Source organism: Solanum dulcamara, chromosome 10, assembly GCF_947179165.1.
Source record: "Solanum dulcamara chromosome 10, daSolDulc1.2, whole genome shotgun sequence".
Classification (NCBI taxonomy): domain Eukaryota; kingdom Viridiplantae; phylum Streptophyta; class Magnoliopsida; order Solanales; family Solanaceae; genus Solanum; species Solanum dulcamara.
The window spans coordinates 73,158,653-73,210,128 of record NC_077246.1 but is presented as its reverse complement, the minus strand read 5'-3'; the positions used below and the strand labels follow the sequence as shown (position 1 = coordinate 73,210,128).

Here is a 51,476-nt window from a genome sequence, read left to right as displayed (position 1 = left end):
ATGTACTTCGAATTATTGTGTTTTTACGTTTATGTATTTGAAGAAAAAAAAAATCAAGGTTACATTTTTATGATAATTGTATATTATTTATTACATTGTGCTATTTTACAATGTTGTAATTAATTACTATTAGTGTGCTATTATTTAATCTTAATATCATATTGTTACTAAAAATAATATTCGCCTTATTTAATGTCATTATAATAACTATTTATTCTTGTTAATGTTTTAGACATTAATAATATATAATGATTGTATTATTTTTGTCAATAAAAAAATTATCTATACATGATGAATAATATTATATTAATGTTTTATAATATTTTATATTTGTTTTTAATACTTGTGTATAATATTTATTTAAGGTTAATAAGTATACAATTCCATAAACTAAATTATTGTAACATTCATCATAATTGAATCATATAATTTTTTTTTAATTATAAATTACCATAATTTAACTTTTAAAAAAAAGGACTTATGTTTTTCTAGCAAAATTGTTACTTATTTTATTTCTTACAATGCATTTTTATTTTATGAAGATAAATAAATTTATCAGTCTTCAATTGGATTCAAGATGAATAATGGAGATATGTGCATTTTGGATAGTGCCACAACTCATACGATATTAAAAGAAAAGAAATATTTTTGTCATTTGATTATGAAAAAGGCCTATGTCAATACAATATCTGGTAGTACAAAATTAATTGAAGGCTCTGGAAAAGCAGCCTTATTACTACCTGGAGGAACGATATTGGTAATTGATAATGCATTATATTGTAGTAAGTCTCAAAGAAACTTGTTAAGTTTCAAGGTTATTCGCCAAAATGGCTATCATATTGAGACTGCAAATGAAGGAAAGGTTGAATACCTTTATATTACTACAATAAATATGGAGAAGAAAATTGTGCACGAAAAATTACCTGCACTTTCTTCTGGGTTGTACCATACAAATATTGGTACTGTTGAATCACATGCCATTGTAAACAAAAGGTTTACTGATTCTAATGATTTTATCATTTGGCATGACCGGTTGGGCCATCCCGGTTATAATATGATGCGCAGAATTATTGAGAATTCACATGGACACACTTTGAAGAATCAGAAAATTCTTCAATCTAAGGAATTCTCTTGTGTTGCTTGTTCCCAAGGAAAACTGATTATCAAACCATCAGCAACTAAGGTTGGGATTGAATCCCCTGCGTTTCTGGAACGTATACAGGGTGATATATGTGGGCCAATTCACCCTTCATGTGGACCATTCAAATATTATATGGTCTTGATAGATGCATCTACAAGATGGTCACATGTGTGCTTATTATCAACTCGCAACATGGCTTTTGCGAGATTGTTAGCTCAAATTATAAGGTTAAGAGCACAATTTCCAGATTATGCAATAAAGACAATTCGTCTTGATAATGCTGGTGAATTCACATCTCAATCATTTAATGATTATTGTATGTCGATTGGAATAAAAGTTGAGCATCCGGTCGCTCATGTACATACACAAAATGGTCTAGCAGAATCATTGATTAAACGCCTCCAATGGATAGCTAGACCATTGCTAATGAGGACAAAACTTCCTATTTCAGTATGGGGGCATGCTATTTTGCATGCAGCAGCACTTGTGCGCGTAAGGCCAACAAATTATCATGAATTTTCCCCATTACAGTTGGCGTTTGGAAGGGAGCCAAATATATCCCATCTTAGAATATTTGGGTGTGCGGTATATGTCCCAATTGCTCCACCGAATCGCACAAAGATGGGTCCCCAAAGAAGGTTGGGAATATATGTTGGGTATGAATCTCCTTCTATTATAAAATATCTGGAACCTATGACTGGAGATTTATTTACGGCAAGATTTGCTGATTGTCATTTTGATGAATCAGTATACCCAACATTAGGGGGAGAACATAAGCAGATGAAAAATGAGATAGATTGGAATTCATTGTCACTATCTCATTTAGATCCTCGAACAAATCAATGTGAGCAAGAAGTTCAAAAGATGATTTATTTGCAGAATATTGCAAATCAACTGCCGGATGCATTTACTAACCTTCCACGGGTTACTAAATCGCATATCCCAGCTGCTAATGCTCAAGTTCGAGTTGATGTCCCGGTAGGACAACTTATTCAGGCAAATGAATCTAGACCACGCTTAAAACGTGGAAGACCATTTGGTTCCAAAGATAAAAATCCTCGAAAAAGGAAAGGAATGAATGATCAAGATGATCATAATTTGGAGGCGAGTGCTCAAAAAGAGCCCAGAGACACAACAAATGGTGATACCACCGAGGAGGTCCAAGCACCTGAAAATAATGAGAATGAAGAAATCTCAATAAGTTATGTCTCGACAGGAAAACGGTGGAACCGAAATAATATTGTGGTCGATAATATTTTTGCTTATAATGTTGCCATTGAAATAATGCAACAAGATAAGGATCTTGAACCAAAATCTGTCGATGAATGCAGACAGAGAAATGATTGGCCAAGATGGAAGGATGCAATTCAAGCAGAGTTAACTTCACTTGAAAAACGTGAAGTTTTCGGATCAATAGTTCGAACACCTGAAGGTGTCAAGCCAGTAGGGCACAAATGGGTTTTTGTGCGTAAACGAAATGAAAAGGGTGAAGTCGTAAGATATAAAGCACGACTTGTAGCCCAAGGTTTTTCGCAAAGACCTGGCATTGACTATATGGAAACATATTCCCCTGTGGTGGATGCAATTACTTTCAGGTATCTAATGAATTTGGCAGTTCATGAAAAGCTTGAAATGCAGTTAATGGACGTGGTCACTGCCTATTTATATGGCTCATTGGACCACGACATTTTTATGAAAATTCCCGAAGGGTTCAAAGTGCCTGAAGCATACAAGGATTCTCGAGAAAATTGCTCAATAAAACTTCAAAAATCCTTGTACGGGTTGAAACAATCAGGGCGAATGTGGTACAATCGTCTTAGCGAATATTTGCTAAAAGAAGGATATAAAAATGATCCAATTTGCCCTTGTGTCTTTATGAGAAGGTCTGGATCTGAATTTGTCATAATAGCAGTATATGTTGATGATTTAAATATTATTGGAACTCCAGAAGAACTTTCAAAGGCAGTAAAATGCCTGAAAAAGGAGTTTGAAATGAAAGATCTTGGAAAGACAAAATTTTGTCTTGGTCTACAAATTGAACATTTTACAAATGGGATATTTGTCCATCAGTCAACATATACTGAAAATATTTTAAAGAGATTTTATATGGATAAAGCACACCCATTGAGTACTCCAATGGTTGTGAGATCTCTTGATATTAATACAGATCCGTTTCGGCCTTATGAAAATGATGAAGAACTTATTGGTGCTGAAATACCATACCTTAGTGCAATTGGTGCATTAATGTATCTTGCCAACAATTCTAGACCAGATATAGCTTTCTCAGTAAACTTGTTAGCAAGATTTAGTTCTTCACCAACACGCAGACACTGGAATGGAATTAAGCATATATTCAGATACCTTCGAGGTACCATTGATATGGGATTGTTTTACTCAAATGATTCCACGTCACAATTGATTGGTTATGCAGATGCGGGATATTTATCTGATCCCCATAAAGGTCGATCGCAAACAGGCTATTTATTTACATGTGGGGGTACAGCTATATCATGGCGTTCAACAAAGCAAACTATGGTTGCCACTTCCTCAAATCATGCAGAGATAATAGCCATTCATGAAGCAAGTCGAGAATGTGTTTGGTTAAGATCAATAACTGAACACATTCAAGAAACATGTGGTCTTTCTTTGACAAAAGACGCTCCAACAATATTGTATGAAGACAATGCTGCATGTATAGCTCAACTGAAGGGAGGATACATCAAAGGAGACAGAACAAAACATATTTCACCAAAATTCTTTTTCACTCATGATCTTCAAAAGAAGGGTGAAATAGATGTCCAACAAATTCGTTCAAGTGACAATTTGGCGGATATGTTCACCAAAGCATTGCCAACATCAACCTTTGAGAAAATGAGATACAAAATTGGAATGCGTCGTCTTCGAGATATTAAGTGATATTTTCATCAGGGGGAGCAAAATACGCGCTGTACTCTTTTTCCCTTAGTCAAGGTTTTGTCCCACTGGGTTTTCCTGATAAGGTTTTTAATGAGGCAGCACTCAAGGCGTATTATCAGATATGTGTACTCTTTTTCCTTCATTAGGCTTTTTCCCACTGGGTTTTTCCTAATAAGGTTTTAACGAGGCACATTTCTCGTGGACATCCAAGGGGGAGTATTATCAACCAAGTAATATCAACCAAGTAAAATGGTTGTCCACTTAAAATGGTGGATAGTCCATTTACTTTTTAAGTGGGTAAAATGCCCATTAATATTTTCCTCCACTTGTAAATATGGCTATAAATATAGCCTTAAACTTCAATGTAAAAACACACAAACACATAAAAGAAAGAATTATTACTACTCTCTCTATTAATACTTTCTATATACATATTCTCTTGTTCTTCTTCCTTTATAAAATTGTCAAGTTAGTTAATTCATAACAAATATAATATTTATTTTGTTTGTTATTTGATAATGATGAAAAGTCTTATTTGGTGTAATGATCAATTCGATTTTGATCGTGTCTTTTACATTTTGTTGTTATTATTTATTATTTCATAATGCATTGAATTGAACTGCATTGTTTTAATGATTTCAAAATCTAGAATGGTTTGAATTGTTCTTTATCATTACGTAATGTCACACACTAATAATTTAAATTGAAAATCAATCAGAAAAGTAGAATATAAAGTATAATTACTATATAAAAAAAATACAATAAAAAATAAAAGAATAATAAGTAAAAAATAAAATAAGAAGAAATCATTAACATAACAATAGGATCACAATCGATCATTACATGAAATATGATTTTTTGTTATTACTTAACGAAGAATTTAAACAATATTATATAATAAAATTTAAATAATAATCAAAATAAATATTATATGTAAACTAACAATACAATATATAATATAACGAATAACAGTGATTCAAATATGGTATTGTCATAAATTCATTATTGTTAATATGTGATCTACCAATGGAGAACGGCATATTATATTTATTAAAATTATAACATAATACATTATCAAAATAATACGCCACAAATTATTAAAAATAAGGTCGTAAAATCGGCTATCTTCCTCTGCTTCCCAAGAGTTCACTCACCGGCGCTACTGCAGCTCCACCGTCCTTCGCCGCCATCGGAGCTACCATTTTTCCCGGGGAAAACTGTCACCTTCTTTTATCAAAAAAAGGTTAAAGAGAAAAAAAAAGAAGCTGAAGCATAGCTATGATCATAGTATTCTTCAAGTTCATTTTATCAAACACATAGAATGCATTCGAGAGTAGGGTTTCTCTTAGCATGCACGAAAAGGAGGTCTTCTACATCTACTTGTTCTACGGTTCTTCTATCTACTCTATTCTCTTCTCGTCATAATCGGAAGATATTCGCGGTTTGTCACCGCCGGATTTTGATCGGTAGTGATGTAAGTAAGGTTTATTTCTTCAATGAATCGATTTTTTGTGGATTGGGACAGCTAAGGTTTATTTCTTCAATGAATCGATTTTTTGTGGATCGGGACAGCTGCGTGGGTTTTGTAGATACCCTGGAACAGCAGCTTTAGAGCAATTCTCCGACGATGAATATGAATGCGACTATGAAAATCATCCGGTAATTTTAGTTTTAACTATTTTTTTTAGATAATAGAACATTCTGATTTAGATGTTTAATGTTTTAAAATGCAATTTGTAATTTGGAAAATTGAAATGGGAATTAACGTTGTTTTAATACTATTTCTTCAGAAGCAGCTAGGGGTGGGTAGTGTACTGGAAAGGAGATTAGAAATATTAGTTTTAGCTTTAGTTCTTACTCAAAGCTAGCAGCTTTGAGTAATTTTCAGTTTTGAAACCTTTAGTTAGTGTGGAAGTAAGGGATGACTTCAATGGTCACATACAGTTAACTGTATTTCTTCTTTGATAAGCTCCTCTAGCACTTATGTGGATCATATGGCGAGAGAGGAATAAAAGAGCTTTTGAGGGAGTGGATAAAGACTTTGAACACTTGAGGAATATCCTATTTTCCCTTGTGTCTGCTTTAATAGCTTTTGAGGGAGTAGAGAAAGACTTTTGGAGGGATTTCTACATGGATTGCAATGGGTCATGCCAAGATCAACAAATAATATGCTGAGGTGATAGCAAAGAAAAGGCCTTGGGAAGAGGAAGTTACTGTGGTGGAATACTATACCTGCATGTATTTGGTGGATTGTCTGGACGAAAAGAAATGGGTGATGTTTTGAAGATTCTGCGAGCTCCACCAACAAGTTAAAACTCTAATTGTATGTTTTTGTTTATGTAGGATGGAACACGTAAATGAAGCTGAAATAGTTCTACAAACATTACAATCCCTACAAGATTAGACGGGGCACACTTTGTTGTTTATTCTTTTACTACAGTGTACAGAGATGTGCTGTTCTAATTTATAAAATACTTTACCTTCTACAAAAATATTTATGCTCAGAATGGTTTTAACAAATCTCCATATTGCCTGCAATAGTTAGCATTCTATTGTCCTGAGGTGAATGTAGAAGATTTTTTTTGCATGGGGATCTTTTTATCTAATCACAACCTATTGTTTATGAAACTATCTCTGTATGTTCAACTCCATGTTTCATTCGTTATTCTTTTTTCCCTTCTTCAATATCAGCATCCACAAACTTTTGTTGGATACATATTCCATGTATAAATGCTCATTTGATTTGTTTCCCGCAGGAATCTCCTGATGGCAACAAAATGCTAGAATTCTGGAAATCTCTTCCTGCGTTTAAGGAGAAGGAAAGGCTGCTCCAAGCTATTGCACGTAATCAGGTCTTACTCTGATAAACTTATGATTCTTTCTCTGTGCAATGGAAGCATGTATGGTGATTGCATATGGAAGATATGTAGCCCAAGTCAATGCCCTTCTTTATTCTTTTAATTTGACACTGAACCGTTATCATGAAAGATGTGGTCATGCTGGAAGGGTCTTGAACTATAGATCATTTTGAAATGCATCTAAGCTTTTGCTCTCCTATTTGCACAGTCAAGAAACTCAAGTCCCTTAAGAATCTAGTGATTATGCTTATACACTGATAACGTTTAAATGATCACATTTTAACTGGTTTTGAATTCTCTAGTGTTTGGAGGATGTCCAGGGAACAGACTAGGACATATTCGTAGTGCATAAATCTATTTTAGCATTGGGATAAACAGTGAAGAAAACACAGTTTTATAACTATTGGACATGTGACGATTCTTGATGTTTGTGAACTGCAGAGTAGAAACTCAAGGAACTGAAAATTGGTTGTAATGTGTTTACTTGTTTTATGTCAACTCAGTCTCTTTTGATTATTACAACAGATGGTAGTAATTTCTGGCGAGACAGGATGTGGTAAGACCACTCAACTGCCACAGTACATTCTAGAGTCAGAAATAGAATCTGGCCGTGGAGCATTCTGTAGCATCATTTGTACTCAGCCTCGAAGAATATCTGCTTTGGCTGTTGCAGAAAGAGTGGCTACAGAAAGGGGAGAACCTCTTGGTGACTCAGTATGCTACTATTCTTCTCTGCTCTAAATCCTTTTTTTAGGGGCTTTTGGTTAAGCTTTCACTGGATGAGACTGTCATAAAAGTTGAAATTTTGTTTGTTACGATTGAATTTGGAAGCTTCTTTATGTTAGTTGCTGTTCTTCACAGAGTATTTTTGGTAGGTTGGTTATAAAGTACGATTAGAAGGGGTGAAAGGAAAAAATACACATTTGCTATTTTGTACGAGTGGTATTCGTCGTCTTCTCAGTGACCGCAATCTTGACGGTATAACCCATTTTTTCGTTGATGAAATTCATGAACGAGGCATGAATGAAGGTAGCTGAATTGGCAAATTAGGTCTCTGATTTTGGTTTTCTTATGTAAGCATTTCCAATGCATTGAACATTTGCTTCTCATTCTTTATCAGATTTCCTGTTGATTGTGTTGAAGGATCTTCTTCCACGACGCCCAGATTTGAGATTGATTTTGATGAGTGCTACTCTTAGTGCTGAATTATTTTCCAGTTACTTTGGAGGAGCACCTATGATTCACATCCCAGTAAGCTGCAACTTGGATCACCAGTCAGTTAGAGCATTATACATGATGTTAGTGTTTGTGTACTAGTTTAGATGATAGTAGTCCCTTTTTCTCTGCCCAGTACTCTATGATTCCCCTATATATTTGATTTTCGGGATTTCTCGATGCAGATTTGAAAAGAATGAGCATTCTAGTTTTCTGCCTTTAGATAGGTGCATATATGCAAAATGTTAAGTCTATTATGCGATAGTTATATAATTCTAACTTCACTTGAGATTTCTTTTTCATTTTTGTTTTGTTATGTAAAATTTTACTACCATCTATTAAGGTCATAACATGTCGACTTTTCATTCCAGAACAACTTTTATCTTTCTGTGTTGTTTTTGTTAAACCGGGTTTTAGGCTGTTTAGATTTGCTGGCTTATTTGACACATTATGTTAACTTTTTGGCTAATTGCATTTTGTATGATATAGGGCTTCACATATCCTGTAAGAGAGAACTTTCTGGAAGATGTGCTGGAAATTACGGGATATAAGTTGACTTCATTCAACCAAATTGATGATTATGGTCAGGAAAAGATGTGGAAAACACAAAAACTGTTAGCACCCCGCAAAAAGAAAAATCAGATAACTGCTCTTGTTGAGGTTGTAATTCTGTCTGCAATTGTGTTCTGTACATGAGATGAGGCACTTTCATAATTGCTAGTTATGTATTGTCTTCATTCGTCCATTTCTGTTAGATTTTCAGCTTCCTTCATATTATTATTTTACTACTTCGCTCTATTCTTTTTTTTCCGGTGCTTGTTTTCTGATTGTTTTTTCATTTTCTTTTGATGTCCTTCTCTACCTAAGAACATCTAATGGGGATCTTTATCTCAAAATTTAGAAATGAAGACAGAGTGATTCAACTGAAGTTTGAGCTTGTTTCTTATATTGAATCAGGTGTTCCTCATAGATCATCAAACAATATGATAGAATATGTAAGTTATATGTTCTTCATATGCTAACACGTGAAGGCCATGAGGGAAGCTAATACCTCTTCCCTAGACCTTTAAAACATAACTGTAAAACTTCACGAAATTGACTTTGCCTCGTGTTCTGCAAGATTTCTGTACCCATTCAATCTGCTGTGCTCTCAGCTAAGAGCAATATAGGGTGGATGACCTTCTCCTTATTAATCTGGATAGAGAATCCACCTTCTGGTTAGAAAAAATCTTTTGGATTTTACCTAACAAAATTTGAAATAGTCACTTGGTTTCCTTGGTGCCTGCATATACAGAGTGGCATTTGGTAGATTCATCTGCTGTAAAAAGCCCCTATTTCACGCCCGTTCTGCCTCCAAATGATTAATTTAAGTTGAGATAATCGAAATTCGAACAGCTAAAGCATCTGAGGGTGCACTTTTTCCTTTTCCCTAGAAGTTCATGAGAAGTGGGAGAAGAAATAGTGCAGCTTGACTAGTAACTAGATGCATACTGTTTTTTCATTTTCAAGAAATTGCTCCTATGTAATTTACTGAATCTTTTTTTTTCCTGTCAGTCATGTGTGCTAGTTGTGATTTAAGTGTCAAGGCATTAGGTATTCCAGATATCATAATGTGGGTGTTCAGATGTGTTTGCATGACTTCTGTGGTGCATTAATATACTGGTATTTTGTACTTATTTGGTTGGTCTTATTAATTCAGTCTTACACTTGCATTGTAGGGTTGCCTATTCATAACCTGTTGGGAAAGATGGGTTCAAGTTATGGGATATCCGAAAAACAACATGTATTTGAGATCTAAGCAACTTAATTTTCATGCATAGAATCTTGATTTAAAAGGAGTGAGTACTCCTTTTTGTGTAATTATGTGCCACTTGAACATACTTTTCTCTTATGTCGCCTTTCAAAAAAGACTTACCATTCTATCTACGTAACCTATTTGGTATTGTTCTCACAGATATTTACTATTTCAAAAAAATTATAAAGAAAGAAAGGTTTTCTGTTTGTATAATTTTATATTTTTTAGGTATACTTCTTCTATGCAGGCGAATTTTTTGCCTGGTTAATGTAATTTATTACTTTATATAAAAGTACAGAAAGTTTTCCACTCCATAAATCGTCAAGAAATGCATAAACTTTCACTGGAAAAAGGGGTTGTCGGAGTGAGTTCCGGTGAGAGAACGAATTACTGACTGTTGGGCGCATTTCCCAAGATAGAGAATATTCATTGTTGGTATTATCTCAAATTTTCCTCCCATCGTGTTCTTTCTTTCTTAAGTAGTTTTATTCTTGTTGGTTAGATGCTGTAGAAAGATATTGTCATATTGCTGGTACTGCAGGAGAAGGTACAGTACTAATGTTGTATGAATGATGTACTACTATATGACAGGATGCTGTAGACAAATCAAACTTCGAGAATTATAGTCCAAGGGCACGTGATTCACTAGCATGCTGGGCTCCTGATTGTATTGGATTCAATCTTATTGAGGCAGTTTTGTGCCATATATGTCGGAAAGAACGTCCAGGTGCTGTATTAGTATTTATGACTGGTTGGGAAGATATTAGTTGTTTAAGAGATCAACTTAAAGCACATCCCTCTTGGGTGACCCAAATAGGGTGTTGGTGCTCACTTGTCATGGTTCTATGGCTACCTCTGAGAAGGTAATACTGCTCTCTCTCATTTTGATCCCTCTTTGGGTTTTGCAGTTGTTTCTGCTTTTCTTTGAACGCTATCTTGCTCAGACTCTTCAAAAATGTCTCCTGGTACTTGTCGGATCCTCCAAAAGTAGTGCATTTTTGGAGGATCCGACACATATGCGGCAACATTTTTGCAGAGTCTGAGCAAACATAGTTTGAATGTATACAGCATATCTCCTTCATTTTCGTAATGTTGGTTCGTGTAATTACTGTATTAGGATCTGTTCTAGTGAGGTGTCACTTTTTCAGTCTTTCACAAGAGATTGTAAAAGAAGTTGTACAAATTATAACAAAGTTACCTATGAACTCACTTCTTTCACTTGTCTGCCAATATTTTTCTCCTCTCTTTCCCAAAAACTCAAAAAAAATGCTGTCCTCTAGGTGTTCCCTGTGTTATATGATATATACACATTTCAACAGTTTTGATAATTTTTTCAAGCAAAAGGTACAGTTCACCTTTTTTACTATATAACTAAGTTCTTAGCAAAAGGTACGGTTCACTTTTTTTACTATATAACTAAGTTCTTTCTTTACATCAAGATGCTTAAACATGGGCTTTCTTTACAACACTCCTGATAATTACGCTGAGTCAAAGATGGATGGTTAACATGGGGCCAATGTCTTGTTATGTTTTATTTTGGTCGTGAGTTAATTTCATGAATTTTCCGCTGACAAATGGATTACTGAGGCCTCATTTGTTTGCACTTAATGAAGGTCTTAATCATTCAGGTCTCATTCATTAAGTTCGTTTATTTTTTAGGTCTGAATTTTAATCATTAGGTGTGTGTGTCTTTTCCCTTTTACAACCAATTAATGGAACTGAATAGATCTGAATGATTATAATTTATAGCATAGTTTTAGTATCATTAAGATGTCTGTTCAAGTTACGAAGATGACAGTTCTTCAATTCCATCCATTCATCGCTACGTCCATCACCTACCATTGCCAACTATTCAAGTTGCTTCCCTCCATTATCATCTACCACCAACCACCACCATTGTCAATCCCTACAATCAGTTGTTACTAGCCACCATTTTCAATTATCACCACCAACCACCATTATCACAGCAACTACCACTATTAGTCACCGCTATATAATGCATCATTCACCCAGTCATTATCAGTCGCCTCCATCAACAACCATTTACCAAGACCATCTCCTATCTACACCCACAACCGCCTATGCCACCGCTAACCAAGTAATATAAGGGCGTTGTGCTGGAAAATGCCTACTGCCTTACACCACTAGGAAACTAAGAAAATTGTCTGTCCCAGTCACTGCGTAAACGCTGATCATTGTTAAAAAAGGAAGTTGCATTTCATACTCCTTGTTTTAGTAGGAAATTATCCTTTTAATTGCAATGGGATATCTATGTTTTTACTATCAGTTCAGATGTATTATTACTAGAAGTGTACTTTCCTTTCATTGGCCATATGATGTTTTGACAAACTTAAATTGTAATCTGCAGAAACTCATATTTGAGAAGCCACCTCAGAATGTACGTAAAATAGTACTTGCAACAAATATGGCCGAGGCAAGTATTACTATAAATGATGTGGTCTTTTTGGTGGACTGTGGAAAAGCGAAGGAGACGACTTATGATGCGCTAAATAATACTCCATGCTTATTACCTTCATGGATTTCACAAGCTTCTGCAAGACAAGTAAGTTCCTTGAATCAACAGCATCTTTTTTAATTCAGCCTAAACTTTCCTTATGTAATTCGATTTTCTTTTATCGTCTTTTTTCATGCAAAATACTAGAGAGAATGAACAACTTCTCCCCCTCATAAGTAATATGAAAAAGTTCTGTGCTTAGATGTTACTTAAAAAACATGATAACATTACCCGATCAAAAAATAAATTAATAACATTTTGTTTTTGGATTGCTTTGGATGATTTTCTTGGTAGCTTTATATGCTGTTAAAAATCATTTTCTGTCAACTGAGTCTGAGGATCCAGCTGAACCTTGTACTTTTATTATATTTTTGATTTCTACTTGTTTTATAAACACACAGGAGGGAGCCCATCATGTCTTTTCTTAGTAAAAATATTACTCTGTTTGAAAGTTACATGTTATCTGAGACCCATTGTCCTGTGTTGACATGAAATGTTATTGTTGAAAAAGTAAGATGTGCCTTTTCACATGCCTTATCAGCTACTTTGTAATTTGATTAGCTGATAAAATACTAGGTTGTGCATTGCCTTGCAGTAACATCTGTTCAATTTATTTTGAATATCTGATGATAGAAATGCGAATTCTTCTCACTGTTATCTTTGAGTCAGATTTTGATGTTATGTTGGATGTTCTTGTCCTTGTTTGTTTATGGAGCTGTCATATATCTCATGTTGCAGAGAAGGGGTAGGGCTGGCCGTGTCCAACCAGGCGAGTGCTACCATTTGTATCCACGATGTGTGTATGAAGCTTTTGCTGAATATCAACTACCCGAACTCCTGAGAACTCCTTTGAATTCTCTTTGCTTGCAAATAAAGAGTTTGCAGGTTGGAAGTATTGCTGAATTCCTATCAGCTGCTCTTCAGCCTCCAGAATCATTGGCTGTAAGTGGTTCCTCTCTGGATGCTTATTCTATGTTTCTTATGCTCTTCAATAATAACTTTTATGTTTGTAGCAATAATAATAACTTTGCTTCAATCCAAACTAGTTGGGTTGGACATCTTAGGATCTGAATCCTCAATTTCCATTCCACTCCATTTTGTCCTCTTTCATTTTAATACTTCTGGACAAATTAGGGGTTTCTAAGCTAGGAATTCTCTAACGCCACACTTATACCTGCATTGACAACTTTTACGTTTTTAAGCTTGGATGTAATTGTCTGGGTATATTGCTGATAATTGCCAAAATACCTTTCACTACAGCAAAAGCCCTCACTCTCGTTTCTTTTCCTTCTTTTCAGTGCTGTTGACTTTCCATCTCTACCTCTCCATTCTTGTTTCTTTTCCTTTTTTAAAATAAATAAATAAATAAAAATTGCACTATTTAAGTGTTTTACTTGCGAAGTTTAGTCAAATTCTTAATTATTATATGTTATTTAAAACAATAATTTGTATTTAATAAAATAATCTTATCTAATCAATTTAGAACTTAATGTGAATAGAGAGAAATTAATTTGTTTTTGAATTAACTTGAGGTTAAAAATCTTGTCATAATCAGCTATTATTTTTGTGTTAAAAACTTTAAGGGCATCTAGGTATTTTTAATAGAAAAAAGTGCTTAATCAACTGCTTATTTTCAAGATTCAGAACTTCTATTCAAACATGTGTGCTCGCTGTCCCATGTTATGATTTGACGCACTCGTTTTTAGTCTATTCAAAAAAGGATGATACCTTTCTCTTTTTAGATACAGATGTTAGTATTGCCATTTTACCCATGATGACATGACGTGTTTGGATCCACTTTATATAACAGTTCATTCTTTTATGAGTAGAGAAAAAGACATGTGGAACTCTCACCGCCACTCGTTTAAAAGGATAAGTTTGGTACTTTGTATCATTTGTGTGTCAGTTGAACACCTTCACATAAAATGGAACGATGGGAGTAATTGCTTATTTATATTTTATAAAATAAGCTCCATCACTTCGGAAGTCTTTTTCAGCACTTAATGGTTAAAAATTACTTTATTCAGTTAAGACTAAAGTTAACAGATAAGAGAAAAGGGAAGGAGCTCCGGACCCAATCCATAAGTTTCTTGGAACACCTAACAACATGGTTGCGTAGCCCCAGATAATCAAACAAATACCCAGTGCAATCCCATAAGTGGGGTTCGGGGAGGGTAAAGTATACGTGACCTTACCCGTAAGTTGAGAGGTAGAGTGGCTATTTTCGATAGGCCGTCGGCACTAATAATTATAAGCACAAATAACAATATGGACAACGAAATTGGAAAAAAGTAATGGTAAAGTGAAATATCAATTGTTTAGTGTAGCCTCTTCAGGAACACTCACTGGCAAGGAAAAGTAAGTTTTAGAGCCTTGATGACAACACTAAAGCGCACATTAAGCAGGTGAAGCGCTCAACATGTTTTGAGCCTTGCTTCAGAGCTTAAGTGCGCCTTTTGGCAACACTTCTTAAATTTCCAACTTTATTTGGAATAGTTCTCTTCCCAACCGGCATCCATGCGCTCGCCTGCATGTTCTAGACTATAATTGTTGATGTGGCATGTGGTTGAGATGCGACAGCATATCTTCACCGCACATAATAGACCTCTCTGAGGTTTCTCATGTGTCTGTAATGAGAAAGAATTCTCCGCCTACATTAGCAGAGGTTTTAATTGGTGCTCTCTGAAGTTGAGACACGTCCCCTAGAAACCAGGGTTGTGGGCAGTCGCAGAACTTCTTCCGGTTCTCTGGATCTCTTATGAGTGTGCTGGGTGTGATGCACAACATCTGGAAAATCAACTTTTCTGGACTTGGCCAATGTTGAGTTAAATTTGATTGTCTTTTAATCCAATTATGCTCCAATGTATGTTTGATATGGACATGAACTTGATTTTCACTTGGCTTGGCCATTGGACCTTAATAGGCTTACAAGATCAAATGATGCTATACACCTTTTTTTAATGACTGTGGTGTCCGGTCCAGCTATACACATGCCATTTAGAATAGTGTGTTGCTTCTTAGTTTCCTAGTATGATTGAAATTACAATGTCCATGTACTGCAGGTGCAAAATGCTATTCAGTTTTTGAAGATGATTGGTGCATTAGATGAAAATGAGAATCTTACATATCTAGGTATGTATTTTTTTGAGGGGAAAAATAATCTGTTTCATGAAAATGTATCGCTTCTATGATATATTTTTTGACTAGTTATGTTTATGACCTTTATTCTGAGGTTTATAAGTTATATCTTCGTCATTTCTTTACAACCAGGTAAATTTTTAGCAATCCTCCCTGTGGATCCCAAGCTTGGGAAAATGCTCATTATGGGTGCTATTTTCCGATGCTTTGATCCTGTTTTGACTGTAGTGGCTGGTCTTAGTGTACGGGATCCATTTCTATTGCCTCAAGATAAAAAAGATGTAAGTAGAAAGCAATTTGCGCCACTAGCCTCGCCTCCTTTAAATTTCATTTACTACTAGTTGGTATTATTCTACTTTCGCTTTGTTATACATTCTTTTTTTTAGTTCATGTCCTTAATGTTCCATCACTTCAAGATTGTGCGTCCCTGCTTCTTCCATGTTTGCTCAATGGATAGCTATACCACTTTGCCGATTTAAATAACCCAGAGTTATAAGAGGAAGTTATCCTGAAACAAAGAATGTTATAAATGATTTAACTTTTGCCACTTGAAGTGCATTTTTTGAGAAGTTGTAAGAGTTTTAGGTTGAAGGAGTACTATTTGTTATATCCAAGGTGTATTTCTCATTTAGCAGTTAGACATTGATGTGGCTTTGCCTAGATGAACACAAAATATTTAAAGGAAGAAGGAATAAGAAGACGGATAGAAAATCCATGTATTTATGCCTGATCAAGGTGGGAACTTTTAAAAAAAAAAGGTTACTCTCCCTTATTCATAGAGGAAAACAAAGGAAACTAGGTTCGATCAAAATCCTTTTTGGTTTTCTGTTCTTTTGATAAATAAGTATTTTTTTTTATCAACATCCAAATCTCACATTAAGATAACACTGGGTTATGGACAAAAAAGTTTTGTAGAAAGAAATTCGATATCTTATCAATTCTTGTACTGAACAGAGAAAATTTTGCAGTGCTTGTATCTCTTAAATACCTTCCAGTATACACCATATAACTAATTTGGGAGACCTGTCAACTTCATTTCCCCCAGTGATAGATGGCCTCATGCAGGGTTCAATACATTTGAAGAACATACTAACTTGGCTTATTCCCATCTTATTCTTCTCCTCATTTTCAACTCTAGCTAGCATCGAGCAGCTAGCACAGTATAACACTGCACTAGATAATGTTGTTTTGGTTCTAGTAAAGCTTGTTCACCAATATTGATCAACTCCCATTTTGCAGTTAGCAGGGACAGCAAAGTCCAGATTCTCAGCCAAGGACTATAGGTGATCATATGGCGCTTGTCCGTGCATATGAAGGATGGAAAGATGCTGAAAGGGAAGGTTCTGCCTACGAATATTGCTGGAGGAATTTCCTCTCTGCCAACGAATATTGCTGGAGGAATTTCCTCTCTGCCCAGCCAATTTTGTTTTTTAAATAATACCCTGGGGTTTTGAATTTTTTTGTGCTGAAGATAAAACGACTAATCGTATTAATTTATGTTCTGTCATTCATTGGTTGTTAATTTATTTTAAATAATTTCCTATTTATTTGTTAATTTACTGGGTTTTGGATGATTTATCAAAAAATAGAAAGAGTTACACCGGTTCTTGTATGATGCAGCTTCAAGATCCTGAGTTAGACATCCACAAGGAAGGCAAAGACCTTATGCTTGCTGTTCAGGAACTGGTTCAGGAGATCAGTCTGAGGGCAGGTTTGTGTTTGGTCGTGAAAACAAGAAGCCTAAAGATTCTAAGGACACTGATAGATTTACAAGGGACGGGACAAACCCAAAGAGTTTGTTGCAAACCCTACTTATGAGGGCCGGTCACTCCCCTCCCAAGTACAAAACAAAGCATCTAAAAACAAATGAATTTAGGGCACTTGCAGAGTTCAAGGGAATGCAATTTGTAGGTAAACCGAAGAGAAACAAAGCTCTTGCAGAAAAGGATGCTGCAATAGAGGCACTAGCATGGTTAACTCAAACATCTGAAAAGAATCATGATGAAGATGATAAATCTCCTCCTGATGTCACCGATAACATGCAGAAACTTCTTGGTAAACGCAGGAGATCAAAGCGTCGGTGAGGTTGTGGACACCAGATATTTTTAATAGTTGATAGTGTGGACCACTAGAAGACAAGCTTGAAGCTTCCAGTTGATCAACCTTCAGACTCTTATCACTTTTGGATGACCAAATAAGCCAAGATCTGATAATGGTGGTGCCAGTTTTGGCCCTGGTTTACAGGTATCAGATTCAGCTTAGGCTCATAAAAAAGTAAGTGTACATAAGCGCAAAGTAGGGCCATGGATTTTCACCAGATGGCTGCATTAATAAACTAGAACAGTTGACCAGATTGCAAAAATAGGGAGCTGTGAGGTTCTGTTCTTTGAAGTGTCATAAATGCTAGGTCATCTAAGTTGCAACTAACAGGGATCCTGCAACCATTTTTGTTTAATCACCACGGCTTGTTCTTTGCGTATACAGTAAAAGTGTCATGCTTCTGCGGCTCTGCGCAACCCCAGAGCTATCCACAAGAAAGCGACTTTAGCTGAACTTACATTTTCTACAGTTTTACAAGGAGAGGGTTTCAACAGCTTATCTTGAATATGAATTGAGCAGTCTCTTAAAGATTCTACATTCCATAGCAGATCATAGATTATGGCTCGAGCATGTTGCTTCTCTCCCTCGACAGAGTTTCTTGCTGTAACAAAGAGAAGGTATTTGGAGGAAGAAAAAATATTGATGGACGAGGTAAATATTCGCTCATATCAAACTTGGGCAGAGTACCTGAAGAAGCCTATAACATTATGTGGTTTCTAATTAGGTTTTATTGTACATTAGCTTGTTCGATCGTTGTTACTTTATGCACTAGCATATTTTATTGTTGTAACTTAAACTATAGATTTTCAGCTGCATATGAATTAGTCATTATTTGAGCAGCACACTAATGCAAAATTAACCAGTTGTACTCAGAACTTGTTCAGTTAGTTGGGTTTAATATGTGTTTGGTTGTATTATATTTATGTCACAGGAATTTGGCCTCAAGGTCTAGGGGTTAACTTATCTATTCAGCCTATGCATATATTATGTCCATTTATGGATAAATGAACTTATAATTACATAGATGTTATGGAACTACACTTTTTTGATATCATGTTCTGGATAAAAGCTTGAAATTTGGGTTGCTCATAAAAAAAAATCACGGGTACTCTATTTGGACAGTGCTATTTAATCTGTACTCATATTTTTATTTTTATTTTTTGATGCCTACCTGCTCCTGGACAACTTCAGACATGTGGTGCTTGAAGTTAAGCTTTGACCAAACATGAGGAAATTAAAATTCTTTTACATACACACACACCCTTAGTTTTTTTTTTTTTAAACCATTTGATACTCTTGTGTTATGTATGATTAATTCTTTTGCTAATGTTCTTAAAGAGTATTTCTAGTATCATGTAGTCTCTCTTCTGCATAAATGTGCAACTAATTCAGGTCCAACATGCACATAAATATAATGTAACCGTAAAGATATGACATTTGAGTCTAAGTCAATCTAAACAACTAGCTTGTGTGGGGAGAATTGTCCTGGTTCATATAATCAGACCATCGATCCATTAGTAACCCGAGATCCATTAGTAACCTCTTGGGTTGCAGTTCTTACTTGAGAAACTTGTTGCAAACATGAAAAGCTACACTTTGAAACCAAAAATTCTCAAGGAGTAGATCATGAATGAGATCTCCATCTCAACATCTTTGTTGAACACTTAACATACATTTCATTTCTACTTCTAAGTTTATAATACATTAAAAATTTACAATAAAATCTTCTTTCCTTGTGCTAGCTGCAACTTATATCAGCTGAATCAGAGTCTCTTATCTTTATAACAATCAGTAGTGTAAGCTGCAATAGTACTAGTTCTTTATTTTCTTTAAAATTGAACCATCATTCGATCATCTAAGCCACTGAGTGAAGCTTCATTCTCCGTAAAGATATGTATGCCAGAATCCGATAGCCAAACACCATAGCTAGTAATGTACTTGCTTCCTTTACACCATTGCCTACTTTGATCCCGTCCACCCAGTCATTTTTCTCCTTGTATTGAACTTTTAGTAGGAGTTTGTACGTTTGATAGTTATATGATAAGTACCTTAACCATGATATGAATACCGGTACTTCCTGCAGAATTCAAAACCATGTATCAGCAATTGGACTAATATGAAGCCAGGGTAAAGGAGGAAATGCTTTTGTTTACGTTCCAATTCTGAGAAGATACTTGACCAACACTCGATGTCTTAACTTGTATCGAGCAAACCAGGTAAACATATCTAACCATATAACTATGACTGTGCATGTATTACTTTTATAAAACATTCATGTAATCAATCTTGAGGCATGATAGCTTTTCCAAAAGTAGAAAGCATCAACAACTATTGCTTTTACAACAACATACCCAGTGTAATCTCAGGTCTAGGAAAAGTAGGATGTAGGCAGACCTTACTCTTAACTCGTGGAGGTAAAAAGGTTGTTTCCAAAAGATGCTCAGCTCTAGAGTCGGAGCCAGAACTTTTAATAAGGGAATTCAAAAATATGAAGAAGTAAACACACGAAAAAAGTTGAAGGAGTTCAACATCTACTATATATACATAAAATATAATTTTAACCATGTATAAACCGTGTAATTTTCCATCAAATGGGGTTTGGATAGCTCCGCCCTTGCAGGGAATATGACAGTTGGGAAAAATAATGACAACGGATAAGGAAAGCAGTACATAACATCCAGACAAGGAACAACAACAACAACATAGTGCAGTATCTGCAACACAATAAACAACAGAAGGTAACAAATATCAAAAGCAAGAAAATATACGAATAAAGTTAATACTATGAATAAATTTGGATACTGCATTGTTACCTTTACGAAATATCCACCAGCTAACATGAATGTCATTACTGTTACAGATGCCAAAGTTGTTGCCTTCTTTAAATCCATTAGTGTAGCTCCTATTGCTAGTCCTAATCCCTGGAAACAATGCATTAAGTGATGATTATTATTCAAACTACCAATGCAGGGGAGTTAAAAGTTCCGCGAGAATTGAAAAAAATGGAATACCTGAGCTGCTACAATGCAGAGGAAAGTCGTGAGGACGGTTAAGGAAAAAGGCAGAAACATCATGTGTCAAGCCTGCCATGAAATATACTACTAAGATAAAGAGTATTGGCAGTATAAGATCCAAGGGGATGTCACTGGTGGTTCGCGCCAAAAAATACGCGCTTAATCTGTACATATCAGCAGATATTTCCTTGTTCAACATTTCCCTTTCTTGCGGAAATGTGAAGATTGCTGTGAAAACTGGAAAAAATCCCCAGAACACCGCAATGAAGAACAGAAGCCCTGACTGCAATGAAGTTTCACAGTTCTGAGAATTGGTTGCAAATGTGCTACTAGTGCATTATTATAAAGGTTCCGTAAACGCTTCAGTTAGCTTCTTTAGAACCATATACTAAAGGATGGTCAGTTGAACACCCTTTGTCGGAAAATTATACAGAAAGTGTATAACGTTTTAATCACATTTGATATTTTATCTTTGTTTCATTTAGGAAACTAATTTCAAATGATTTGATCAGGCATAGCTATGTAATGCTGACGGATGGTCAGTTGAACACCATTCATTGGAGAATTATACTCTGTATATGTATGTCAAATACCTGTTCTTGCATTTGTTTAGGACTATCACCACCAGATTGACACCAGAGCATGCCTAAGATAACTGCAGTTGCAACAACTTGAGTGATTCTCAACCAACTAAAGTAATCGTGGCGTCGTTCTTTAAGTCCTCTCCAGAACAATATGGAGTACTGTTCACACCAACTTGCTCTCCATTCTCTCTTTGAGGCAACTACTTTAGACTTCAAGTCCTCATCAATCATCATGGGAGCCATAAGTTTCTTTTTTTCACTCTCAGCTACTCGTGTCTCGTATGCTTCCACTAGATACTGTTTAGGAAAAAATCGAAAAGAAAATATAGTGAGAATTCATATAGTCGACCCCAACTTGTTTGGGACTGAAGCACATTTGGTGTTGGATATAACTTTTGAAAAATAATTGAGTTCTTTCTATGGCTAGTTGGTGTTAATTGGTTATTATAGATCTAATTCCAAGACACAGAGGTGATCTACTGGTTTGAGTTTCTATATGTAAACGACTCTCCAAAAATGTTATTACACCCGTGTCGGATACTCCATAAATGCACTACTTTTTGGAGGATCTGACGCGCATCTGTCGACATTTTTGAAGAGTTCAAACAACATAAGGCTCAAAAAACTCAGATAGTTATAAGGAACGGATAAAAAAAAAAAGATTTATGCTAAGTGATAGTTTGAGGTTTTCTCTCTGAAATGATTAAAGAACTTAAGTCCTTGAGGATGGAAAAAGCATGTCGCTCGGATTATTCAGAAATGCTGCTGCACTCGTAACAGATCCTCAAAAAACGCACTACTTTTGGAGGATTTGACACACATAGTAGACATTTTCTTTGAAGAGTCCGAGCAACATAAAAGTCGAAAAAGTCAAAAAGTTAAAACAAACAGAACAAAAAAATTAGATTAATGCTAAGTCATTGCTTGAAGGGTTTTTTCTCTTTTGGTTATGCATAATAAATGTTACTCCCTCCGTTTTAATTTGTTTGGTTTGTTTTGACTAAGCACAACGTTTAAGAAAGTAAAGAAGACTTTTGAATCTCGTGGTTTTAAACTACAAATGTATAGAATGTACCAAAATGCTCTTTAATCTTGAGGTCTTAGACATGTAATGTAGAAAGTTAGAATTAAAGAGTTTCCCTAAAAGGAAAGAGACGTTCTTTTTGAAATGTACTAGAAAGGAAAGTAAGATAAACAAATTAAAACAGAGGGAGTAGTAGAATTTATTCACCTCATGCACAACTGTAGGTGATGGCTTTCCATTCCTTGTTTCAGTATCTGAATTCCCAATCTGTACTTTGTCCTCCAACTCTGATGGAACGGAAACATCGTTTAAGTTTCCGTTTGCAAGATCCAGCAGGAATTCTGCTGGATTCATTGATATCAAAGGTGTACATCTAATAGTTGAAAAATAGTCCATTGTCTCAGATGCCTTCCCAAAATAAAGCAAACTCCCTTTGCCAAGTAGAATCAACTTATCAAACTTGTGGAAAAGTCTACTAGAGTACTAGACGGTTGATGGATCGTTGTGATCACCGTCTTTCCAGCCTATAATCACAGAATTGTAAAGTTACATGACTCGTGCTATGACGAAATCCTGGATAAAACAGAGAGAAAATTTTACCACAGCGATATCGTGTAATATCTCTACTGTCCTTAAAGCTGTTGTAGAATCCAAACCGGATGTAGGTTCATCGAGGAAAGGAAGGGTTGATTATGATCTCATTTCCAATACAGACTCGCTTTCTTTCTCCTCCTGATACTCCACGAACGAAGGAGCCACCGATCATTGTATCTTGGCATCTGTGGAAACATCAGATTCCTCATTCAACTTTCACAAAATGAAATGCATGCGCGGAAATTCACTTAATATGTATAAATAATTTATCCTGAATCCAGTAAGCTGCATTTTTTTAGAATTCAGAACTAACTCAAATGGCTGGCTCCACGTCTGTTCACACGAAGATTATTTCACAAATTGTCAAGTATAGAAACAATACCTCTCCAGTCCTAGCTCGTATATCACATCGATGGCTCGTTTTTTTTCCTCCTCCTTTGTCAATTTCTTTGGTAGTCGTAGGCGTGCTGCATACGTTAATGTTTCTCTCACTGTCAAGTGAGGAATAGTATGTCATCTTGAGTCACAAATCCTATCCTGCCAAAGTTTTCACATTCATATGTTAGATTCTAGTTAAAGAAAATCTGTCGGATCCTTCAAAAATGCACAATTTCTAGAGGATCGAACAGATACCTCTCTGACATTTTTCAAAGAGTTCGAGCAACATAGCCTCTTGATGAATATTGGCTATGTTTCTCAGACTCTCCAAAAAATGCACTAGTTCTGGAGCATACGACAAGCACCCGTCAACGTTTTTCAAGAGTTCAAGCAACATAACCGTTTGGTGAATGTGGTCTCTGTTACTCAGGCTCTCCAAAAAATGTTGTAGGGCCTATATTGGATCCTCTAAAAATGCACTACTTCTGGAGGATCCAATACCAGTCGACATTTTTGAAGAGTCTGAGCAACATAACAACCGCTTGGTGAATTCCAGAGTGTGATCTCACCTGCTCTTTAAATGCTTTGAATATGGTTGTTCATTGTAAGTGATTGATCCTCCTATTGGCTCTTTCACCCTTCCTCCAAGCAGGCTGAGCAGCGTCGTCTTTCTGCTACCGGAAGGTACCATCATGGCCAAAACTTCCCCTGGATCAACAGAGCCACTGATTCCTGTCAAAATTTCCTTTTCTCTTGTTGATGTTACTCCTTTGATAACCACCTTATAACATACCTCAGTAAACTGCACAATTTTTGTCAAAAGTAATTAACAAAAAATGTAACTTGACAATTAAGTTCAAACAACTGAATAAGATTTTTAAAAGTAACTCCTAATAACAAATTTACGCCCTCGCGTAAGTACCTTGTGAGCAGTGGCGGATCCAAGATTTTAAAATAACTGCATACTGTACTACATTTAACACTTTTTCTAGTGTTGTTGTTTGTTAAAGAGTTAATGATCAAAAGCACACCTGAACTATCGTTTTTTCGCAAGTTTCACACTCCAACTATCAGTTCTTACCTTTTCCTATTGATGATGTATTAAAACACACTCAACTATCTGTTGTTTCTTTTTTCTACCTGAACTATTTACCATCATTCAGTGTGGAAAAGGGAACAACTCATAGTTGAAGTGTGTTTTAATACATAGATGGTGATAGTTCATGTAGTAAAAGGGAAGAACTGATAGTTCGGATGTGAAACTCGTGAAAAAGTATAGTTCAAGTGTGTTGTTGATCGCTTTGTTAAATTAAGGGGGAGGGAAAGTCTTGTACAAAAATACCACATGAAATGAGATTCTGTACAAGACTGAACCTGATATATCATCTATAATTTGCCAAATGTTCAGAGGGTCGTTTCGTAACATTAACCTCCCTCCTTTGCCTGTTCAAATACATAGTAGTACCTGATCAATTCGTATGTGCAACAGGCGATGTTAGAAATTTCACTAAGGATTTTCACAGTAATATACGACACTAAGAAAACATATATTAGCGGCGACGGACAAATACTGTAGCTAAACAACAAAGCTCGACACTAAAAAGGATTAGTGACAAAGTTTGAAACTAATTCCAATTTTTTTTAGTCATTATTTGACCTATATATACACATTACTATAAACTTTAAGCAAAGAACATTCAACTGACCACTCTTCCGTCTATATAGCCCTGAAACCAAAAATTCAAGAAATTTTATTTGTGAATTCTATGATGACAGCCTGCATTTTGAGATTAGGTTCACACCTTGAGGTATATTGGTAAAGTAGGTTCTGCTTGAATTCTGCTTGAATCTAATGGGGACATGATATATCAGAACATTTTAAAATATATCCGAATTCTATCAACTTTAAGAAATTTTTATAAATTAAAAAAGAATAAAAATAGAATATAATTAGCTCCTCACGGGATTCCTAAAATTTTACTTTTTTTTAATAACCATAATAAATTAATATGAAAAGTGCTTTTCATTATTATAGTGTTTGTATGGGAAAATATCAGTGCTTTTGCAAAAACGTTTTTCTTTTTCTTCAAATAAATTTGTTGTACTTTCTGACCTCTGGATTTAATTTGTCAGATATTGCATGTGACTTGTGAGTACATAAAAGAATTTTGTTGGCTGTTTTAATTAATTTATTTTTCTATTGTCCGTTTTGTTACAAAATTATATATTTGTTTCTTGAGTTACGTCATCATCGAGACAAAAAAATTCTGCATACGATGTATTTCTTGAGTTATGTCATCATCAAGTCAAAAAATTCGCGTATAAACTTGTGTTATGCCTATTAAAACTCATACTGTACTTGAATACAATAACATGATCTGAAAATGTGACATTTTAAAATTGTGTTAATGTTAAATCTGATCATATTTACTGTACAGCTCGAAAGAACCGTTACATACAGGGGATCACCGGAAAACACATGGAGGCAAAAATGTCGATCTTCCAGAGTAAGCATACCCTCTTCAAACTGGGAAAAAACGAAGAGGGGACCAATGGTGTCGGGTGTGGTAAGGAGTTTTCATGAGCTTGCTGCTAAATGATTAAATATCGATTCAAGTGTAGATTGACTGACATTGTACTCTGATATCCCGAGCTGGTTTCTGTCGATTCCAAAAGTTTACAACTTGATGAGCGTTAGGAACATAAGAACGTACCTCGTAAAAGAACTAAGTAGAAAGGAAAGCGTACCTGTTCCTCTCTATGTACCCGAAAACATCAGCGAGTGAAAGACCTTCTCCACAAGGCAACTGAAACAATACATGTTATAAGTTATGTAATAGTTGTCTGCAGTGGCGGAGCCACCTTTTGCTGAGGGGTGTCGTTGGAAGATTACACTGTTTAGCTAGGTTAAAATTTTAATTTTATGTATAAATACTATATGTTGACTCCCCTTGTGTCTACTTTTTTACATTTTGACACTCCTCCGTAAAAAAATTGGCTCCGCCACTGGTTGTCTGCACGCTCTCTTGGTTAGAAAAGAATGGTTTTGTATGGATGGTAAAACAGCATCATGTTATATCTCAACCCAACGATGAGTTACGGATGTACATAAAAGAGATGTTAAGTGGCATTACCTGATACTTGACACTCAATCCATTGCAACCTTGAAATGTAGCGTCAGGAAATGAAGACTCAATGAATGAATGGATTTTGGTAAACTTCTCCTTAGCCAACCACCACTCACAGAATATCGGCAACGGGAGTCCACCTGGCATGATTCGTGAAAGAGACGATCAAGCAAATAAAAAAATATTAATTTTCATTAGATGCACTTATCTGTGAATTGGAGGCAACTTAGATATACTCTCTCCGTTTTAATTTATTTGTCATACTTTCCTTTTTAATTCGTTTGAAAAAATGCGTTTTTCCTTTTTTGGTGACTTTAGTTTCAATTTTCCACATGGCATGTTTAAGGCCACAAGATTAAAGGACATTTTGGTACTTTCTATGTATCTTTAGTTTAAGACCACAAGATTCAAAAAAAAAATTACATTCTTAAACTCCATGCCAAGTCAAAACCAGACAAACAAATTGAAATAGAGGGAGTAGGTTGACGTACCATCACGAGCCAACTGCTCTGACAACTGGTCACCGAAAATTTTACAAGAGTCGTCAGTTGCAGATACTAATGCTTTCACCCTTTCTTCATTGCCAAACCACTGTCCAACAGCCATGATCATTTCCTTTGATAAGCTTATTTCTGCCGCCGATGCGTCTTCTGAGACTATAGAGTTAGTACCTCCAATGCAAACTTCAATGTCATTTAGTATACTCCTAGAGTGAGGACGAATATCGAATAGCTTTTCTTGTATTATTAAGCAGAGATTTTCCAGATCCATAGAGCTGACTTCAACTGGTTTAACCTGAAGATAAAGATACAGAAAGAATGTACAGTTACAGATAATGATGTTTGAAAATGAGTGCGGAAAAACAACGGTCACAAGTACCTCAAGTTCAAGATGATTCCCGAAGCGAGTTTTCAAGTGCTGAGAGCTACCAAGACACCTCAACCTGCCTCCAACCTTTGGGATGCATAAAGAACAAGAGGGAAAACAAATCATTGAATTAGGACTATGGAATGTGGGATACATGTAGTAAATGTAAGCACAGTGCTCAGATACCATTATCCCAATCCTTGTGCATAGAGCTTGAGCCTCATTCATGCTGTGGGTAGTTAAAATTACAGCTGTCTTTCCTCGTCTAGTTGACAAACGAGATATAACTTCCCACATGAAACGTTTGGCAATAGGATCCATACCTGGAAAAATTGACAATATAAATCAAGATTTTGTAAAAGAAGCATCTATTAGGATAGAAGGTTAGTAGGTAACATTGCGTTGTCTTGTTGTCCGTTCATATTAGTAGTCGTAGTATTGCTCTTGTAGTTTCTTGTCCTTCGATTGTTGTTACTATCTGTTGTTCTTGTACCTCGAATACATATTGTTTTGCACTTTTGCTGTAGTTTCTGTAATGTTACCATCAGTTTTTTTTTTGGTTATTATTTTCAGGACTGCTTTAGACTGTTTTTCCTTGAGCCAAGGGTCAATCAGAAACAATCTCTCTACCTTTGAGGTAAGGGTAACGTCTGCGTACACTCTACCCTCATCTGACCCCACTTCCCACTTTGTGGGACTACACAGGGTATGTTGTTGTAATAGAAGCATCTGGACAAAGTTTCTCACTTGAATCAATTAAGTAATTAGAGAACGAAAAATGTGAAAGAAAAATATATTGTTTTGGAGTGGGATTTGCAAAAAACTGTTAGATTCAGCATTCCACTCTGAATGTATGCATTTGGTACAGCTAAACATCAGAATGCAAAAATGTGGAAGAAAAACTGATGGTCTAGTACTGGGATATGTAATCATCTGTCGACTGATAGAATTTCTGGTATATTTATAATATATAGATATATACTTACATACTCGCACGCACATACATATAGAGGATGCTTGATAAGAGGTTTATTATTGAATTCATCACTCAATTGAAGGAATCTTCCTCAGTATGTGAAATTGCAAAATACTTAAAAAGGCTGTAAACATATGTAAATGTGCGAACATTGCAAATGTATCTATATAGTAATAAAAAGATATTACTCCCTCCATTCCACTTTATGTGACTCTTTCCTTTTTCGTCGGTCACAAAAATAACGACACTTTTCTATATTAGTAACATTTTAACTTTAAAATACCTTTTTTACTCTTAATGTGATGATTTACAGCTACACAGCTATCTATGTCTTATCTTAGACCACAAGTTCCAAAAGTCTTTCTTTATTTCTTAAACTCCGTGCCCAGTCAAACACCTTCACATAAATTGGGACGGAGGGAGTATTAAGTTTGATTTGGAGTCCAGAGCATGAATGAGATCCAAAAAGGGAAAAGAAATACAAATAGAAGGATAGCAATTTAGAGGTAACTGACGACCTGTGGATGGCTCATCAAGAATGACGATAGGAGGATCTCCAATCATTGCAATTGCAACAGATAACTTGCGCTTGTTTCCTCCACTCAAGGCAAAAGATGGTTTGTTTGCATGCTTCATCAGGTCAAACTCTAGCAACTTTTGCATAACAACCTGTCAAGATCTACTAGTGTTAGAAATCATTTGATGGTCAACACAGACCACTTCAGCTAACAGACAAAAGAAGATTTTCGCTCTCATTCAAGTACTAAATTCAAGGCAGATTATTTTTTGACTACTTTGCAATCATGAAAGTTAAGCTAAATTATGATTGCATCTAATTCGAGTACAATCAAGCGCAACGTACATCTTCCAGATCATACTCTGGTACTCCTTTAATTCTTGCGTAGAGCTCAAGATGTTCTTGGACAGTCAGAAATTCTAGTAAAGCATCAAACTGAGGACAATATCCAATCTGCACATAGAAGACATCAAAAGTATATTAGCTATAGAGCTGACATTTTATTTTGAAAATATCCTAGATTTACCTGTGTTAGTTTTTCTTTTCCTTTTAATTTTTATTTTTTTGATAACTCATCTTTGATAACAAAATGGAACTAGGTTCATTATACCAGAAGAACGACACGTACATGTCTACGAGCAACCTTGGGGTCTGAACGTATATCTTTACCAAAAATGAATGCCGTTCCATCACTAGGGTATTCTTCTCCTGCAATAGTATATTTTTAAGTGAATATTTGACCCAACGTTGGTTTATTTTTCAAATGAAATGAAGAAAAGTAGAAGTACAGTAGGATGTAAGCACAATATTTGCAAGTAGGAACAAAATAAGTACTTAAATCACAGACATAACTAGTGAGAATGAAATACACTTCATGTTTTGCTTCATAAAACATGAAATGTTTAAGAAACAGCATAATTAAGGTACCCAAGGAATTTTACGAAATTTAAAACCAATACAATTACCAAGAGAAGCATATTGTCAATAGCCAGGTTGTTTTCCAGCAATTGATCATATAAATAGACATAATACATAATCAGACACTCAAACTTGGCCTAAGTTGACAAGTAAACACTCCAACTTTGAGTATGCACATCTAGACACCTCAACTAGTATCCATTGTGTCAATTGAACACTCCAACTTACAAAATGATCATCTAGACACCTCCAAAATTCATGTGCCACGGTAGCGTCGGGGGTCCATGAAACATAGTAAGGACGAGTTCTAATGTTTCATTGTCAGTTGAGATCAAGTTGAGGTGTCTTGATGCATACTCTCAAAGTTAGAGTATTTACTTGCCAATTGGAGCCAAGTTTGAATGTTTGTTTACATATTATGCCTAAATAAAAAGTGGTTTTATAGAGTGTAGACTTCTTTATTATCACAAACATGCATATACTCACAGCTGAATGGAAGACTACCTCACAAATACAACATTATGTAATGCTGCAGAACAGAATTGTACCAGATAGCATTGACAGTGTTGTTGTCTTCCCTGCTCCATTAGTTCCTAAGAACCCAAAACACTCTCCTTCTTGGACAGAGAAAGTCAGTGAATGGACAGCAGCTTTTGGAACTTGGGACTTCCCTCCAGGATAGACCTGAAAAAGATGCATACATAGTTGAACATAATTAACACTCAAATATTTTGAACTACGGGAAAGAGATTTTCTTTTTGAGATGGAACAGGAAAGAGAGAATTCATACCTTCCGAAGATTACGGAGGTGGATAACTGCATTATCAGTTGAGCCAGATAAAACCCTGTCTCTCTCTGCTTTGACATCTACGTCCTCATCGAGTTCAGAAGCAACATCCCCTGAGGATGGTCGCAGAAGAGGTTCGTAAAACCCCAGGGAATTAGCACGTCTAGATTTTCCCAAGCTTTCCCACCACTCATGAACTCTGGAAAGACTTCTTTTTTGTTGAGGCAGGAATTCAAGCCCCAGAGTTAAAAGGAAATACACAATGGCCTGCATTGATGGATATCCAAAATCAAAAGTTTTTTTTTTTTTATACTACAAAATCACAAGGTTTTTTTAAAACCTAAGATATCTTAGCAAAGGCTATAAATGATGTGGCGTACAGAGAGCAAGGAAGAAAAACATAGAGGGAAGATGAATAATGAAGACACAACGGAGAGTACTAATGCTAAGAGAAAAACAATTGTCGCTTACAATACATAAATCTCAACTGGTAAAACTGCCTGTGCAAAATTTGAGGTCAGCCAAAGGAAATTATTCCATTGTCAGCATGTACATGCTCAGAGTGGTAGTGATAAAGTAGTCCATGAAGATGGTGGAAATGATTGGCTGTACAGAGTAGCCTTTTTTTCTTTTTTTATGTAGTGATAACTAAATCCCCGAGGACCAGTAGCACAGGGTTCAAAATTTGGTGAATAATGGGCCTGTCCCTCTTCCTGTCTCCAAAATATCAGGGTTTTGTCAGTGGCTGGGTTCAGACTCGCAACCAGCAGGGTAATTATTTATGTCAGAGGAGGTAGAAAGTGCATCTAAATCATAGCATATTTAAGCATAAATGATACAATCTGGTGGACATGACAGGCAAGTGGTCATGAATGTCACGTGTTTTCAACAAATGAATTGTGTCTCTTTCCATCACACGAGGAGAGAGAGGGGATAACTTAACAAAAACTCTACCAGAAGATATAGTATGCATGGACTTTTTTCTTAAGAAAGAAGTAGCTACGAGATGATCAAAGCTGCAATAAGATATACTTCAAAAAAAAAATGATCAAGCTGCAATAAAGTTTATTTAGAGTCAGCAGACCAGATGGCTACCTCAGCAGCCAAGTATGATATGGAAGCACCAGTCACATTCCAGTCAAGTACGTTATCTCTAGATCCATTCTTCATCCCTTGTCTTAAAAGAGCTAATGAAGCTAATCCATCAGCGAAGCAAAATCCCGGTGACAGTCTAAAGAAGTTCTGAAAAGATTGTCCCTTGTTAGTAGGATCACATATGCACTATTGAATACAAGAAGAGACATTACTTAAATGTAGGTAGATAATGAGTCTCTTGAAATGAAACGATATCTAACTTGACAATCCAACTAAAGTATTTCATTTGTTATTCCCATTGGTGATAAAATACCTAAGATTGGTGTGAATAGGAAGTCTTATCAAGAAAGGACAGCATGACAGACAAAATGCACAAGTTCTCAAGATCATCCAGTTTCACGAATATTTTTTGGTACATTGATTAGTACAGTGTTAAAATGTTCCATCATTTCGTTTATCTAGTTTTTCTTGTCGTTCCAGATGATTTGTCCTAGGACTTGTAAAATACTCGCTCATTGTTGAGTTGTCGCCAGAGAAGTCATTCCATAATCTTACTGCTATCTACGGAAAGCTTCCACGTGACCAATTAAGTAAAGCTTGATGATAGAAAAATTCATTTCAATATTTCAAACTTTGCCATTAGAGGGTAGAAGGGGAGCTTTGGAGCAATGGCACAGTTGTCTCTTGCTGACCAATCAGTTATGCATTTTAGTCGTGGAATCAGCCACTGATGCTTGCGTCAAGGTAGGCTGCCTACATCCCCTTGGGATGCGGGCATCCCTAGACCCTGCGTGATAGCAGGATGCTTCATGCACCGGGCTGCCCTTTTTAAATCAAAGGGTACAAAGATTTCAGAGCTAGAGATCCTACCATCTGCAGTAGCAGTAGCTCAATGCATGGAAAATGACAACTATTAAATAAAATCAAAAGAATCACTCTAAAGGATGCCCTTGATTCTAAAGCTAAAACCATACACATAACAAAATATAGTAATTCTGAAAAAGAAATAATTTAGGCCTTCCAACCTTGAGCAGAGAATTTAAGTGTGTTGTAGAATCCATAAATCCCATTATGAAGGACAGAACCATAAGAATTAGGCCAGTGAAAAACTGGATGAGGAGGACGACATTCTGCACATAAAAACAATATCAGGATCAGCAATATTATTTTTTCTGATTGGTATCAGGATCAACAATATTCAACAGCTCAAATATTAAGATATCCTGCAAAACAGATACCTGAGCCATGCTGTGCTCGGAAAAGAAGAATGTGAGGCAGTATGTTGATGGAGCGATTGCTAGTCCATATTCAAGAAACAACACAATTGTTGGGATGAGAGAATCCTTTCCAATAAATTGATCAAGACCTACAGAAACAGTTCTTTTTTAAGATTTTGGATAGCGAAATCAGATTTTAAAAAGAAGGTAATGTGAACAAACAAAAAATATACAACTTTATGTGGTATTGAACAGAGAAGGCATAATACATAAACTTGCCCTTTAACTTGGCCTCAACTGACATCTATGCCCTCTAACTTTGGTGTGCACAAGTAGGCACTTACACAAAATTGAACAAATAGAAACATTCGTCCTACGTGGCAAATATGTCCTATGTGGCGTCCTATGTGTATTATGCCATGTAGGATGCGTGTGTCTACTTGTTCAATTTTATATAAGTTTAAGTGCCTACTTGTGCACACCCAAAGTTGGAGGGCATAGTTGCCAACTAAAGCCAAGTTAAAGGGCATAATTATGTATTATGCCAACAGAGAAAAGACAACAATATCACATATACTCAAGAATGTTCCATATAATTGATAGTCTTCCTCGACAAGAGGTTGAATCAAGGATGGGAAAAGAAACATGTAATCCGTATAACATAACAACAACAACATACCCAGTGTAATCCCGCATGTGGGGTCTGGGGAGGGTGGTGTATACACAACCCTACCCCTACCTTGTGAAGGTAGAGAGGTTATTTTCAATAGACACTCGGCTCGAGTAAACATATCGAAAATCAAGTATATAAAGCAAATATAATAGCGAAGAGGTCATGCTGAATACAATTAAGAAGAGAACAAGTTAGCAACAACAAATAATATGATAATTGAAGCAAAGGAAACAACACATACTGATAAGAGAACTAGACCACGCTCGACTACCTACTAATCTTCTACCCTAATCCTCAACCTCCATGTATTTCTATCTAGAGTCATAACCTTAGTAAGCCTGCATTGTCATGTCTTGTCTGATCACCTCTCCCCAAGACTTCTTCGGCCTACCTCTACCTCTCCTTATACCCAGTGATCTGTCTAACATATGCTAGAAAATGAACCTTCAATCAAACTCAACCCAAAACGAGCTCATGAGGTGAGGATTGCCAAAGACTGTAAAAGATGACAACAAACTATACCATCAAAAAATGTAGGACTCTTAACACCAACCTGCAAGCCCATGATTGAACATCGTCTTCATAACTTATGGCCTAACTCAACCAATGTGGGACTCTTAACAATCTTTTCTGTCATCATAGATCCAACCAGCCAAAGTAATGCAGTTTAGATAGGATGGAGTAACTATGGGTTTTATCTCAATCTCATATGAGGGATTGAGTAACTTGGGAATAGTAATGTGAAATGACAAAGATGCTGCTGAAGGAATTATAAGACAGACGCATAAAATAACTATTCAAGAACAAATGGTAGAGGAGAGTGAATCCAAGTAACAATCTTTACTCTTCCAACCAACAAAGGATATGAAAGAGGATATTAACCAACTGAAGACATATGCATCCAGAATAACGAAGTTAGAAAGAAATTCAGATCTACAATAATGCATCACAACTATTGATTCCAACTATTCTATTTTTTTCTTTCATCAAATATGATCTACTACTCTTCTTTATTACTTGATCAAAACCCGGGATAAACCTGTTAATTAGACCCATCAAGTATTTCAAATTTTCACCTGATGTCTTTATTGAAAAATGATATCTGATAAATGAAATGGCTCTTTGAAATGTTTTCACAGTGCATGGTAGCAGAAATCTGAAACTTTTCCACAAGATATCTCATAAATAAATGCAAACTACAAGACTACAAGAGAAAAAGTACAATCTATGAAGAGCATAATTACAATTTAAGCAAAGTGAAGCTTTTTCAAAGTTCTTTTTTAACTTTTAAGACCTTAATGAAGAATTCTTGACTATCAATCATTTAAAGCGAACTCCTTTATGTATAAACAGAGGAGAAAAACTGAAGCATACCAAATATCCAAAAGAGAACTAACGCAAATGATGAAGGAAATAAGAAGCTGATGAAATCCCATATATATGTGGAAGCCCAATATGAGAATATGGACACCTGCGGAATTTGGGAGCATGAAAGCATCATTTAGAAAGCAATTCTTAAAATGTGGGATAGACTAAGACATGTCGAAGAGAGAGCATCTATACCCCACTGATTAGCTGTTGATGCTTAGCTTTCACTTCACGTTCCTACAAAAAAAACATTGCATACAATTGGTTTCCAGCCAACAGAGTGGTTATACTTGACGACTCAAGCAAATTACAGAAATCACTCTTCCAAGGATGAAATAATGTCCAGAACAAATGAACATGCCAATCATGGATGAGCACCATTGTTATGTATTATGTGTGAGAAATGTTAGGATGTCAAGTGAATGTGTTCAGATCATACATGTCTAGAATCATTAAATTTAAAAGGGCATCCCGGTGCACTAAGCTCCCGCTATGCGCGGGGTCCGAGAAAGAGACGGACCACAAATGTAGCCTTACCCTGCATTTCTGTGAGTGACTGTTTCCACAGCTCAAACATGTGACCTCCTAGTCACATGACAGAAACTTTACCAGTTGCGCCAAGAGTCCCCTATCATAGTACTTGAATAAAGTAAAAAATATAAAATATTCTACAGGATACCTTAAGATGCTCTCTATTTAATCATAGAAAAACTTACTTTATTAGTATAGACTGATTATTTACTAGCCTAATACTCCTATACAAGGAGAACCTTTTGAACATTGTTGTTTTAATAAGGTAGCACCTCTAGTTGCTTCATAAAAAGATTCTCTTCCTCCAAATCCCTCACAATTCAAAGAGGAAGTTATATTCAGACCCAGACTTTCCAGCAGTACTACTTACAATTATCTGATGCTGAGTTCTTTTAATTTTCAATCAATCGGAGTTAGATCCACCCGGTGGAAGGATCAAGAACACCTATAAATATCATTTCTTAAATGCAATACAATATGCAAGGAGAAAGAGTAAATTTACCTTGACAATCGCCACAGCAAATGAGGCAGGAATAAAAGAAAATGCTAAAGTGATTACAACTGCTGCAGAGAAGGCGTCAAGATCCTAAAACACAAATGAAGGATACAACCATAAAACAAGCAAATTCAGAATTACATCATTGACTGATGTATCATAAAGCAATAGAGTCAATCAAATATTGGGAAATGGAAATTGACAACTTGTTATTTCACCAAACTATTTATGGTTAAAAAGTGTATGTGTCAGTGGTAAAAGACTAGCTTCACACATTAGTAATCTGCACAGGATTTCTAGCTTCACACATTTAGTAATCTGCACAAGATTTAAGTTCAGAATCTAGGTATAGTAAAAGATATAGTCACAAAACTTCACGAACTCAAAATGAATTGTTAAATAAGACATGTTATAGATGATATTTTACTAGTTTAGCATGTGTAGCTTAACCCGTGAAACAACCTGCAACACCACTAAACCCAAGATTTACTTTGACAGATTATCATGTTAAATTTTATTTACAGGAATAATGTATCACCCATCAAGTATGACTTCACCATTGCTTGTTCTTTGAGAAATAGTCAGTCAAAGAATGTTGCCGCTGAAACAATTAACCAATAGATTTGCGTAGAATGCTACAATTTCATCAATGATAAGATGATAGCAAATCATACATGATGTTGCTGATGCTGGCTTGCTGTCTGCGGCAAAGGGTGGTTACGAGTGCGAATTGTCATATTTTCATTTTGTGTAGCTAGCCTGAGTATTGCTGAATTCATCAAATTGATAAATGTTGGAGCAGAATGCTGACAAGAACTGTTGTATAGAACAGTATACTCAAGGCTCCCATCACCACTCTGATTATCCATGACTATGGCTCCATACCTGCAATAGAATATGCATGAAACTGATTTAAAGCAGGAAAATCTAATTCATTTGGCAGACCTAAAAGACTAAATTAATAACCATTGAAGGCAAATCAGGAAGAAGTAGAATATATAATATGAACATCATATTCAATCGGAATGTGATGAGATTTCATTTACTTGCATTTGAAATAGTCTAAAGACAATAGGAGGTTTCTGACCATAAAAGATGCCCAGGGTAGTACAGAATATCTTGTCAAAGCGACTTGTTTTATTGTAATTCATCTTCACAATAAAATAATCCAACCACCATTATGTTTTATTGATACAGGCTTTACATTTCATGGGTTAGCACATTTATGCAAGTTAGGCATACTTGTTGTAAGCACATTTATGCATGTTAGGCATAAAGTCACATGCAGAGGGGTTGGCCTTCTGGATCGAGCTCGTCGCACGGGGCTTGCCTAGTGCTGTTTACCTCTCCTGTGTGATTTGCAAGCTATTGCACAAGAGCGGGTTTACCCGGTGCACACCCAAAGGGCAGCGCTTGCGGGTCCCCTTGTCATCAAAAACATGCCTAACATGTTGTAAGCACATTTACACATGTTAAGCAAAACAAAGACTTCAACCCACATAGAAGTAAATTCCATGTGCGGAAGGGTGTTATATAGTACACTTTATCCCTCATTTATATAAAGCTCGACCACTCCACCTACTGTCGTAAGGTTTTAGTTAGATATCCACATTATTTCATATGGTATTAGAGACAAACCCATCAAAATTCTTGTCAACGCATTGTTGGGCCCCCATGTTATATTATCCACACACCAATGTCTAAAACTTAGCATACAAAAGGTGTTAAGTATCTCACATTGATTAAGTGAATGGACCGGTGATCCTGGACAATCCTCACCTCTCACCTCATGAGCTAACTTTGAAGTTGAGCTAAGCCCAAAGTCCATTTTCTTAACAATATTCACCAAAGATAACTATAATTAAATCTCCTTTTCTCACAAAATTATTAATTTAATAATGATATACTATCTCTAACAGACCCTTGTGGTCGGGCCCTTCCCCGGACTCTGCGCCATAGCGGGAGCTTTAGTGCACCAGGCTGCCCTTTTTTTTATCTCTAACAGCTTAATTTGCTTCTAGATTTGGTGATCACACACTTCAACCAATGTGAGACACTCCCATTTTATCAATCAATGTGGGACACTCTAACACCCACGTATGGAGCATAAATAACATAATATGAGGGGTCCAACATTAGGAAAGACAACAACAGGGAGGAGAATGAGAATGGATATCTAAGACCACATTAGGAAAAAAATAGACATTTGGCTTAACTAAACCACAGAACGTAGAGCAAATGGTGAGGATTGCCAAAGACTTATAAGGAGACAATAGACCATTGCCGCAATAAATGTGACATTGTTACACCCCCACCCTCCACAAGCTTAGACTAGACATCGAGTGGGAATAACATGGGGCTACAATATCGAAAAACACAATACAGGGATGAGCTATAGATACTTTTCCTTCGGGAGCACTAGTAAAATACTAACCCATCAACAACATACCCAACGTAATCCCACAAATGGATTCTGGGGAAGGTAGGATTTATGCAGACTTAACCCTACCTTTGTGAGGTAGAGAGATTGTTTCCGATGGACCCTCAACTCAAAAGAGAAGTTATTCAGGGAAGGGTTGCAAGAAGAAAAACATGACAAGAAAAAAAATGACAGCAATCCTTTGAAGCTGAAGATGACTTTCAGAGTAATTCACCTTGACTGATAAGATTCATTGAAGCTAGACATCAGATATTCACTCATCGAAAGTAGGCGAAGGCCCAAAGTTGATCCTGCTGCTTCTATGGCGTCGTTCAATGCCTTGGTAGAATCAGGAAACCTGTATGTTGTCTCATGATACTTTTGGATCCAGCCTCCATGGACATGGTTGGCAACCTGCACAGTTAAAGTATTGTAGGTGAAGAACCTTTAAGTATTATTAGGAAGAGTAAAGATGTGGCCGTAAATAGTAAACAGACCTCCTTTGCTATAGGAAAGGTGAGGTCAAAAGGAATTGGACCACCTCCTCCACCACCACTTAATAAAGGATTAAAGTACGAGGTCGTGAAGAAGACTGGCTGCTGATCAGGATGTGACTTAATCTTAAGAAACAGCAGACCAAGAAGCAAAAAGAAAGCAGGAATTAACAGCTGGAATACAATTGTTTTCTGATCTCTTTGAGCTGATTTCGCTCTCTTAACAAGTAGCGCTTTCGAGTGTTTCCAGAAAGTAGATATTGACAGTATACCACAGCAACAGCACTGCATCGTCACAAGCCTAATGACACTTGAAACTGCAGCCCAGATTAGACTACAAGCTGAACCAATTAAGGTCACCATAAGCCAAATGACTCCAAAATAGTTTCCACATAATTTGGAAGGGAAGAATGTCTTCGAAGCATTAGTTTGGCACACTTTTAAATCAACGGAATCACATAAATTTGGATCCACTTTCTCCTCAAGGATCTCTGCTTGATCGAAGTCACCACCAGCAACCCTCAGAAACACTTCCTCCAGAGTAGTGACAGATATTCCATAACTCTCAATGCCAAGATTGTCTATTTCTCTACAGTCTGTTGTTTCGAATTCAGGGTTGGATCTTCTCATGCAGCGCTCTATTTCCCGAAACATGCTCTCAAAGGAAGATGAGGATGATAGGGGAAGCTTGAAGGAAACCTCTGCAGCAACCTACAATAGTTGAAAGTTTAACTGTTTGGCATGATTAACAAAAGCTTCTTGTCATAAGAGTTTTTTTTCCTCCTTTCTTTTTATATGATTGCGCTCAATACGCAAGTCGGCATCCTAAATCAAATTCCATAGTCAAAACACACCAAATATGAACGCTATTATAGAATGAGATAGAAGGCAAAGGAAGGGAAATATTAAATATTGAATAAAGAAAAGTACTTCGCTCACGCATGTTGCAGAAGGTACATGACGGTAAACAATATCAGCAGCTACTGAGGCACCTGGCGCAGTCTGCAGAGAGTAGCAATACCACCAAGAATTTTAGAAATAAATATTTTGAGACAGGAAGGCCCCAACTTTGTGAATTTAACCTAGAAAAGCTGAGCATACCTTCACCACAGTAAGAGTGTAACCAACCCCATACTGATGTTTCAAGAAGATTGAACTGTCAAGAAAATGAAAACTCGAGTTGATAAATTCCACAAGGGACATTAAATTATAAAAGCATGAACTTCCTCAGAGTTAACTCATGGCTACAGCGAGGGCCAAGTAGTCTCAAGATGGCCACTCCTCGTAAGGGTAGTAAAGTACGCCTTTCCTAGTGCCATGCGTTCTATAAGACTATAACCCCCAAGTGGAGCTAAATTAATTCTAAAATAAACAAAATTTCTCAGTAGCAAAGTGAAACACCTCCCACAGCACTTTAGAGAACCATTGGCCATGATAGCAATCCGATCTCCTAGCACATCAGCTTCGTCCATGGAGTGTGTTGTAAGTAATATGATTCTTCCCTTCTTTTTTCTTTTAATCAGCTGCCAAGTTAACCGCATAGAGTATGGATCCATTCCACTTGTTGGTTCATCGAGAATAATAACCTAAGAAGTAGACTAAATTTTTCAGGAAGTTTCAAGGCACAATAAATGAACAAATTTTCTTTAACTTGTACTAACCTTACTGTTCCCTATTAGAGCTATCCCAAGGGACAACTTCCTTTTCATACCTCCAGAAAGAGCTTTAACAACAGTATTAAGCTTGTCTGCCAATCCAACCTTATATAACATAAAAAACAAAAATCCTGTCCCTGTTCAGCTTATTAAGCACAGAAGGATGAGTTCGGAATTCAGTCATGGAAGAAATTATTTAACAAGCAGAACCAAAGGGAAAGGAGAGAAGCTACATTTTTCAAAAGTAGCAAGAGGCGCTCATGCAATCAATGATTACTCATCCTATGTGAAGGCTCTATACAGCAAAGTTCATTCGTACTTCCATGAACTTTTCAAAAGAACTTCAGATTTTTACTATTTATTCTACAACATAGGACCTATTTCAGCCTTTTTTGTTTCCAAAAGTATCTAGTGCTCTATCAATCAGGTTTAAGTCCACTAGTTCATCTAGCTAGAAAAAAGGTGACACCAGATATATTGCACAGGAATGATAATTTAATCTACATTCAAGATTCAAGAAGCTATAGCACCATAATCCATCTCTATCAATAGTGCTCAGGGTAAAACTCACTTCATCAACCATTTCAGTCACAGCCTTTTCCTTAGAGTCTTCTGGAACACCCTTTAAATCAGCGAATATTTCTAAATGTTCCTTCACCTGGGAAAAATCATTTAAGCACAATATGGTCATGAATAGAAGGGACTGTATACACTCACAACTGAAAGCATAGAGCACATAACCTCTAAAAAGAAAAATATGAAACAAAAAACAAAAACAAGGCAGAGGAATGGACCAAGCAAAAAAAGAGTTTCGGTGATGTCCCAAAACATCACATGCATCAAAGGCTTGATAGAAATATCACATTATGTAGTAGAACTTGTTTACCCCACTTGATATTAATCAGGTGTGATCTGAAAGTGTTATCTATTTGCAATGTTCAGAAGAGAAAATGAAACTTTTCAGGAATAGAGGGCAAATTTGTTGAGGTTGATATGTCTTTGTTACAAAAATTAATCAAAGATAAACCAAATAGATGTCCCTAATTCCTCAGAAACTTCATTGCCCCCTCGGGACTACCAGTAGCTTCGGTTGTTGAATCTCGTGCAAGTTAGGTTGTGGTTGTATTGGCTGCAAGCAGAACGTAGGCGCTTTAGGTGTGTGTTGACCATGCACTCTCGCTTCGTGTAATGTCGTATGTATGATAGAGGTAGTGTGGATGATAGACTGCCAACTAGTTAAGATAAAGGTGTAGTTGTTGATACAGTCATATTAAGTATGGTGCTTGCCTGAAGTCTTTAGTTACAGCTAAAGAATTGTATGTTAGTGTAGATATAAATGTGAGAGTTAAAGAACCCCATTTTCCTTTACAAGAAATTATGTACGAACATTGGTATGAGATGGGCTCGAATATAGCAGAATAGATATAGAGGATTTTATACAGGCGACCTCAACTAGTTTGGGGTTAAGGTTTAGTTAATTATTTGACAGTTAGCTTTCAATAGAAGGATAAGGAAACACCTCTAGATGATACCACCTCAATATAAGCGCAGGCAATTAGAAGCACATGCAGCACAAAATGAAGTGAATATTTCTAGATGACACCACTCCAGAATTAACGCAGTCAACTAGACACTTATGTGGTAACAAGGTAATTGAAATCCTCACAAAGAGAAAGAGGAAAGTATCAATAGCATCTCCCATGGCACTCAAATAACTTGCTTACAGTTAATTCAGGGAAAAGAATATCATACTGAGGGCAGACTCCCAGGCTCTTCCGTATCTCAGCCTGTTAAAGTAACAAAACTAAGTCAGATAACCAAAGTATCTGAAGTTCTGAACAAAAGAGACTCAAAATGAACAATAAGAGAATGGCAACCACCACAATAAATTTCATTGAGCTAAATGATCCACTAAACAAGTTTTCATTAGGGTTTGATGAATTGGGACAAAAAGACGCGCACACACATATTCCTAGCGGCTCATATCAACATTTCAAGGCTTTAAATCTTGTCAAAATATGAGGACCTCAATGTGCGATTTACCATGTCAGTTAGGATGTTTTTCCCTAACACCAGAGCATCTCCAGAAGTAGGAGAAACGAGACCAACAAGCATGGCTATTGTACTGCTTTTACCAGCCCCGTTGTGTCCTTCAAAATAAAGAAGTTATATTCAATCAACACAAATCAAGAGAAATAAATGAGACAAACAAGGCAAGAAAAACAAATACTAAATTCCAGAACTATTAAAAGGTATTTTTCCTTGAAGGAATTGTGAAATGAAATGCTCACATTCTGACAACATCAGATGAAAGATTTCACAGGCCATTGCATAATCTCTTCTTGGTTTTTAATAAAGTAACGAATTTCATTAAAGAGGGGCAAAAACGCATCTGTATACAAGTATAGCAAAAATAGAAAACCTTACAAAAGTACATGGTTTTCTACTAATGACAGCATTGTGTGATCTTATAAACCAAGAGAAAAATGTTCACATAACATTTTCAGAAGTTCATTCCAGTTGTACGAATCTAATGGATACTACTATGTCTCATAATAAGGAAATTAAAAGATAAAGCAAAAGTTGTACACAGTTTTGCACATCAAATAAGTATGCACAAAATTAAACTAATCATTGGTCTTGCAAAAGTTGTTCTCAACCCTCGTTTGTCCTTCAGGACTATTGACCAGCTTGTTCTAGGTAAGTTAGAGATTAATGATCCAGTGAAACCACAGAAAATGGCAGAGACAACCAATCATGGTTACCTAAAAGTGCCAGAATCTGATTCTCGTACAATGTCAGTTGTAAAGAATTAACAGCACAGCAGTTTCCCCTATTTGTAGCATACACCTTTTGCAGGTTCCTGATCTGAATACATCTGCAAATATTGTAAAGCACAGGTACCACTGTAAGACAAACAAACACTTATTGCATATATGCACTAAAATCTTCGAAATCCAGATGACACAAATTTACCTGCCATCCGATTCTTGCTGCTTCATCTCCAAGCTCATTGATTCTAGAGTTGGTCCGGATACATCTTTTATAAAATCAGTACTGCTTGTTTCATCATAATGCTCAGTGAATTTGACTTCTGAGGTGGATGCATAATTATTTCTGGTATTTTTCTTCCTCCCAAAGCACTTCTGGATCAAGGAACGCAATGGGTAACAAAATCCATTCTCCTTGTGAAGTACCTGATTGGATAAGTAAAACTTCTCAAACTCATCCAAAATGATACCATTATAGTAGCTTTTATAGAATACTCCAAAAGATTAAAATAGGTAAAACCAATAGGAATCTAAAACTAGCAAGCTGTTATGACCTTTTTAAAATTTTAAAAAAGATGATTTAAGAAAAAAACAAAGCGAAAAAGGAAAATCCTTCAACTACAGTGAACTGGAAAACTTTTGAGAAATAAAGGGAGAAGAAAGCAGAATCGAGAAGAGTTTTTTAAAAAAAATTACGGAGTCTAGAAGAGTTACCTTGTCAAGATACAGACCAACTGCAAAGTACAACAGACTGTCAAGTAACATCATCAGGAGAGAGACCAAAAAGCACACTCCTGAAGATTCCTGTAGTCATAATATAAGAAAACAAGATGGTGAAGTGCAGGAAATCAACAAGAAAAGAAGATAGAAATCTGAAAGAACATACCCGCCACATATTACTCCACCGGAGTCCAACATGAGCACGCTCATAGTCAGCAAAATTGATGGATCCTAACGCAAAGGCCGTAGGTGAAAGGAAAGAAGCAATCACTTTCACTATCCTACATGAGAAATAAACAAGGAGTTTTATGCACTGCAGCTATCGCTACAACTACGTAATCACATTGAATGAAGACTAACATGGAGACTGTTTCGTCGTTGACAGTATAATAAGGAAAGAATGCCCCGAGGAAAGTAAGGGTCCCGACAGCTACTGCAGTTTTTGCTCTTGTGAAGAACGTGGAAATCATAAATGAGAGCATAATTCCACTGAGGCCAAAGGAAAAGAAATACACGAACACCAACGTCTTATCACTGTATTGAAACAGGGTACTCATGGTGCATACTGTAAGTAGCACAGAAGAAAGAGCAAACTGCCAAAGAAACAGAATATTAAACAGGCAGTACAGGTGACTTATGTCTTGAAAGATCAATATTCCAAACAATATTAATAAGCAGTATAACTCAGACATGATTTGGTTCATGAAAAGGTTTTAAAAAAAATATATCAGATGCTAAAATCAGACGAGAGAAAAAGAAATTGTAGTGATTCAATTCATTCATGAACAATTGAAGTAAGGGTTACCATGTCTAAAATTTCCAAGGAGCTAATTCGTTTATTTCCATTTGTTAGCAAAAGATTTAGAAGTAAATACTAATAGTCATACAACAGAAGAAAGTTTCTCTAAACAAAGTCATACAAAAGGAGAAAGATTCTCCCTTTATTTCTTACTTTTCCACCTTTCTGGTTTGGGTGTCACGTGTGCGAGCACTCGCAATTATGTTTTTCTTATGTTTGAGGAATTAGTCTTAAGGGAGACAAATGTTGCAATGTTTGGGGAATTAGTCTTAAGGGAGACAAATGTTGCATTTTTACCTGAATAGCATATGTTATAAACCAAGAGAGATGAAATATGGTGTCTTTCAAACCCATCATGTAGAGGCCCTCTTTTATCTTGAGCTCCTACAGATCAAAGATGCCAAAAATAAATGCTAGGAGAAATACTACCACAACTGCAATTAAGTTAGAAAGTGAAAAGAACGTTTTCGGGAGAAAAAATATTAAGTGTAAAGATATGGCGCTTGTGCCTAACTCAACCCCAAAAGCGAGCTCATAAGGGGAGGATTGCCCAAGTCCATATAAGCAGACCACAGTCCATCCCCCAACCAATGTGGGACTTTTATCCACTCTAACACTCCCCTTCACGCCCAGGCCCAACTGGAGCGTGGACTGGGAGTCCAAACGGGGATGGACCTGGCTCTGATACCATGTCAAGATATGACACTTGTGACTAACTCAACCCCAAAAGCTAGTTCATGAGGGGAGGATTGCCCAAGTCCATATAAGAAGACCACAATCCATTTCCCAACCAATGTGGGACTTTTATCCACTCTATCATGAAACAATTCTTTTTCAGATATGCTATACCTTTTCTAAGACAGAATAACTTATTAAACGAGAAATCGGATAAAGAAACCCCAGCAAGTACCTACAAACCAATATATCAAAGCATGAGATAGAATAATGAAAGCACAAGAAAACATACATAAGTGAAGAAAGCCAGAACTCAAGAAGAAGAGAAATATAGAATTCACATACAGCACTCCCATGACTTTCTTGACAATGGACTGGAATTCATTATCCGTATATTCACGAGTTGGAAATGGAGCAAGTCTTATGTCTGAAGGACTAAACTGAGTCCATGGTATCTTGAGCTGGGCATCTGAATCAAGAGAGTGGCTAGGCGAGCTTAGTAAGTTCGTCATAGTTTCTTGAGCAGCATATATTATGAATGAGTCCATGACTTGTTGGAGCTATGAAAAGAAAAAAGGAAAAATATACACGTGGTCAATATATGTGGCTATTGGGGTGGAAATGAATTCTTAAGCTACAACCTGCCATTGATTTGAGAAATTTAGACACTTTTATGACACATAATTGTACCATGATATGGGAAGTAGCAGATATAAGCCAACGGTCATATTTAACTCTGTTTCTCCACTTCATCCAAAAGATTAAGCAGCCAAAGAAGATAAATACAACAAGTTTTAGATCTTAATGCAGGCAACACATATCTAGTTCAATCAGTCTTTTCTGCCAGCTTGCAAGATATTTACTAATTTATTATGTCTTCAATACACCCTCTAGGCATGGATTTTGTACTTCACTTAAAAAAATTCAAGCCAAATACTCCATGGAACTAACAATAAAATGTGAACAAAAATAAATTAGAAGGACTAATATAACCATTGGATCCGAAAGGTAGCAGAGACGTTAACAAACTCTTACTGTTAAAAACCCACTGAGACCATATTGCAAAATTGGTACTGTGTTGACACCTAATGCCAAGTCATTCAGAAATGGACCATTTGTGTCCATTATGGTTTTAACATTAGGAAATCCTGAGAAAGCCCATGTATGGTTTAGGCGTATGCTATAATCAAATAACTGAGGACCTTGCTCATGAAATACTACTGCTCCTTTAATTTTGGGGTTTGTAAGGTTCCTACAAAAAAGCAAGAAATAAGAAAGATGACTTGGCATTTTATCCTTTAGTATAAATACGAAAGTATAACATGGACATACCATAAGGAAATGCACATGAAACCTCCCAAAGCAAATATTTTCCATCAGACAGTACGTATCAAGAACTTAAACTTCACAAATTTAGCAATGAAATGTAAAAGCCTGGTTGCACAGTTGGGCATTTAAAAGCAGGAAAGAGAAGACCACGGCCATGGGAGGTTGCCCCTTTGGCCCTTATGTGGGTAGTATGGAAGGAGAAATTGGAAAGTGATACAAGGAATTGAAAATGACTTTGCATCCAAGGGTGTGGCTTACTGATCAATGAAGCGGGTTGAGAACCATATGGTCTCAGGTTCAAATCTTAGCGGAGGCAAAAACACTAGGTGACCTCTTCCTATATGTCCAAACCTTGGTGGACAGAGTTAGCCGGTACATGTGCAGGTGAGCGATAGCAGGTATCCCGTAGAATTAGTAGAGGTGCAGGCGAGCTGGCTTGGAAACCACATTTAAAAAAATATGACTTTGTGCATTTGAGGAATAGCCTCGTGTATACTTTCTATTCGGGGAACCCACGAGATCCCTATTTGTATAGAAGATTGGGGGTCTTTTGCAAAGAAAAATATTTTGATGTAGGCTTCCAACTTCTTTTTGTGAACTGCTTGTATAGGGGAGCTTTTCAAAACAGAAATATAATTATCTACCTTATTAAAAGCAATCCTCACAACCAACTTCAAAGCCATATCCTCGCGTATATGATATACCAAAATAAAGATGAATAGATAGCTCACTTATTTTGGTCATATGCAGCATAAAGGTCCGAACGTAGATATGATTCAAGTTCTTCTTCATCTTCATAAACTTTGGTAACTAGCTGCAAAAGAAAAAAATCTTAAGCATCATCTGAAGCAAAATCTAGAAGACATTCACCAAATTAAGAGACGGCCAGACAGTAAGTTGAGTTATTCATAACAGCTTGTATTTACAAAATGTTGATCAGTATAAGTTGTTATCCCTGTCTAGCAGATATGTCACTCTCTTTCAAGATACAAGTGTATTTATCATTGCAACGGTAGCACAATGAAATTGGCCTGAGGTAAGATTTCAAAATAATACGAAATTCTTTGGAAAGCAAGGTATTGGAACCATTGACTTACAATGGAACACCCTTTTTTCATAACCGAGAAATATCTGAGAGCCAGTGGACTTGCAATGAAACACTTTTACACCAGAACACAAAATATAAAAAAAGAATAAACTCCATTTTGAAGTTATTGTGCTCTTTCCTACATTACAGACTAATCAATTGGCAAGTGATCAGTACCATCATCTTAATACTTAGAAAATTTTCATGAGAAGAGAAAATAAGACCTGATTTCAACATTTAGAGAAAAATATTGTGAAGAAATATCAGTAAGAGGTAAATCACAGAATATACCCTCAGTACAGGAAATTTTAGAGACAAAATGTTGATCATCATCCTTGTCTCAGCTGTATTAGGTGCAAATGCCAAATGCTCCTCCTTGGCCAATAGTAGCTCTAGAACTTGGTTAAAAGGGGGAGAAGTATCACCTTTTCCAACTTCCACAAACATCCCTGTCCCTTTCCGAATATACCTGCATATTTCGTGTTTACCAGTTTCAGATAGAAGAATCATGATATAAGTACAGGAAACTAACTGATAATGTGAAACTTTGTTAAGCAGGATGTGGTTAACAAACGTTGATTATCAGTGGACCAGCTTGGAGGAAACAGAAGACATTGTCAACAACTAGAAGTATATATCTGCCACTCTTCAATCTCCCACAATGTTTATATAGGCACTTGGAAAATGTAACAATAGAAAATAAATCACGTTGCTTCACTTAACTAATAGCGAAGGGAAAAAGAGCTTCATGCTTTCCTAAATAAACTTAGTCCTACTTCATTTTCAGCCTTTCCAAAAGACACAAGAGAGAAATGACATGAACATAAATCTACTATGAGTAGTTAAAAGCAAGTTGAGGAAAACATACGGCTGAGCTGGGTGGATGCGGATATCAGATTTACTCCTCACAGCAATCAACAACAGCATTACGAGAGTTGGGAGTAAAATCTGTAATTAAAAAGATTTATTTTACAAAGAAGTCATTAGACCCTCTTCTCTCAATAAAAAGCTATGACATCTCAATAACCCACTGCAGACAGAAAACAGAACATAAAATTTAGAATTTGATTACAAAAACAACTATTATGCCTCAGTCCAAAACAAGTTATAGCTGACCCCAACTTGTTTGAAACTAAGGCCTCGTTGTAATCAAATTCATCGCACATTCTAGTAATTTTAATTTATTTAAACATTAACAAAAAAAACAATTTTAAATGGTTAAGCAGTAACAGTTGTTAAAAGAGTAAAACTTTCAAGTAACTAAAGAATGGATAATCACAAGAAGGGGAAAGAAACAGATTCTACAGCAATACCAGGGTGCCTAAATTGTTGAGATCTGCATCCCCAATGTAATGTAGAAGCCAAAAACATAAAGTCTGAAATTCACTTTTTTTTCCTTTTTCCTACTGTGGTTTATCAGAGTTTGAATCAAATTAGTTTACATGATGCGACACTTTCTAATGTTACATGATGCAACACTTTGTAATGGTCCAGTACTGATTCACAGGAACTATTTACATTGAATTTCGTTCATCCCCTGTCAAGGTTTAGTTTTTCTTATTGGTTCTACACCTTTAATGGAAAACATTGATTGTCTTCATAGTAGCACGATTGTAAGTAAAATCCCACACAACTGCTACTTGTAATTCTGTATTTAAGCCTGTTTCCCCATAACATATGGTAGATCATAAAAAGAGGACGACATGTAACATTCTTTTTTCTTTTAGGGGAGGTGGGGGAAGGGGTGTAGCAAGTAGAGATTAACTCTGTCCACCAAAGCTTAACCAGATGGGACGAATACCCTAGCTATTTTAGTCTCTGTTGACATTTGAACTACGGTCGCCCATGCAACTTATTCTTTTTGCCTCCAAATATTTTTATTATAAGAAACAACAATTGATGAAGAACATAAGGAACTAATGGAGCTCAACTCAGTCTGCTGTAAGTCAAATTCCGACATTGCAGATTTAGTGTTATCTCCCTAGTAAAGCTTACCCCTTTCATCTTTTTCCTAGAGGTGCAAGATTTAATCCTTATCAGAACATTCCTTCCCTTTACTCCAGCATCCCCTCCCATCCACACACCCCTCCCACCTCACCCCCTCACCCCACACACACAAAAAAACTGAGAAGTTGACTGTACTTGGCCCAATATTTTGGGTTTTGGTGACATTATCATTTTCCAGGATTATAACAACTCCTAATAGGATGATCACCAAATAAAGCAACTATAATATCCTCACTCCATCATAGACAGAAAATAAGTAATTAACAACAAGACATGATCACCAAATATAGAATCTTGGATAAAGATATGAACTTCAGGAAATAAACAATCCATGATAAAATTATCCAAAAATTCAAGCAAACCCCACAATAGAAAAATTGATTCTTTTTTCCTTCATCAAAAGAAAATTTGAATCCTTTTTTTTCCAGGGCGACATTAATATTTTCCAGGATTATAACAACTCCTAATAGGATGATCACCAAACAAAGCAACTATAATCTCCTCCCTCCATCAGACATGAACACCAAATACAGAACCTTGAATAAAAATATGATCTTCAGGCAAAAAACCATCCATGATAAAAATATATCAAAATTCAAGAAAACCCCACAAAAGAAAAATTGATTCTTTTTCCTTAATCAAAAGAAAAAAATTGAATCTTTATTCTTTTTTCCTATTTTTAATCTCTTTGAAGTATGAATTTGCATGAGCTAACCTCAGCAAAGGTAACAAAAGGGTGTCTAATTTTGAGAAGCCAATTCTTCCTAAGCATAGCTTTGAGCTGTCTTCTTGAATTCCTCATATCTTCTTTTTCTTTCTCCTCCTTCTTTTCCATGATTCTGTTAAACCCTTTTTCAATTTCAAGAATTTAAACAGAAAACTGAGCAAAACCCAACTTCAATTAGCTCCTTTTTCTTCACTCAGTGGACAGAAAAAACAAGAGAAAGGGGTGGGGTCGTGGGGGTGGAAAAGGTGGCAAAGGAAGAAGAATCACTTTGGAAGCGAGTTTTCTCTACTGTGACAATGAAATCAATTCCCAAACTAACATCAAGAAAAATGACAAAAATGGTCCCTTATGTTTGATGGTAAGATCAAAATGGTCCATCTTTATGTATGTATCGAACCGTTTTGATCTTTTTAATTTGTATTTTTAGCTTCCATCAAATATTTATCATTAATCATAATACCAAGGATATGCAACCCAAATAATGTTTTAGATATATAAAAAAAAATAGAAAAAATTTACACCTCAAAAGGTTATACTAAACTTCATAAATTAGCATAAGCTACAAAATTGTATCTCTAAATTTGAGTTTATACTTATTTTCTTTTCTTTTTTGTCATAATTATTGTCATCTCTAATAAACATAGTTCGATAAATGTTTAAGAAAAATTAAAAATATTAATTTTTAAAAATTTAGAAAATCAAAACTATTTAGTGCATACTTAATGGAACTTATTTTGAATGTATCCTCAAACATACGTAACACGTGCCAAAATAGTGTTTTATAAGATGACAAAAGATAAATAAATAACAAAAAAATAATATATATATATATATTAATTTAAATATTTCAAGAATTAGGAGAAAAATATGAAATATATAGGTTTTTTAATGTTTAAAATACTTTCATTTGATTATAATATTGTTGTAGATAGTTGATAAGACCATCAA

At 36.0% G+C, this 51,476-nt stretch overlaps 1 protein-coding gene and 2 pseudogenes across 2 annotated transcripts; 1 reads left to right on the top strand and 2 right to left on the bottom strand.

The window, feature by feature from the left end:
- The first annotated feature begins 5,121 nt into the window (after positions 1-5,121).
- Positions 5,122-18,623, top strand: LOC129869974 (DExH-box ATP-dependent RNA helicase DExH3-like; annotated as a pseudogene).
- Positions 18,624-19,279: 656 nt separating this feature from the next.
- LOC129870294 (ABC transporter G family member 22-like) lies at positions 19,280-25,107 on the bottom strand (annotated as a pseudogene).
- A 479-nt stretch (positions 25,108-25,586) lies between these two features.
- On the bottom strand, positions 25,587-50,845 carry LOC129870291 (ABC transporter A family member 1). Of its 2 annotated transcripts, none has more exons than XM_055945018.1 (40): positions 50,517-50,845; positions 48,663-48,742; positions 48,086-48,263; positions 47,439-47,521; positions 46,414-46,630; positions 45,724-45,938; positions 45,553-45,613; positions 45,001-45,087; positions 44,265-44,497; positions 44,071-44,185; positions 43,899-43,988; positions 43,390-43,610; positions 43,179-43,291; positions 42,457-42,563; positions 42,138-42,200; positions 40,985-41,071; positions 40,420-40,518; positions 40,160-40,344; positions 39,860-39,914; positions 39,689-39,760; positions 38,762-39,469; positions 38,500-38,678; positions 36,520-36,730; positions 35,852-35,935; positions 35,014-35,055; positions 34,825-34,921; positions 32,799-32,926; positions 32,586-32,690; positions 31,561-31,707; positions 30,469-30,732; positions 30,227-30,362; positions 29,389-29,468; positions 29,106-29,213; positions 28,762-28,912; positions 27,454-27,590; positions 27,280-27,354; positions 26,892-27,195; positions 26,407-26,540; positions 26,021-26,079; positions 25,587-25,932 (listed from the first exon to the last, which is right to left on the bottom strand). In XM_055945018.1, the coding sequence occupies exons 1-40, from the start codon at positions 50,634-50,636 to the stop codon at positions 25,851-25,853; spliced, it is 5,712 nt and encodes a 1,903-aa protein (XP_055800993.1). In that variant the 5' UTR covers positions 50,637-50,845; the 3' UTR covers positions 25,587-25,850. The 2 variants fall into 2 exon arrangements, with proteins under 2 accessions (XP_055800993.1, XP_055800994.1); XM_055945019.1 differs by having other exon boundaries at positions 39,698-39,760.
- Positions 50,846-51,476: the final 631 nt, after the last annotated feature.

Coding starts and splice junctions, on each gene's coding strand:
- LOC129870291 (XM_055945018.1), bottom strand. CDS start 50,636: ATGGAAAAGAAGGAGGAGAAAGAAAAAGAAGATATGAGGAATTCAAGA. Junction 29,214..29,388: donor CCAAGGTTGCTCGTAGACAT/GTACGTGTCGTT, acceptor TTCTATGTGCAG/ATTGGATATTGTCCTCAGTT. Junction 28,913..29,105: donor CAGAGTATGATCTGGAAGAT/GTACGTTGCGCT, acceptor AGATCTTGACAG/GTTGTTATGCAAAAGTTGCT.